At 35.4% G+C, this 67,695-nt stretch overlaps 1 protein-coding gene, 1 non-coding gene and 1 pseudogene across 4 annotated transcripts; 2 read left to right on the forward strand and 1 right to left on the reverse strand.

The window, feature by feature from the left end:
• The first annotated feature begins 36,750 nt into the window (after nt 1-36,750).
• On the forward strand, nt 36,751-44,387 carry LOC118050925 (putative axial regulator YABBY 2). 3 transcript variants are annotated; one of them, XM_035061392.2, is made up of 6 exons: nt 36,751-37,287; nt 39,654-39,773; nt 40,183-40,303; nt 41,357-41,443; nt 41,557-41,632; nt 44,031-44,387. In XM_035061392.2, exons 1-6 carry the CDS (start codon nt 37,219-37,221, stop codon nt 44,062-44,064), a joined length of 507 nt encoding a protein of 168 aa, XP_034917283.1. In that variant the 5' UTR covers nt 36,751-37,218; the 3' UTR covers nt 44,065-44,387. The 3 variants fall into 3 exon arrangements, with proteins under 3 accessions (XP_034917283.1, XP_034917281.1, XP_034917282.1); XM_035061390.2 differs by having other exon boundaries at nt 36,758-37,287; nt 41,392-41,443; XM_035061391.2 differs by having other exon boundaries at nt 36,759-37,287; nt 41,395-41,443.
• A 6,812-nt stretch (nt 44,388-51,199) lies between these two features.
• LOC118050926 (small nucleolar RNA R71) lies at nt 51,200-51,308 on the reverse strand. Its single transcript, XR_004687946.1, has one exon. It is a non-coding gene; the product is annotated as a small nucleolar RNA R71 (small nucleolar RNA).
• Nucleotides 51,309-51,366: 58 nt separating this feature from the next.
• LOC140955909 (uncharacterized) lies at nt 51,367-56,808 on the forward strand (annotated as a pseudogene).
• The last annotated feature ends 10,887 nt before the right edge of the window (nt 56,809-67,695 follow it).

A 67,695-nucleotide genomic window follows, 5' to 3' on the forward strand; every position in this document is an offset into this window, starting at 1 on the left:
AAACAAAGAATATCAAGGCATTTTATATAAATAACATAGGCAAAACACTAGTTAAATGCGGGTGAAACTATCGAATAATATGGTTACATCAAATACCCCCACACTTAGCTCTTGCTCGTCCTCGAGAAATGATAAATAAAATTAAATTGAAAATAACTATGATCAATCTCTTAATCTCCCATCAATGTCCAAGAGTACAAGCATTATAAACAAGAATACAATCATGAAGGATAAATAGTATAATTCCCATGAATTTATTTACATGCAAACTTCAAAACTCAATCAATCGTCTGGATTTAAATGAAATCTATGTCATGCCAAAGTGATAGGTCCTCTCATTGATATACACTCCAACACTCATGTGTTTAGGGTTTATGTGTTTAAATCTCTCAAATTCAATCAAAGAGTATGTTCTACCATAAGCTTGCTTTTCAATCTCATCTCCATTAGCAATTTATTACAAGTACTACATGAATCAAAAGGTCTTATTTTCCGGTTGTAATGGGGCTGAGGTTAAGGTGAGGTAAAAGAAAGTAAAAGGAAAGGTTCAAACCAATGAAAGTAGAGCATTTTGAAAAATGATACTTCAAACAAGATATTCCATCAAAGCTCATAAATTTTTCATCTTTAATCACAAATGCTTAACTCCTTTTGATTTCAAGCTCTTTCAACATAAAACCTTAAGAACATAAAGGAATACTTTTTTTTTATTTATTCTTTTTTCTTTTGTTTTTTTTTTTCCTTCGGCAACTTTGCCTATCTTTTCATCAAGCATCACTTCTTTCTTTTCATATAATTTCCCACCATAATTCCATGAGATATTACAAGTATATGCTCTACTAATCCTTGGCCAGGGGAAAAGAAAAACATATATAAAGTTAAGGCTTATACATGGATAAAGCAAAGAAAAGATAAACAAGCTCAAAAACGGGCTCACTAAGGATAATATGCTTTAGGTTGGCTTTTTGGCTTGAGGGGTTAACATTCCTAATGCCTTTATCATCTTTATGTATATTTGTAATGAGATATAATCTCAATAAGATATGAAGCAAGTTCTAGAGATACATATCATTGAAATAATGCACACTCAAAGAATATAATGTTAAAGGCTCAAAAGCTTGCATTGGTATAACACTATAAAGTCAACATGGTGTATTCTCAAAGTCAATCCCTAAACCAATTAAACCTTAAAATTTGCATTCATACGCCTTCATTTGATTTATATCTTTATCTATCTCAATTAATTCTCATATATAATATTGATATTCTCAAAAACCAATGGGAGTTAAAAAGATCAAACACAATTTTATTTTTTTAAGAACAACAAAGAAAATTAAAATAAGAAAACCAAAATTCTCCCAATACCCCCACACTTAAAACACAACATTGTCCTCAATGTTGAAATAAAAGCAAAGGAACATAAGAGAATGACAAAAAATAAATAAAAATGCAAAAATAAAAATAAAAATAAAAATAAAAATAAAAGATAAGAAAAAAGAAAGCAAAACTGATTTTTTTTCTTTTTGTGTTGGGTTGCCTCCCAGTAAGCGCTTTTGTTTTATGTCATTGGCTCAACATGTTGCATGCTCATTCTTCATAGATTGGTTCAACTAACTCGGCAGAAGCGGTGAGTTCTGTCGTCCAACCTTCATAGAAAGGTTTCAAACGATGCCCATTGACTTTGAGTATGTTGTTAGTTTCTAAACTTGTAATTTCAACTGCACCATAAGGAAAAACATTAGAAACAACAAATGGTCCAATCCAACGAGAGCGTAACTTTCCAGGAAAAAGTTTCAAACACGAATGATAAAGAAGGACTTTATCTCCAACATAAAACTCCTTTCTTGTAAGCATTCGGTCATGAAGATTCTTAGTCTTTTCTTTGTAAATCCTTGCACTCTCGTAAGCATCATTTTGAATTTCTTCTAACTCTTGCAATTGCAACTTTCTTGCAATCCCAGCAGCATCATAATCAATGTTGCATTGTTTAATGGCCCAAAAAGCTTTATGTTCAAGCTCCACTGGTAGATGACATGCTTTCCCATAAATCATTCTATAAGGTGACATTCCTATAGGTGATTTATAAGCAGTCCGATAAGCCCAAAGTGCATCTCTAAGACGTAGACTCCAATCTCGCCGGTTAGGTTGCACTGTTTTCTCCAAAATGGACTTGATTTCTCGATTTGAAATTTCAGCTTGGCCATTTGTTTGAGGATGATATGTTGTGGAAGTTCAATGAGTCACATGATATTTGCGTAGCAATGCTTCCATGGAACGATTGCAGAAATGAGTGCCACGATCACTAATGATAGCTTTAGGGATGTCAAACCTGTCAAATATATGAGTCCTGACAAAATCTAAAACAACCTTAGCATCGTTAGTTCGTGTGGCTTTTGCTTCAATCCATTTGGACACATAATCAACAGCAAGCAGAATATAAAGATTTCCAAAAGAAGAAGGAAATGGACCTATAAAGTCAATACCCCAAACATCAAAAATTTCACTTACAAGAATATTCGTTAAAGGCATTTGATTCTTATGAGTGATATTACAAGTTCTTTGGCATTTTTCACATAATTTGCAAAAGTGATATGCATCTTTAAAAATAGAAGGCCAATAGAAACCATTTTCAAGTACCTTGTGGGTTGTTCCTTTTGCTCCAAAATGCCCACCACAAGAATGAGAATGACAAAAAGTGAGAATGGAATGAAATTCATCTTATGGTATACACCTCCTAACTATTTGATTCGCAAAAAATTTCCAAAGGTAAGGATCGTCCCAAAAATAATATTTAGCATCAACTCGTAACTTATCTTTTTGGGGTTTAGACAAACCTGGAGGGAATTCGTTGGTGACTAAATAGTTTACCAAATCAGCATACCATGGTCTTATAGAGGAATGCAACATATACAACTACTCATCGGGGAATGTCTCTCTTATTGTTTTGATCTGTATGTCCTCGGTCCTCAGTCGGCTCAAGTGATCAGCCACATGGTTTTTGGCACCTTTTTTATCTCTGATCTCAAGATTGAATTCTTGTAAAAGCAAGATCCACCTAATTAGTCTTGGTTTGGACTCCTTCTTCTTCAAAATATACCTGAGAGCTGCATGGTCAGTAAAAACAATGACTTTTGTACCAAGTAGATATGACCTGAATTTTTCAAGAGCAAACACCACTGCAAAAAGTTCCTTTTCAGTTGTATGGTAATTGCATTGTGCTCCATCCAACATGCGAGAAGCATAGGCGATAACATGCAAATTCTTCCCAATTCTTTGCCCAAGCACAGCTCCTACCGCATAGTCACTCGCATCACACATTATCTCAAAAGGTTCATCCCAATTTGGTGGTTGAATGATAGGGGCAAATGTGACACGTCTCTTAAGCTCATCATGGGCATCTTTACATGCTTGATCAAACACAAAATCCACTTCTTTGGCTAATAGTTTGCACAAGGGTGCTGTAATCTTCGAGAAATCTTTGATAAAGCGTCGATAGAAACCTGTATGGCCTAGAAAAGAACGAACTTCCCTCACGCATGAGGGGTAAGGCAATGATGAAATAACATCTATCTTAGCTTTATCAACCTCTAATCCACGTGAAGACACAACATGCCCAAGAACTATTCCTTGTTCTACCATAAAATAACACTTTTCATAGTTCAAGACAAGGTTAGTTTCAATGCACCTTTTCAGGATCAAAGATAAATTTTCTAGACATTTATCAAAAGAATCACCATACATCATGAAATCATCTATAAAAACCTCGATTATTCTTTCAACATAGTTAGAAAAAATACTCATCATGCATCTTTGAAAAGTTGCGGGAGCATTACAGAGACCAAAAGGCATTCTCCTATATGCATATGTACTAAATGGACATGTAAATGTAGTCTTTTCTTGATCCTCAGGATTAATAACAATCTGATTGTATACACTATATCCATCAAGAAAGCAATAAAAAGACTTACCTGCCAAGCGTTCAAGCATTTGGTCCATGAATGGTAATGGGAAATGATCTTTGCGTGTAGCAAGATTTAGCTTTCTGTAATCAACACACATTCTCCATCCACTCGAGATGCGAGCAGGAATGAGTTCATTATTTTTATTTTTCACCAACGTGATTCCGGTCTTCTTAGGCACCACATGGATTGGCGCCACCCATTTACTGTCCGTGATGGGGTAAATGACACCTGCATCTAATAGTTTCAAAATTTCAGCTTTCACTACCTCCATCATAGGCGGGTTCAACCTCCTTTGCATTTCCCTTATTGGTTTTGCGTTGTCCTCCAATAGTATGTGATGCATACACATTGAGGGACTAATGCCCTTGATGTCGGCTAAAGTCCATCCAATGGCCGTCTTGTGATCACACAACAACTTCACAAGTTTTTCCTCTTGCATACTTGTCAAACCTTTTGCTATGATAACAGGAAGGGTATTGTTGTCACCAATGAATACATACTTCAAATTATCAGGCAAAGGTTTTAATTTTAACTCGGGGGCCTGTAAAATAGATGGCAATAGCTTTTTATGTGAGAGTACTAAATCAACAAAGACATTACCATGGGGAACGGTTTGTAAAGCTTGTAAGGCCAATACTGATTCGTGCACATTTTAGGGAACACACACGTGCCTCTCCATCTCTTCTATCTTGGTGAAATCATAGCCATAGCTTAAAGCTATGCTTAATCCGTCTTCGCAATCAAAATCACAAACTTGCTGCACACACTTATCAATTTGGTCATAACATGTGATAGAATAAACATTGCTATAAGGATATTTCATTGCATCATGAAAATTGAATTCCATTTTTTCATCTCCTACTTCCATAGACAAAGTATCCTTACCACAATCAATCTTTGTATTGGCAGTTTTCGAGAATGGTCTCCCAAACAATATAGGAGTGCTGGTTGATGAATCACAAGAATCATGTTCCATATCAAGAATATAAAAGTCACATGGAATAACCAAACTATCAATCTTGACTAGGACATCTTCTATCACACCAAGTGGGTAAACAAAACTACGATCCGCAAGTTGTATTACAATACTAGTTTTATTCAAAGGCTCTAGACTAAGAGAATCATAAACATGTTTAGGCATAACACTAATGGATGCACCTAAATCGCATAAAGCTCTTTTAAAACTAGCATTACCAATAACACATGGGATAGTAAACGCACCTGGGTCTTTTTGTTTCAAAGGCAGATTCTTTTGAACAACGGCCGATACAACTTCACCCATACTTACCATTTCATGACCTTTCAGTTTGAAAGCTCTCTTGGTAGTACACAACTCCTTCAAGAATTTTGCATACTTGAGAATTTGCTTGATAGCATCAAGCAAAGAATGTTCAGTTCCACTTTCTTAAAAACCTCTAGAATCTCTTTTTCTTTGTCTTCTTTTTTTGACTTAGAAGAACTCACAGGAAAGGGTGGAATTTTTTTAAAACTGGAAGTCATTGATTGAGGAGTTACCTTTGGAGTGTTGGTCTTTGTTTCAGTTTGGAAAGGAGAAGGATGATGTATCTTCTTTGTACTCAATTCAATTTCTATCTCTTCTTCTTCCTCCATCTCAATTTGTTTTGACCTTTTCTCTTCAAGTTCTTTCCCACTTCGCAGCATGATCACATTAACATTCTTTTTTGGATTCAATGCTTGGGAGGGCAATTTTCCATTCATTTGTGCTTCCAATTTCCCTACACTTGAAGCTAGTTGCCCCATTTGCTTTTCCAAGTTGTGAATACTTGACCTTGTTTCCTGTTGAAAAGACATGACATTTTGTTGCAAGGTAACAGTATTAGAAGCCAAAGTTTTCATCATCTCACGAAGATCATCATTGGATGACGACCCCATAACATTGGAGTTTGTGAATGGAGTGGGTTGTCTTGCTTGATAATTCTGTTGGGTCTGAAATCCATGGGGATGGAACTATCAGCCTTGATTGCCTTGTTGAGGTTGGTTCCCATACCGTAGGTTAGGATGATCTCTCCATCCAGGATTATACGTGTTGGAAAAGGGATCATATTTACGCTGGGGTTGTCCGTTGAATGCTCCATCAATTGCATGAGCTTGTTCAATGTAATCTTCTTGCATTGTTGGGCACATATCCGAAGCATGTCCTTGTGAGGAGCATATGTGATGCGAACCTCGTGATCACGTGGTCACGCAACCCACAATCAAGATTGAGATCTGATCCCGGAAAGCCGAAATAGGTCTAATATGAGTGCGACACAATGGAAACATGCCCCAAGGCACCAACACTATTGGAATGAGTAGAATGACGCCACGAAGCAAGTTAATCTTCGATAAGTCAGATTCATTTCGTTCAAGAACTGAAGAATGCAAGAATCACTCTCACACGTTAAAACTGAAAAATTCAGAATAATAATCATCAAAGCTGCCGAAATTTTGGCCTACATGAGTTTAAATAGTTCTTGAAAAGTTAACCCTAATGGACCCTTTATGTGGACTTATATGAGGTCCACTCAAAACTGGCCCAAAACCCTAAAATGAAAAGCCCATAACTTAATCCAAACAAGCCTTGGATCCTAGCTTAAAACAAAGTATGAATTAAGCCCAAACAAGCCTTGGGTTGTAGCTAACAAAATAAAATAAAGCCCTTATCTCATGACCCAAATAAGGTTGTATTGGACCCCTCTTGCACATGGACAAGATGTACTAGGATCTCCTCTTGATAATCTAATGGACTTTCCAATTCTGACTTGGTGGAAACCTTCAAAACCAATGCATTCAATGCATCTTTCAATGTCTTTGTCTTGGACCGAGTCATTGGTCCATTTGGAACATGTAATGGGTCCTTGCTGGTGTTTCTAGGTTGGTTCGCATCAATATGCTACAAACTTTCACTTGCTACACATTTCCACAAGCCAAAGAACGCAAAGAGAAGTAAGATCATTAACTTTATTTTCAAGGTTAGAAATACTTACCTCATTTACTCGTTTGTTGGAGAAGTCTCCACGAGTGCCAAATTGTTTCGAGTTGGCGGCCATGTTTGAGATCAATTGGCATGGAGCCTCAGGTGTCTTATCCACCAATGCGCCTCCACTTGCAGCATCAATGATACTACAGTCAGTAGGCATCAATCCTTTATAGAAATATTGAATGAGCAGCAGATCGGGTATTTGATGATGAGGGCATTAAATGCATAGTTGCTCAAATCTTTCCCAATACTCGGAGAGAGTCTCTCCATGAGATTGCAGAATCCCACATATTTCTTTCCTTATGTTGGCAACTCGAGATGCCGGGAAATACTTCTCAAGGAAAATCTTCTTCATGGCATTCCAAGTTCCAATAGATCCTGGGAGAATAGAGAAAAGCCATGCCTTTGCTGCCCCTTTTAAAGAGAAAGGGAAAGCTTTCAACTTAACTTGTTCTTCATCAACTCCATTCGGTTTCATGCCAACACAAACCATATGGAACTCCTTGAGATGAGTATGAGGATCTTCTCCTGCAAGACAATTCAATGTTGGTAACAAACGTATAAAATCAGATTTGAGCTCAAAGTTTACATTATTGTCAATGTTTATGCACAATGGTTGATTTTCCACGTTAGGAGCAGCAAGCTCCTTGAGTGTTTGTTGCCGTGCAATCGCCATGGTGTTGAGATGAACTTCCTTTCTTAACCTGCATAAAGTGCTTTCTATTTCAAGATCAACCTGCACTAGACTCTGATTAGTAGAACGGGTTACTAGCATCAATTGCTAAGAAAACTCAAAAGAAAACAACCACACAAGAGATAAAAAAAAAATGCATATTATATGAAAATCCTATGCTAGAAAACTAAAACTACCTAAAAACCTTAGAAAATAGTGGAATTTGACCTCGATAGGGTGGGGCTAGTGGCTACCACTAGTCTTGTTCAGAATGTTGTTTCACTTCAAGAAACAAAAGGTAGAAACCTGATTCCACAAACAATTCTGTTTTGAATAGTACCGCTGAGGCAAGTGAACAGTAACACCGCAAGCAAAAATTCTGTTTTTTTTTTTTGAAATATAAAAAACAATCACAGAAACTAAAAATAACAGTACAAGCACAAGAATCAACTAAAATTACTTCCCCGGCAACGGCGCCAAAATTTGTTGCGATGTCGCGGTCGCACAAATTAATTACCCTAGCTTCAAACACAACACACAAGATAGTATAGAGCAAGCAACGAGTCGATCCCACGAGGAAGGTTTAGTTCAGATTTTTATGCTATATGTTATGCAATGGGGGGGTTGATTTGCAATGATTTAAACTATGGCAGAAATTAAACTAGCAAACAAAATCAATTGAAATTGAAATATATCAAGAAAACAAACATTGGTTGCAAGCACACATCCACCAACAGAAATTAGAACCGATCCTTGAAACAAAACTCCAGTTTATATTATGAATTTTATTTTTTCTTAATATTGGTTAATTAACGGATCCGCTGTATAACTAACCCTAACCAACAAACAATCACAGTGTCCGCACTAATTATTTAATCCAATGGCAGCCTTAAGATCCAGATAAATTCATTAATCTTAACAACCAAGTTGTCAGTTTGTGTTGCTTTGATCGAATGTTCTCCCTAAGTTTAATAACGTAGTTCCGCTACAATTATCAAGCTTAGTTGCTTCACAAGTTTATATACCATAACTCCGGTTTTGATATCAAACTTAGCAATAGATTGTTCACAATAATAACTTAGAGTCCGCTCTAGCAATCATCAACAACAATCATAGGAAATATGCATAGGAAAACAAACATACTCATTCATAACATAAACTGAAAATAAAAGGAAGAATAAATCTCACGGTTCTTGAAATCCGAAGGTTTGTTGTGTCCTTGCAACCAAGAAAATGAGCTTAGCCTTGCATATATATTGAACAACTACTACTAAAGATGGAAGAATACATGATTTCTGATTTGTAGAGGGGAGAGTTTGTGTTTCTTCACTTCTGGCTGCCACCTCCTTCTCCTTTCTGCTTTCCCTCTATTTATACACAAATTTTAAGTAAGAAAAATCAAAGTTCAAGTGTGAACATCAATAGATGGTGGAAGTGTGAAGGCGGCTGGCGGCTGGCAGCTTGTTGCTGGTTGGTGGCTGTCAGCTGGTTGCTGGTTTGAGGTTGGTGGCTACCTTCCTTGACCTTCTGGAATATTTACTAGAGGAGCTAAATTGCTGGAAAAACTAGTATGTTGGTTTGGATGCTTCTGGATGAAATTTGGATTCGTTTCTTCACGCAACCTGCTTGCTGGCGGAATTCAGCTGTCATGTTTGAAAAATCATATCTCCCTCATATGACATCGTTGTTGGCTAACATTTGGAGCGTTTATATAGCTTTGAGTAAGGAATCCAACAAAATTGAGTTTGCATCAATTGGACTTCTAAACCTCCAGATATTGAATTTTGAATGGGCAAAGGTCAACAATGGCAGACTGCGTGATTTGACTTTGAAGGATGTGATTTCCATGATCTTTCTCATTTTATTTTTCTTGCATTACATTTCCAAAAATGTATGGATATTATCTTTTTAATGCCACTGGAATCACTTCATTTCGATCTCTGGAACTCATGCTCTGCACAAAATATCGACTGAACGTCAAATCTGCCAATTACCTCCAATTTACTCCTTTTTGCATCTTTCATCCAAAAATGCCTTCAAAACATAAAACAAAGAATATCAAGGCATTTTATATAAATAACATAGGCAAAACACTAGTTAAATGCGGGTGAAACTATCGAATAATATGGTTACATCAAAAAGCAACAAATCTGATCCTAACATATTTAGGATATTAAATTCAGATTTATATATTTTATTATTATTTTCTTCTTAGTTTAGGGTTTATTTATATTATTTTGGTTTAATTGTAAGTGGGCATCATGTAAGTCCACATTAGGGGTCCATTAGGGTTTATTTAAGTCTAGAGTCAATATAAATAAAGGCATAACCAGACATGTAAGTTAGACAATTTAGATTAATAAAACTTCTTGTTTGCCGCACTTTGTGTGTGTGTGTTGGTGAGATAATCTCCCTTCCATGGCTCTCTAAAGAACTGAAAATGACTTATCGAAGAACAACTGTCTTCGTAGCGTCATCCTTATGTGGTGTGATTAGGGTCCCAGTAATAACAGAATCAAATTTGAGCTCATTCCAAGTTGATTTGGTCAAATTTTCCTTTGTTTGGTTTTCTGCGGCAGAAACAAACGAATGACTTTTTTTTTCTTTTTTTTTCTCTCTCTTTTTTTTTTTCTTTATGCCACTGACATATTTTGGTTAGGAACCAAATGAAATAACTTTTTTTTTTTTTTTTCTGATATGATACCAAATGAAGAGAAGAAGAAATTGGACACTAAGGAATTTTTTTTTTTTTGTTTACGGAAACAATAAGAAACGAAAATTTCAAAAGGGTATAACCTGATTAATGGAGCCAAGCTCTGATACCAAATGATGCAAACCTCATGATCACGCGGTCACGCAACCCACGCGCAAAGACACCAATTCCTGGAAAGCCAAGTAAATCAGGTTTGATAGGAGTGTGACACAAAGATAATTGTATCTAGACACCAGCACTATTGGAAACGGAGACCCCCACCCAACGAATATTGATTCACGAACGAGAAGTATAAGGATGACGCCACGAAAACAGTTGTTCTTCGATAAGTCGTTTTTAGTTCTTTAAAGAACCATGGAAAGGAGATTATCTCACCAACACACACATACACAAAGTGCAGCAAACAAGAAGTTTTATTAATATGAATTGTCTCCCCTTACATGTCTGGTTATGCCCTTATTTATAATGACTGCAAACTAAAATAAACCCTAACGGACCCCTTATGTGGACTTATGTGATGCCCACTTACAATTAAACCCAAATAATATAAATAAACCCTAAACTAAGAAGAAAATAACAATAAAATAAATAAATCCAAATTTAATATCCTAAATATGATAGGATCAGATTTGTAGCCCTTTAGAAGGCCTATAATATCTAGGAGAATCGAATCTGAAGGTAGAATTAGTTTTGAAATCTTCTTTTCTTTTTGTAGCTAGGATGAATAAGGAATCCTTGTAAGAAAAGGATTTAAAAACATTTATGAATCCTTGCCACACTTGGAAACTATGTTACAGCCCATTAAAGATCTTTATAGAATTAGGAGATTCCCAAAATAAGCTACCGCATCCTTTTAGGAAAAGAATCCTAGCCAAATAGAAAGTCCACAAGTCAAAAGGAAGTAAATAACAAAACTCGTACAGCCTCTGTTGAGCCGTGTTTGGATGCCTTGTCTAACTTCGATTGACATGATATTTTAACCCAAAGTACGAAAACATGTTAGGAGCCTCCACGTAAAATTTCAGCCCGATCCAATGGTAGGATTGAGAATTCTGACTATTTCTGTAAAACTGGATAGTTGCGCATTTTACGTCAAAATCCGAATTTGACCTTGCCTGGATCGTATCATTAACCTTGTGATCACGTGGTCACGCAACCCACAATAAAGATTGAGATATGATCCCGGAAAGCCAAAATAGGTCTAATATGAGTGTGACACAATGGAAACCTGCCCCAAGGCACCAACACTATTGGAATGAGTAGAATGATGCCATGAAGCTAGTTAATCTTCGATAAGTCAGATTCAGTTGGTTCAAGAACTGAAGAATGCAAGAATCACTCTCACACGTTAAAACTGAAAAATTCAGAATAATGATCATCAAAGCTGCCAAAATTTTGGCTTACATGAGTTTAAATAGTTCTTGAAAAATTAACCCTGATGGACCTCTTATGAGGACTTATATGAGGTCTACTCAAAACTAGCCCAACACCCTAAACTAAAAAGCCCATATCCTAATCCAAACAAGCCTTGGACCCTAGATCAAAACAAAGTTTTAATTAAGCCCAAACATTAAAGAAAATAATAAAAATAACTAATCTGTCATTCAATACCACCAGCCCTTCTTTCCTTGTGTAGCTAGGATGAATAAGGAATCCTTATAAGAAAAGAATTTTGAAACATTAATGAATCACTGCCATACTTCTTTCCTTGTAGATTATATTGCAGCTCATTAAAGATCCTTGTGGAACTAGGAAATTCCCAAAACTAGCTGCCACATCCTTGTAGGAAAAGAATCCTAACCAAATAGAAAGTCCACAAGTCAAATGGAAGTAAATAACAAAATCCGTACAGCCTCCGTTGACCAGTATTGTGGTTCCTTCTCGAAATCTGATTGACCTGAATTTTCAACCCAAGGTAGTAAAACATGTCTGGAGAGTCCACATAAAATATTAGCCCGATCCAACGGTCGGATTGAGACTTGTGATTGTTGCCGTAAACCTGGACTGTTGCACTTTTTACACCAAAATCTGAATCTGACCTTACTTGGGTCGTATCACAGGGCTAAACCGTATCATTCCCTCCCTCTTCAAGAAGATTCGCCCTCGAATCTTGAATAGGATTAATAATGACTTCAGTAGCCTCTTGTTTAAGCTTTCAGAATCCCCTTATTGCTAACACCTTTCTCCAACAACACTGTATAGAAGTGGTAACTAACAAGAATTTCAAATAAGTACGTCGTACTAACCACTTGCGTACATACTTTTGAATGATAACCACAACGACTCTCCTTTGTCTTTCATCCTTTTGGCGCTGTTGGTCTTTTCCCCATGAAGCTTGAAGATCATAGAATAATCTTCTACACTTATCAACTTCTCGTTCTAAAACCCCCAAACCATGGCTTTGTTTTTCGCATCGTTGATCTACAATCCTCCTCTGTTCCCTCTCCCTTGGTGAATACATGACACAGATAGGGGAAAAAAAAACAAGAAGACGATGAAAAGAATAGAGTTTATAATAGGAAAAACACTGATTTAGATTCGAGATTACGAATCTGACTTTTGTTTGGACCAGAACTTATCAGAAAAAAAAAAATGCGAAAGTGATGAAAATGGCTCAAACAACAGCCAAATATCAAAATATGATGATAGTAAAATGGAAGGAACAAAATCAATAGAAACAAAACAAGTTACACCAAACAGACCCGTTACGACAAAAAAAGACCCAATTCAAGAACCTAAAGAAACCGATATCCAAATGACCTTGAATTTAATATGCAGTATTACAATACTATGAAAACGCCAAAACTCAATTTATAGGTCATTCTCTTATTTCTAGGTACCCAAACGCCTTGTATGATCAGTTTGCGGCAGAATTGAACCTCCAATTAAAACCTCCAGAAATGGATATCAAAATAATCTCAAATTTAATATGTGGTGCGATCGCATACCCAGTACTTGGAATATGAAGTTTCAATAGATTCCAAGGTGTTTTACCTAGGGTTCACTAAGAGTAGTGTTTCTGCAGTAGAATTGAAACTTGAATTCAAACCTTAAGCAAATAATATCAGAATAAGCTCAACTTTGATATATCATGCGATCCCACCCCCAATAGACTGAATATGAAGTTTAAATTGATTTCGAGGTGGTTTGCTTATGGTTCACCAAGATTTGTGTTTTTGCGGAAAAAATTGAATGATCCTTCAAATTTCAACTAATCACTCTTTTCTCTATTTCTTTCTCTTTTCTTTTTCTTTTTAATAAACTGATATGACTAGAGATAGTAACCAAATGAAATATAAACTTTTTTTTTTTTGCTTAGATGACGCAGACTCTAAGAACAAAAAGATGGACGTAAACACTAAAAAACTTAAGGGAACACTAAAGAAAGAAAAACGAAAATAACAAAATGATATGACCTTGTTTCGGAGCCTAGCTCTGATACCAACTGATGCGAACCTCGTGATCACGCAACCCACAATCAAGATTGAGATCTGATCCTGGAAAGCCGAAATAGGTCTAATATGAGTGTGACACAATGAAAACCTGCCCCAAGGCACCAACACTATTGGAATGAGTAGAATGATGCCACGAAGCCAGTTAATCTTCGATAAGTCAGATTCAGTTCGTTCAAGAACTGAAGAATGCAAGAATCACTCTCACACGTTAGAACTGAAAAATTCAGAATAATGATCATTAAAGCTGCCAAAATTTAGGCTTACATGAGTTTAAATAGTTCTTGAAAAATTAACCCTAATGGACCTCTTATGTGGACTTATATGAGGTCCACTCAAAAGTAGCCCAACACCCTAAACTGAAAAGCCCATATCCTAATCCAAACAAGCCTTGGACCCTAGCTCAAAACAAAGTTTTAATAAAACCCAAAAATTAAAGAAAATAATAAAAATAACTAATATGTCATTCAATACCATCAACCTTTCTTTCCTTGTGTAGCTAGGATGAATAAGAAATCCTTATAAGAAAATGATTTTAAAACATTAATGAATCACTGCCACATTTGTAGATTATATTGCAGCTCATTAAAGATCCTTGTGGAACTAGGAAATTCCCAAAACCAGCTGCCACAAGGGTAGGAAAAGAATCCTAACCAAATAGGAAGTCCACAAGTCAAATGGAAGTAAATAACAAAATTCGTACAGCCTCCGTTGACTAGTATTGCGGTTCCTTCCCGAAATCCGATTGACCTAAATTTTCAACCCAAGGTAGTAAAACATGTCTAGAGAGTCCACATAAAATATTAGCCCGGTCCAACTGTTGGATTGAGACTGTTGTCGTAAATCTGGACTGTTGCGCTTTTTACACCAAAATGTGAATCTGACCTTACTTGGGTCGTATCACAGGACTGAACCGTATCATTGCAGAGATTATTATTGAAATCCACTTGGGTCGTATCATTTACAGAGATTATTATCACCAGAAGAACTTTTATTGGGATGACCCGTATTTATTTATATATTGTCCTGATCAAATATTTCGAAGATGCATTCTTGACAATGAGGTAAGTAGTGTCATTAAATTTTGTCATTCTAAGGCATGTGGGGGTCATTTCTCGTCAAAAAGGACAACTACAAAAATCTTACAAAGTGGATTTTACTATCCCATGATGTTCAAGGACTCACATGCATTCTGCAAGACTTGTAAAAATTATCAAAAGTTGGAATCTATTTCCAAACGTTATATGATGCCTTTAAATCCTATTCTTATCATTGAGATCTTTAACTGTTGGGGTATAGATTTCATGGGTCCATTTCCTCCATCATTTGGTTTCGTGTACATATTAGTTGCAGTAGATTATGTTTCAAAATGGATAGAGACAATTCCAAGTCGAAACAATGATCACAAAATAGTGATAAAGTTTTTGAAAGACAATATTTTGAGTCGATTTGGAATCCCTTGAGCCATGATAAGTGATGGTGGAACACATTTCTGCAACAAGCCATTTGATTATTTAATGAAGAAATATGGAATCACACACAAAGTTGCCACCCCTTATCACCCTCAGACAAGTGGACAAGTAGAGCTTGCTAATAGGGAGATCAAACAAATCTTGGAGAAAACAGTGAACCATAATAGAAAAGTCTGGTCTTTAAGACTTAATGATGCACTTTGGACTTATTGAACTACTTATAAAACATCATTAAGTATGTCACCTTATAGACTAGTTTATTGAAAACCTTGTCACTTGCCTGTGAAAATTGAACATAAAGCTTATTGGGCTATGAAAGCTTTCAATTCAAACCTTGATGATGCTAGTTAGTTGCGAAAATTGCAAATAAATGAGCTTGAGGAAATAAGAAATGATGCATATGACAATTCAGGAATTCATAAAGCAAGAATCAAAGACTTTCATGACAAGAAAATACTGAGAAAAACATTCAATGTTGGTCAAAAAGTCTTGCTTTATAATTCTCGACTCCATTTATTTCCTGGAAAACTAAGATCAAGATGGAGCGGTCCTTTTATTATGAAACACGTGTATCCATATGGGGCCTGTGATATCGAGAATCCAAAGAATAACAATGTTTTCAAGGTAAATGGGCATCGTTTGAAAGTTTATTTTGATAACTTTTCAGTTGAAAATGACTCGATTGAATTGAGTGATCCTGTATATAAAGATTGATTCTTTTTCTCACATTGTTTTGTGTTTTGTTTTGGTTTTGCTTGTCTCTCTCTCACCCCGGTCAAATGGCAGATAACGGTACTCCGTGACTTAAGTTGGTTCTTTTAGTTTCCCATAATAATTGATATCTATATATATTTGTACAATTCTTTGCTCTTTCTCCCTTCTTTGAATCTCTTCTCCAATTCTCTTTTGAAAATGGACACCACTCTTGAAAAATTAAAAAGGTATTTTCCTACTTTGCCTCCAAATGCGATTACAAAAATTTACCGTGCTAGGTGTGCAAGATTGAGGTTGTTAATCAATCATGGAATTCCTAAAGATATTCGCTAGCTAATTGAAGCAAAGGTCTGATTATTAGGTGAGTCCTCCAATTCTTTCATTTCACACATGCTTGGAACAAGTAAAAGCACTTTTGCGAAGAAACATCGTGCAAAATGATTGAAAGTCTGTCACAGATGTGCTAGATGGACTTGTAATGCGACATGTCATTCTTTAGGAATGATATCTTTAAACCGTAAAGATAAAATACAATTCATTAAGGATGGCCTAAGTAGGGGTCTTTAGATAATTTTCTGTTGACCCTTGAGGCGCATCCTAGTGGAGATGTGCATCGTGCAATTCATGATTTATGGCCACAATTCTATAAAGAACATGCTCGACTTAGTCTTGGGAATCTGACTAAAAAAGACCATGTTTGCTAGTTTTTAAGAAAACTGAATGTGAAGCCTATCCCCGACCCATGGAGGGCATTTAAGCTATTTTTGGACGTAAAACCAAGGAAAGATATGAGCCACAATCACAACTACTTGTACATACATGCTTTTTCAAAATAAATAAATAAAAAGAGAGAGTGTGAGACAACAGCTGGCCTACATATAAGTGGCATGATTGCATTTTTAATTTCTCATCTATAAATTCTTCTCTTCCTTCCCTTTATTTCTACTCAACCCATACATTCATCAAATATAGAAGTGTGTAGAAATGGCAGGTTCCTCAAGTCATCACATAAGAAATATTTGTGTTTTCAATGGATCCAGTCTTGGGAAAGAAAATGAGTTTGTAGAATGAGCAAATCATCTTGGTCAGGTACTAGCTGATAGAAAGATTCATTTAGTGTATGGGGGAGGCAACCTTGGGTTAATGAGGGGGTATGTCAATGGCTGCATTTTTAAGAGGTAATCAAGTTTTGGGGGTTGTCCCCAAAACATTAGCAAATGGGGACATCATTAGAGAGGAACTACAGGTCCGGATGCGAACCTCGTGATCATGTGGTCACGCAACCCACAATCAAGATTGAGATTTGATTCTGGAAAGCCGAAATAGGTCTGATAGGAGTGTGACACAATGGAAACCTGCCCCAAGGCACCAACACTATTGGACTAAGTAGAATGATGCCACAAAGCCAGTTAATCTTCGATAAGTCAGATTTAGTTTGTTCAAGAACTGAAGAATGCAAGAATCACTCTTACACGTTAAAACTGAAAAATTCAGAATAATAATCATCAAAGCTGCTGAAATTGTGGCTTCCATGAGTTTAAATAGTTCTTGAAAAGATTCGCCCTCGAATCTTGAATAGGATTAATGATACGGTCCAGCCCTGTGATACGACCCAAGTAAGGTCAGATTCAGATTTTGGCGTAAAAAGCGCAACAGTCTAGGTTTACGGCAACAATCATAATTCTCAATCCGACCGTTGGATCGAGATAATATTTTATGTGGACTCTCCAGACATATCTTACTACCTTGGGTTATAAATTCAGGTCAATTGGAGTTCAGGAAGGAACCGCAATACTGGTCAACGGAGGCTATACGGATTTTGTTATTTACTTCCATTTGACTTGTGGACTTGCTATTTGGTTAGGATTCGTTTCCTACAAGGATGTGGCAGCTTGTTTTGGAAATTTCCTAATTCCACAAGGATCTTTAATGAGTTGCAATATAATCTACAAGTGTGGTAGTGATTCATTAATGTTTCGGAATCCTTTTCTTGTAAGGATCCCTTATTCATCCTAGCTACACAAGGAAAGAAAGGCTGGTGGTATTTAATGATAGATTAGTTATTTTTATTATTTCTTTCATGTTTGGGCTTAATTAAAACTTTGTTTTGAGGTAGGGTCAAAGGCTTGTTTGGATGAGGTTATGGGCTTTTCAGTTTAGGGTTTTGGGCCAGTTTTGAGTGGACCTCATATAAGTCCACATAAGCCGTCCATTATGGTTAATTTTTCAAGAACTATTTAAACTCATGTAAGCCATAATTTCGGCAGCTTTGATGATTATTATTTTGAATTTTTCAGTTTTAACGTGTGAGAGTGATTCTTGTATTCTTCAGTTCTTGAACGAACTGAATCTGACTTATCAAAGATTAACTGGCTTCGTGGCGTCATTCTACTCAGTCCAATAGTGTTGGTGCCTTGGGGCAGGTTTCTATTGTGTCACACTCCTATCAGACCTATTTTGGCTTTCTGGGATCAGATCTCAATCTTGATTGTGGGTTGAGTGACCACGTGATCACGAGGTTCACATCAGTTGGTATCAGAGCTAGGCTCAGAAACAAGGTCATATCATTATGTTATTTTTTTTCTTTAGTGTTCCCTTAAGTTTTTCAGTGTTTGCGTCCATCTTCTTGTTCTTCAAGTCTGCGTCTTCTAAGTAAAAAAAAATAATTTATAATTCATTTGGTTATTGTCTCTAATCATATCAGTTTATTAAAAAGAAAAAAGAAAGAAAGAAATAGAGAAAAGAGTGATTAGTTGAAATTTGAAGGATCATTCAATTTTTGCCACAAAAACACAAATCTTGGTGAACCATAAGCAAACCATGGGAGTCAACCCCATGGATTCTCATGGGCGACTTTAATGCTATCCGCAACCAGTCAAAGAGGTTAGGAGGGTCTTCTACGTGGGCTGGTCATATGGACAGATTGGAAACATGTATACGTGAAGCGAAAGTGGATGATCTTCGGTATTCAGGTATGCATTATACTTGGATGAACCAATGTCCTGAGAATATGATTATGCGGAAACTAGATAGAGTGCTTGTGAATGAGAAGTGGAATATGCGCTTCCCATTATCGGAAGCGAGATTCTTGCCTGCTGGCATGTCAGATCATTCTCCCATGGTGGTAAAAGTCACTAGCAATGTTCAGAACATAAAGAAACCATTCAGATTCTTCGATATGTGGATGGATCATGACGAGTTCATGCCCTTGGTGAAGAAAGTATGGGATCAGCATTCGGGAGGTTGTCCAATGTATCAACTGTGTTGCAAACTAAGGAAGCTAAAGCAGGAACTTAAACATTTCAATAAGACTCACTTCTCCAATATTTCTAATAGAGTCAAAGATGCAAAAGATCACATGGATAAGGCTCAACAAGCTCTGCACACAGAGCCTGACGATCCAACATTGCGTATGCGAGAAAGAGATGTTGTTCGTAACTATGCTTCTACTGTCAAGGCAGAAGAGAGTTTTTTCAAACAGAAGGCAAGGATACAATGGCTTAGCTTGGGGGATCAGAATACTAGCTACTTCCACAAATCAGTAAATGGTAGACAAAATAGAAATAAGCTTCTCTCGATTACAAGGGAGGATGGAGAAGTCGCTGAAGGACACGAGGCAGTCAAATCAGAAGTAATTGCATACTTCCAGCGTGTATTGGGAGTGAAACAGATGCCTAGGGTCCTGAACGAGGAAGTGATGCAATCGGCAATTAATTACAAACTGTCGTCAACTCAACAACATGTACTAGCACAAGATGTAACAAGAGAGGAGATTAAGCATGCTATGTTTAGTTTGAAAAACAACAAAGCTCCTGGTCCGGATGGCTTCAACGCAGGTTTCTTTAAAAGAATGTGGCACATAGTGGGGGAAGATGTAATCAACGCTGTTAGCTCCTTCTTTCAGACTCGTAGAATGCTTAAAGAAATGAATGCTACATCCATTTCCCTTATCCCTAAAGTTGCTAATCCTACGAGGTTGACAGATTTTCGTCCTATATCTTGCTGCAATGCAGTATACAAATGCATCGTGAAGATTCTAGCTGGGAGAATGAAAGTTGTTTTACCATCCTTAGTAGGTCCGTATCAAACAGCTTTTATCTCTGGACGGAGAATCAGCGACAATATTCTTTTGTCTCAGGAACTAATGAAAGGCTATCATACAACTACGGGTCCTGCTCGTTGTGCTATGAAAGTAGACCTGATGAAGGCTTATGACTCGGTTCGGTGGGATTTCATTGATGCTATGTTAATAAAAATGGGATTCCCTAGAACAGTCATTGATTGGATCATGGTTTGTGTTACATCATGTCAATTCTCAATCAACGTCAACGGTGAACTTGTGGGTTACTTCCAAGGGGGGAGAGGGCTGAGACAAGGTGATCCATTATCTCCATATTTGTTTGTCCTATGCATGGAAATCCTGTCAGGGCTGTTCTGCAATATGAGTGCCAACCAAAACTTCAAGTTCCACTAGAGATGCAAGAAGGACAGAATTTCTCATCTTTGCTTTGCCGACGACTTGATGATATTCAGCAAAGGGGATGTACATTCAATTCGTATGATCAAAAATGTACTCTCAGAGTTTCAAGTTCTATCAGGTCTATATCCAAATCCAAACAAAAGTGACATCTTCTTGAGTGGTCCGTTAGGTGCTGAGAGGGAACAAATTATCAGTATTCTTGGGTTTAGAGAGGGGGAGCTTCCTATGAAATATTTGGGAGTGCCTCTTATCTCGTCCAGACTAAAGGCTGTTAATTGTAAGGGCTTCGTGGATAGAATTACCGCTAAAGTTCGACATTGGACCTGCAAAACACTCTCTTTCGCAGGGCGAGTACAACTGATTAACTCAGTCTTATTCTCCATCCAGGTCTATTGGGCATCTCTATTCCTATTACCTGGGGAAGTAGTGAAAAATGTTGAGCAAATTATGAGATCCTTTCTTTGGTCAGGTTCAGATATGAGCACTACTAGGGCTAAAGTGGCTTGGGATCAGGCATGTCTTCCAAAAAAGGAGGGGGGGCTAGGCATAAAAAGGATAGCAGAATGGAACAAGATTGCCTTGTTGAAACATATTTGGAACTTGTGCAATGACTCAGATGGCTCAATCTGGTCTACTTGGATTAGATCCAATCTCTTGCGAGGTAGGAATTTCTAGACAATCAGGGCGCCAGGAAGCTGCTCTTGGGCTTGGGGAAAGATTTTAAAGCTCAGATCCTTAGCATGGCCGAAGATGAAGCACATCATCAGAGATGGAATGACAACCTCTCTATGGTTTGACAATTAGCATCCTCACAGCTCGCTCGCTGATACTTACGATGAACGTTTCATCTATGATTCAGGTATGGAACACAACGCGAGAGTGAACGTGCTGATTAATCACTTAGAATGGAGAATTCCTATCACTCATGCAATAGGCTGGCACCCCATTATAGACGCTATTCCTTCCACATCTACTCCTAAGGGGCAAAAGGATGAGATTGTTTGGTTGGATTCGCCAAATCAGAGTTTCTCGGTCAAAGTAGCTTGGGAACAACTAAGAATTCATCATTAAATGGTTGATTGGCATGACATCGTGTGGTTCAAGAATGCTGTCCCAAGACATGCATTTCTTCTTTGGGTGGCTATCCAACGGAAACTCTCAACGCGGGATAGACTTCATCGGTTTGGTATTTATGGTCCCAATAGGCGCTCACTCTGTCTCCGCAATAATGAAGATCACAACCTCTTGTTCTTTGAATGCTCCTTTGCGAAAGCATTATGGTGGAATGTTTGTGACAGATGCGACATTCCAAGAATGACAAAAAGCTTGGATGAATGGATTCGATTGGCCACTGTCTTTTGGCATGGCAAAAGTTTCGTCAACTTTTCTTGTAAACTGGGTTTCACAGCTACAGTGTATTGTATCTGGCAAGAACGGAACACAAGGATCTTTACAGATGTGTCTAAAGCTTCGAATTTGGTTTTTGATCAAATCGAATGTATCATTCGCAATAAGCTTGTTTTGATGAGGAATGTTCAACAAACAGATGAAAACATAAGGATCCAAAGACTTTGGAGGGTCAATAACATGGACTCTTAATTTGATGTTTAGCTTGTTGTTTTTGTACCCCTAGCATATCTAGGTGGTCTAAGTTTTTGTTTTGTTGTGTGGCTAGCCTGTAGCCATTTATTGGTTTTCGTTTCTGTCCACATTGTAAATCTTGGGTATGCCCATTATATTCTTTGTATCATTTTCTTTTAATACATAAGTCAGCTTACCAAAAAAAAAATAAGTTTAGATGGTGAAAGGAAGACAAAGAAGGTGAGAGAACTCCATGAGGGAGTTCGACTATAAATAGAGAAAAAGAACAGACTTTACGCTTCTAAAGCAAATAAGGGACGTAAACTGGTTGCTTTCCAACCCAATGATTGGGTTTGGGTACACATGCGTAAGGAACGATTTCCTAACCAAAGGAAATCAAAATTACAGCCTCGTGGTGATGGTCCATTTCAGGTTTTAGAGAGAATCAATGACAATGCATACAAAATTGACCTTCCAGGTGAGTATAGTGTTAGTGCTACCTTTAACGTTGCTGATCTTACATTGTTTGACACAGATTTTGATTCGAGGTCGAATCCTTTCGAGGAGAGAGGGGATGATGTGCATCATGGGAATTATAATCCATCTCGTAAAGCTGAATCTAATATGCAAGAGGGTGCAGATGGTCCAATGACAAGAGCGAGTGCAAAACAACTACAACGGGCCATGACAAATCAAATTGCAATAATTGAAGCTGCGTCGGAGTTAAAAATTAGCAATCAGTTTGAAATTGGTTCGAGGGTGCATATTTGAGTACAATTGGAACTTGGAGATGGGAAAATCCCTTAATGGTTCTTTTCATGTTGGGCTACTTGTATTTGGATTGATAATGCAAGTGAAGGAATTGATGTTGTTTACGGTCAGAACAGTAGATGGATTTGAACCCAAATTTGAAGTCATCCAATGCATGTGAAAGCAAGATTTATGTAGGTAAAATTCAAGTTCAGAACGTGATCTTTCTAGATTGTCCAACCATGATTGCATTGGACTTTTGTGTCAAAAGTTATGGTTGTTTTAAATTTGGTCTGCTTATGTTTTAGAAATGTAAAAAAAAAAAACGTGTGTTAGTTAAATTTGTCTACTTACTTTATTAAAAGTCTAGTTTTTAGGCTTGACTTCTGTCATGTTGAACTCACCTAACTTTGGAGGGATGTTCCAAAGATAAATATGTATCAGAATATGTAATAAACACTTTTGGCCAAGATTTGAAAACTTAATTCAGAGAATTAAGAGTTGTTCTTCCCAAATTCATTTTGTGAAGAACCCTACCTGACTTATCACTCTTTAATCACAAAGAGTGTGGCGTCGAAATCCTAGATTGATCTTTGTGGTGTCCAGATCGACTTATCAAAGTATCATTCTAGTCTATCCTCCATCTTATTTACCTTTAAATCACTACAATCCAGCCTAAATACCAAAAGAAAGACAACACAACCAGACCCATCCTTCATCCATTTTCTTTAGAATCATTGTTGCTGATTTTCAAATCATTCACGGCACATCATTTGGTATCAGAGCATCAGTTGCAATCTAAGACAAGAGCCAAAAACAACAACAACAACAAGAAAGGTTTGCTGGAATTGAGGTTGATAGACTTAAACTATGGCTGGAGATAAAGAAGATTTGCCAAGAGGGTTAAGTTTGGAACATGCACAGGTTATGGGCTTACAACGATCTCATGCTGAGATTCAGGATGAGATGACTGGAATTCATGAATAGTTGAATACCCTTATGCAAAGGATGCAAAGAAATAATTTGCAACCCCAACCGAGGCAAGCACTTAGGGTGCCACGAAATGATATTATAGAAGCTGACAAAGATCCAAATGGGGATGATGAGGCTGATGATAGGGTCAGACCAAGAAGGCAGAATTATAATTCTCCTAATGGTCTCAAACTTAAGATTCCACCGTTTAGAGGAAGTAGTTCACCTGAGGAATACTTGGAGTGGATTCAGAAGGTTGAAAAGGTGTTTGAATGGTATGAATATTCTGAAGAAAGGAAGTGCAAGGTGGCAGCACTTGAGTTTACAGATTATGCTCTTTTATGGTGGGAAAACGTAAAGATTCAAAGGAGAAGGGATGGAGAGGAGGAGATTACAACATGGGCAACTATGAAAAGAGTGATGAAGAAGAGATTTGTTCCTGATTACTATAAACAGGAGCTATACATCAGACTTCAGACTTTGCGACAAGGATCTTTGAGTGTGGAAGAGTATGTGAAAGAGTTTGAGCTGTTGCTGATTCGATGTGAATTAATGGAACCTCAAGAGCAAACAATAGCTAGATTTCTTGGAGGGTTGAGGAAGGATATAGCTAATGTTGTTGAGTTACAACCGTACATCTTCCTTGAGGAAGCTATAAAGCTTGCAACCCGAGTAGAGAGGCAGCAGAGACGAGGAGGTGTCCGAACTAGTGTAACTACGTCAAGCGCGACAAGGGTTGTTTCTATGCCTACACGAACATGGAGCACACCTAAACGAGATGAGAAGGTGGAGTTTAGCAAGGGAAATACCAGTTCTGATTCTTTGAAGGGAAAGGAGAAGGTGACAGAACCTCAACATCCTAGGAGGTCTCGGGACATCAAGTGCTTCAAGTGCTTGGGACATGGGCATATTGCTTCGGAATGTCCAAATAAAAGGGTGATGATTTTGAATGGGGATCATGGAGAGCTGATCAGTGGAGATGAGGTTGAAACTAAAGATAAAGATGAGGTACAAGTGGCTGAACAAGAAGAGGATTTCAAACCAGTGAAGGGAGATTTGTTGGTTGTTCAATGGGTTTTGAATGCACAAATTAACGTTAGTGATGAGCAACGCGAGAACATCTTTCATACTCGATGTCAGATTCGAGATAAGGTGTGCGGGATGATCATTGATAATGGAAGTTGCACTAATGTTGCGTCAACTACCTTGGTGGAGGAATTGGGTTTAAATACCCTTCCACATCCCAGACCCTATAGTTTGCGATGGCTGAATGAGAATAAGGAAATTCACCTAACTTTGGAGGGATGTTCCAAAGATAAATATGTATCAGAATATGTAATAAATACTTTTGGCCAAGATTTGAAAACTTAATTCAGAGAATTAAGAGTTGTTCTTCCCAAATTCATTTTGTGAAGAACCCTACCTGACTTATCTCTTAAATCACAAAGAGTGTGGCGTCAAAATCCTAGATTGATATTTGTGGTGTCCAGATCGACTTATCAAAGTATCATTCTAGTCTATCCTCCATCTTATTTACCTTTAAATCACTACAATCCAGCCTAAATACCAAAAGAAAGACAACACAACCAGGCCCATCCTTCATCCATTTTCTTTATAATCATTGTTGCTGATTTTCAAATCATTCACGGCACATCAGGGGATGATGCGGACCAGTCTAGAAACACCAGCAAGGACCCATTACATGTTTCAAATGGACCAATGACTCGGTCTAAGACAAAGACATTGAAAGACGCATTGAATGCATTGGTTTTGAAGGTTTCCACCAAGTCAGAATTGGAAGGTCCATTGGAGTATCAAGAGGAGATCCTAGTACATCTTATCCATGTGCAAGAGGGGTCCAATACAACCTTATTTGGGTCATGAGATGAGGACAGCAAAGGAAACAAAAGGATCCTACTACAACTTGGAAACAACATGGTGGCTACCGTTTCCTTTTGTTTCTAGGATTAAAGGGCTACATGGAAGGCTATAAATAAGCCTTCAATTAGTTTTATATTATTTTAGTTCATTCTCTTCTTCTCATGGCAGAACATTGATTTAATATTAGAGGCTTTATTTTATTTTGTTAGCTACACCCCAAGGCTTGTTTGGGCTTAATTAATACTTTATTTTAAGCTAGGATCCAAGGCTTGTTTGGATTAAGTTATGGGCTTTTCAGTTTAGGGTTTTGGGCTAGTTTTGAGTGGACCTCATATAAGTCCACATAAGAGGTCCATTAGGGTTAACTTTTCTAGAACTATTTAAACTCATGTAGGCCAAATTTTCGGCAGCTTTGATGAATATTATTCTGAATTTTTTAGTTTAAACGTGTGAAAGTGATTCTTGCATTCTTCAGTTCTTGAACGAACTAAATCTGACTTATCGAAGATTAACTGGCTTCGTGGTGTCATTCTACTCATTCCAATAGTGTTGGTGCCTTGTGGCAGGTTTCCATTGTGTCACACTCTTATCAGACCTCTTTCAGCTTTCCGAGATCAGATCTCAATCTTGATTGTGGGTTGCGTGACCACGTGATCACGAGGTTCGCATCAGTAATGATATGGTTCAGCCCTGTGATACGACCCAAGTAAGGTCAGATTCGAATTTTGGCGTAAAAAGCGCAACAGTCCAGGTTTACGGAAACAGTCATATCTTACTACCTTGGGTTAAAAATTTATGTGGACTAATCCGACCATTTGATCGAGCTAATATTTTATTACTTCCATTTACGGAAACAGTCAATACTGGTCAACGAAGGCTGTACGGATTTTGTTATTTACTTCCATTTGACTTGTGGACTTGCTATTTGGTTAGGATTCTTTTCCTACAAGGATGTGACAACTCGTTTTAGGAATTTCCTAGTTCCACAAGGATCTTTAATGAGCTGCAATATAATCTACAAGTGTGATAGTGATTCATTAATGTTTCGAAATCCTGCAGGTTTCCATTGTGTCACACTCATATCGGACCTATTTTGACTTTCCGGGATCAGATCTCAATCTTGATTGTGGGTTGCGTGATCACGAGGTTTGCATCATCTTCACTTCGTTTAAGAACTTTCTTTTGTCTTGGGTACTCCAATGAGCTAACAATTGTCCTGAAATAAGAAAATTAACAATATTAGCAAACCAAGGCATCGTAGAAATGAAAAGTAAAGATTCATCAAGAAAGTAGTCATCGATTGGTGTGATGTTAGATTTTGAATCTATTATCAATCTTGACAAATGATCTGCGAAAACATTTTCGGTGCCTTTCTTTCTTGTCTTTGATTGTGATATCAAATTCTTGAAGTAACAAAATTCACTGCACCAATCTAGCCTTAGAATCTTTCTTAGAAAGAAGATATTTCAATGCTGGATGATCACTAAACACAACAACAGGTGAGCCAACAAGATAAGATCTGAACTTGTCACATGCAAATACTACTTCAAGTAATTCTTTTTTAGTGGTAGTGTAATTCATTTGAGCTCTATTTAAAGTTTTACTTGCATAGTAAATCACATAAGGTTTCTTATCTTTTCTTTGTCCCAAGACAGCACCCACGGCATAATCACTAGCGTCACATATTATTTCAAAAGGTAGTGACCAATCAGGAGGTTGAATGACAGCAGAAGTAAGCAAGCTTTTAAGTTTAACAAAGGCTTTTTCACGTTGTTCAGTCTATTCAAAAACATTTTCCTTTGTTAAAAGGTTACACAATGGTTTAGATATTATACTAAAATCTTTGATGAACCTTCTGTAAAAACCAGCATGTCCTAAGAATGATCTAACATCTTTAATAGATTTTGGTGTTGGTAAGTTGGCAATTAACTCGATTTTAGATTTGTCAACCTCAATTCCTTTCGATGAAACAATGTGATCAAGTACAATGTTGTTTGTTACCATAAAGTGATATTTTTCCAAATTCAGTACAAGATTCTTCTCTTCACACTTGTTGATGTGCCGTGAAATGATTCGAAAATCAGCAACAATGATTCTAACGAAAATGGATGAAGGATGGGTCTGGTTGTGTTGTCTTTCTTGTCGTATTTAGGCTGGATTGTAGTGATTTAAGGTAAATAAGATGGAGGATAGACTAGAATGATACTTTGATAAGTCGATTTGGACGCCATAAAGATCAATCTAGGATTTCGATGCCACACTCTTTGTGATTGAAGAGTGATAAGTCAGGTAGGGTTCTTCACAAAACGAATTTGGAAGAACAATTCATAATTCTCTGAATTAAGTTTCAAATCTTGGGCAAAAGTGATGCGGATCAGCCCAACACCAAGCGTAATCATGCCAACGATCCATTGGAGGTGCCAATTGGGCCAATCACAAGAGCCAAGGCAAAGAAGCTTAAAGAAGCATTGAATGGGCTTGTTCAGAACTTATGGAGCAAGATGGACCTAGAAGGGCTTGGGACATTTAAGGAGCATGAAGAACAGCCTTTAATTCATCTAGTTCATGTCCAAGAAGAGCCCAATTCATGTGGAACAAGGGGTTGATATGTCCGGCCCAATACCAGCCTTGTTAGACTTGTTTTATTTCCTAATGCTACAAGGATAAAAAGCCAGCAATTTATTCTCCTAATTAAGTAAGGAAGTTGGCCATATCTTATTCCTAAAGAGGGGAGGACTATTTAATGCTTTTCCTAACATAGGAAGGAAAGTAATTAAATCAGCAACAAAGAAGGAAATTTATCCAAGCTAATCAAGGACATCAAAGGAAAGGGGGCAGCAACACAAATTTGATTCTAACATATTTAGGATGGTAATTTTCGGATTTTTATTATTTTTATTATTTTCTTCTTAGTTTTTGGGTTATTATTACTTATTTGGGTCAATTGTAAGTAGGCTTCATATAAGTCCACCTAAGGGGGGTCCATTAGGGTTTCTTTAAGTCTAGAGTCAGTATAAATAGAGGCATAACCAAACATGTAAGGTTACACAATTTTTAGATCAATAAACTTCTTTGCAGCACTTGTGTGTTGGTGGGATAATCTCCCTTCCTTGGTTCTTTAAAGAATTGAAAACGACTTATCGAAGAACAACTGGCTTCGTGGCGTCATCCTTATACTTCTCGTTCGCGAATCTATATTCGTTGGGTGGGGGTTTTTCGTTTCTAATAGTGCTGGTGCCTAGGTAGAAGTTATCTTTGTGTCATACTCCTATCAAACCTGATTTACTTGGCTTTCCGGGAATTGGTGTCTTTGCGTGTGGGTTGCGTGACCACGTGATCACGAGGTTCGCATCAAAAAGTGTCTATTACATATTCTGATACTATATTTATCATTGGAACATCCCTCCAATGTTAGGTGAATTGAACATGATAGAAGTCAAGCCTAAAACTAGACTTTTAATAAAGTCAATAGACAAATTTAACTAATACACGTTTTTCTTTTGACATTTCTGAAACATAAGCAGACCAAATTTAAAATAGCCATAACTTTTGACACAAAAGTCCAATGCAATCATGGTTGGACAATCTAGAAAGATCATGTTCTGAGCTTGAATTTTACCTATATAAGTCTTTTTATCACATGCAATGGATGACTTCAAATTCGGGTTCAAATCCATCTACTGTTCTGACCGTAAATAGCATTAATTACTTCACTTATTTGCATTATCAATCCAAATACAAGTAGCCCAACATCAAAAGAACCATTAAGGGCTTTTCCCATCTCCAAGTTTCAATTGTAGGCAAATAAGCACCTTTAAACCAATTTCAAATTGATTGCTAATTTTTAACTCCGACGCAGCTTCAATCATTGCAATTTGATTCGTCATGGCCCGTTGTAATTGTTTTGCTCTCGCTCTTGTCATTGGACCATCTGCACCCTCTTGCATATTAGATTCAGCTTTACGAGATGGATTATAATTCCCATGATGCACATCACTTGTTCAAAACCTTTTCCAAGTTAGTGAAACAATTATCAAATGAATCACCAAAAACATAAAAATCATCCATAAAAATCTCAAGAAAAAGTTCAACCATATCATTGAAAATGCTAAGCATGCATCTTTAAAATGTGGTTGGTGCGTTACATAATCCAAAAGGCATTCTTCGATATGCAAAAGTACCAAATGGACATGTGAAAGTAGTCTTCTCTTGATCTTCCAATGCAATTTCAATTTGATTGTAACCTGAATAGCCATCTAGGAAACAATAAAATTCATGACCTGCAACACTTTCTAGGATTCGATCCATGAAAGGTAAAGGGAAATGATCTTTTCTAGTCATTGAATTAAGTTTCCTATAGTCAATGCACATGCACCAACCAGTAACAGTCCTAGTTGGAATTAATTCATTTTTCTCATTTGTTGTCACAGTGACTCCAAACTTTTTGGGTACAACTTGGGTAGGACTTACCAATTTGCTGTCAGAAATAGGATAAATGATTCCATTATCTAGAAGCTTAATGACTTCATTTTTCACTACTTCTTTCATATTAGGATTAAGCCTTCGTTGTATTTTTCTAGAGGATTTAGCATTTTCCTCCAAATAAATCCTATGTCCAAATCAAAGGGCTAATTCCTTTTATGTCAGCTATGATCCATCATAATGCATTTTTGTGCATTTTCAGAGTCTGTAATAACTTACCTTCTTGATGTGCATTAAGTTTGGAAGAGATTATTACCGAAAAAGTTTCATTTTCTCCCAAAAATGAGTATTTGAGATTAAATGGTAATGGTTTCAATTCAGGTTTTGGTGGTTGAACACTTGAAGGTATGGACTCAATTGATCGTGGTGGCAATTCTTCAATTTATGGTCTCCAATTACATGCCTTTGATTCTTCTTGAAAATAGACCATTTGCAAATCATTAGATTCATCAATCTCAGTTTCACTGGAAGTGGTTTGAAATTGATCATGAACTAATTTTTCAATAAAGTCCACTTCTGTAAATCATTATCATCTCCAGGTTGCTTGTAAACGATGAAAATATTCATCTCCAATGTCATGTTTCCAAATGATAGCTTCATCAGCCCTTTCCAACAATTAATCAATGCATTAGAAGTGACAAGAAATCGACATCCTAAAATGACAGAAATTGAATTACATGCTTCAACAGGTTATGTATCCAAGATAACAAAATCTACAGGGTAAATGAATTTATCAACTTGTACTAACACATCCTCAACTATTCCTCTATGCACTTTTACAGATCTATCAGCAAGTAAAAGAGTTACAGAGGTTGGTTTTAACTCACCTAGATTGAGACTTTGAAAGACTGAATATGGAAGTAAATTCACACTAGCTCCAAGATCAAGTAAGGCTCTTTCAATTTTATGTTCTCCAATAAAGCAAGAAATTATAGGATAACCAGGGTCTTTATATTTCAAAGCATTATTGTTATAAGGAATGGCACTTGTTCGGCTAAAAAGGCTTTCTTTTTTACATTCAGTTTTCTCTTTATAGTGCATAGATCTTTCAAAACTTTAGCATGGTAAAAGTTGAATAATATCTGGCTTAAAATTAAAATAAGATGCATCAGGAGGGAAAACTATGCATGAGGGTGCACTTGCTCTTGTGGGATTCATGTGGTCTCTAAATGTTCTAACACAGTTATTCTCATTATGAAGTGATTGGTTATTTTCTTCGGCTATATTTTCTAAAAATGATGAGGATACCCTACAAAGTCTACCACTTAATGTACGTGACCAAACAATCATGCACGTGTAGAAAAAGAATGAAAGGAAGAAGAAAAGAAAAGAAAAGAAAACAAAACAAAAGAAACAAAGTTAGATACAAGAAAAGTGAAAAGTGAAAATAAATAAATACTATAATTTATACAAGAATTTACCTCCCCGGCAATGACGTTAAAAACTTGACACGACCAAAAGATTGATGTCTTTTTTCAAGTGCAGGAGTGTCGAAGTAATAAATAACTCGGTAAGACCGAAGTCGAACCACAAGGAGGTTAATTGTATAAATTATAGACAACAATAATACAACAACAACAACAATAACAATAAAATAACAATAACAATAATAATAATAAAGAAGAAGAAGAAGAAAAAGTTTATGAGAACTTTGAGATGAAAGATTAATGTAAGGATTGAACAATTATAAAAACAAATATCAAGGTTAGAGGATCCACTAATGGTATTTCAAATAAGTATAGTATAAACTATTATTATTCAACTAGAAACCACACACAAAGGAGGTTCTGATCGGATGATTTGTCATTAATAGCTCATTATAAATTGTTAACATGATCATATTAATTATCTTATTTAATCAACACCAAACTTTTAATATTGTCAGAAATTCATGATGCTAACTTATGTGAACAACAAATCAAGTTCCTTTCATAGCATAGGTGTAGGTAATACCATACGGTTGGGCTATAAGAGTGCCAAGCATTTGTTGTACCAAGTGTTATCACAAATCTAGATTAACCATTTAACAAGCAAGGTATTAAAAATTAGTAAGATAAAAAGATAAGACATGTTAATATTAAACATTAAGGTCCATGTTGAGTTTACACCATGCTTATTCTTACACCATTAGTGTAACCTTTTGACATTGACATAATAAACTTAGCTAAACATAATGAAGAAGAGAAACATAAATAAAAAAAAATAAGAACATAAATAAGATACAAGTTAACTAAGTAAAGAAAAACATAAACAAGATATTAATGAAAGCAAAACTTACGAATTATAAAAAAATATATAAAGAGAGAGAGCAAGAGTAAGTTCTTGATCTGAACAACCAAGCCCTTAAATGCATGGCAAATGCCTCCTATTATAGGCTAAAATTTGGAACTATTGATTTGATGACTAATTATTGAGTGAGTGGCCAACTCTTAACTTGGTGAAAATCCTTATCTTCTTATCTGAATAAAACATCATTTCTAGCATCAGAATTGGAGCCACCTGTTCTTATAAAAGGTATAGGAAATTGTCTTATCTTTCCAGGAAAAAAAATTGAGGTCATTTGGACTTCTAGAACTCGAAATATGGGTTGAACACTGAATAGTATCTGGGCTGTAGGACAGATTTGGACTTCTCCATTGATGTTATAATTTGGACTTGAAAACGGCCTTTTTAAATCTTGGACTCCACATAAAAGTTGTAGGCCTATGTCTTACCGAATCTGTCCAAAACTTTGAGGTCATTTGAACATCTAGAACTCGAGATATGACCCGATTACCAAACAGTGTTCCAGTTTGGATTGCACCAACATCTCTTTTCTAAGTTTGGCCCTATCTTTATCCTTTCAATTTCAATACTTAAACTCATCAATCAATCCTTTCATTTATGTGATAGGCTTGCATTTAAGATGAACATTTACCATAAATTAAAGGTATCTTATATTATTAGGTATGTTATTATAAAACATGCTTTAGTTAAGGAGTTATTGATACTTCAAGTGCAAAATGATAATATAAAACCTTGATAAAAATGCACTTTTAAGTACTAATCATCCATCTTTGATGCAAACCTCGCGGACATGCAGCACACTAACAAAATTGAGATTTGATCCCGGAAAGCCAAAATATGTTTGATAGAAGTGTGACACAATGAAAACCTGCCCCAAATGATATGGTTCAACCTTGTGATATGACCCATTACCAGAAATTAATAAATACAAACAAAAATACTGATGGAATATTTCCATCAGTAAATTTCTGACGGATTTTTCAAACGGATTTTACTGACGGATATATTCCCTCGGTATATATTGAGGGCATTACGATGGGAAAAAAATTTAAAACAAAGCAAAAAAAACAATGACGTATCATTTTTACTAACATAATTTATTCTGTTGGTAAAATCCGTTAGTAAACTGTGATCGCTATTCATCATGTCAATTACAAAGGGAATCACCATCGAAAAATTTCGTCGGTATTTTCCAGAGAGCTCTGGAACTCTTTACTTTCCAATTGCACTATTAATTATTGTTCTTTACAGACAAAATCACCGATGGATTGAAAAGTTGTTGGCGTTATTTGGTGGTTTTCTGAAAAATTAAGATTAAATTAAATATTACAGATAGAATCACTGATGCGAACCTCGTGATCACGTGGTCACGCAACCCACAATCAAGATTGAGATCTAATCCCGGAAAGCCAAAATAGGTCTGATAGGAGTGTGACACAATGAAAACCTGCCCCAAGGCACCAACACTATTGGAATGGGTAGAATGACGCCACGAAGCTAGTTAATCTTCGATAAGTCAGAATTAGTTCGTTCAAGAACTAAAGAATGCAAGAATCACTCTCACACGTTAAAACTAAAAAATTAATAATAATAATCATCAAAGCTGCTGAAATTTTGGCTTACATGGGTTTAAATAGTTCCTGAAGAATTAACCCTAATGGACCCCTTATGTGGACTTTTTGCTTGGATGGAATTGCTGAAACCCCTACACAAATATTCTAATAATAGTGAAAAATATTATTATTAGATGGGTTTACCGATTCCATGCTACTCCATATAAAATAGCCTCCAGAAAATCCTGAAAAATATTTGAAAGCGATCAACGGTCGGATCTTTTTTTGGGACCTTTTGAGCCGATACTCTAGTCATGACAGTGGTTGGCCCGACCGAACGTTGTCTGCATGGAGTACCGATTCCACGCAACTCCATGGAAAATAGCCTACTGAAACTCGTGAAAAAATTTTAAGCGTGATCCAATGGTCGGATCTATAGTAATGGACCTTTGAGCCAGTACTCTAGTCTTGTCGGTGGTATGGCCCAACCGGACACGTCGGTGTGGAGTAGCAATTCCATGCTACTCCATGTAAAACAACCTTTGGAAAATCCTGAAAAAAATTTGAAAACGATCCAACGGTCGGATCTATTACCTTTTGAGCCGGTACTTTGGTCGTGATAGTGGTATGTCCCGACCGGATGACGTTGGTGTGGAGTACCGATTCCACGCTACTCCATGTAAAACAGCCTATGGAAACTCCTGAAAAAATTTAAGAGCGATCCAACAATCGGATCTATAGTTATGAACCTTTTGAGCCGGTACTCTAGTCGTGTCGGTGGATGGCCTGACCGGACGTCGTTTGCGTGGGGTACCAATTCCACGTAACTCCATGGAAAACAGCCTACGAAAACTCGTGAAAAAAAGTTTGAGCGATCCCAATGAAATACTAGATGGCCCGACCGGACGTCGTCTACGTGGAATACCGATTCCACACATCTCAATCTTGATTGTGGGTTGCGTGGCCACTTGATCACGAGGTTCACATTAGATTTCCTAGTAAATCTCAATGAAATACTAGATGGCAACTCCCAATGAACGAATCAAACAAACAGAACGAAAAATCATCAAACCAACACCTCGCGGGTGACGCGCTATAGTTGCAATCAAGAAACTAATAATATTAAGCTTCCAGGTGTTGCAAATACAACGATCATGAATTGTGTTCCTTTCTTTACATGCAACAATATTATGAATCTTTTGATTCCTTTCTTTTCATATACAATAAAAAGAAGAATGTCATTGATGCCTAGAAATTGTTTGACAAAATGCTAAAAAGAATTTCTATTCATAGAATTAATGATATTATTCTAATTATAAATTATAGATAATAATTTTGTTATTTTAAAATGTCTAGAGTTTTTTTATTTATTAAAATGAATATAATAATAAATCTATAAATAATTAAATTTTTTAGTTAATGTTTTTAGAATATTAAGTTTTATAGGTTCAAGATATAAAATATATTTTTTTAAATTAAAGCAAAAAAGTAAAAAACACAATCAAATAAAATGTTAGAAGGGTTTTTTATAATTATCGGTGATCAATTCAATTGATCATGGTAATACGACTCTCCTACTACGATAATCACTAATCATTAATATGAACTCCTTAACTACATTACAGCCGATAGTCTTATCTAAAATAATTATAACAAAAAGTTTATGAAATTGTTTTTAGAACTAATTAATTAGTTTTAATAAATTACAGATACTAAGTTATAATCAACTAAAAAATTTACCTCTCTCTTATTCTCATAAAATCTTTCAACTCTTATCCATGGATCTATCTCTCTATCTTTTGCTCTTTTCCCTAAACATTTCATCAAGCATTAAGCCCATTTGTTTGTTGGAAAGTTTTTTTTTTTTTGAAAAGTGAATATTAAAAAAGTGAATTCCGAGAAAGTGAATTATTTTTTTATATTTGGTAATGTAATGAAAAATAAGTTGGAAAACACTTTCCAGTATTTAGTTATGTCATGGAAATGAGTTGGAAAATAATTTATTAATATTTTATTTTTTTCAAGTTTATTAAAATAATGATGAACAAATCTTACAAATTAAAAAGTTGAATGAGAATAAAATTAAAAAAATATATATATAATTTCATAAATTATCTCAAATAAAATAAATAGTAATCAAAATAATAGAGATCAAATCTAACAAATAAAAAAATTAAAAGATGAAGAAATTAAAATAATAATAATTATCATTTCATAAATTATTTCAAATAAAGTAAGTAACAATCAAAAGAATAAGGACCAAATTTGATAGATAAAAAATTTCAATTAAAAAAATGATAAGAGAAAAACAAATAACAATTATAAAAATAAAAATCAAAGTTAATATAAAAATTAAATTCTAAAGCATAAAATTGAAAAAAAAAATATTCAATATATATATATAGTAATCAAAAGTTTGAAGATCAAATTTGATATAATCAACAAATAATATGATATTTCTAAATTTTTCATAACTTTCGAAAAGTATTTTTCCACCTAAAATAAAATGAAAACACTTTCCTGAAAACTAAGCTAAATTTTTTTTTTTTGATTAAAAAGTGTTTTTTATTAATCAATTTTTTTAATAATAAACAAATTTAAAAAAATTAATTTTTTTTTTAAATCACATTATGCTAAACAAACAATACCTTAATATCTCAAGATGCCCCCTCATTGTCCGCAACAGAAAGAGAAGAGATGGTTAGAGAAATGGATGCATGACTCCCACCCACTCAATCATAATCCCTACCCATATCATATTCTTCTACACTGTCTCTCCATAAATCCTTAACTCTCCATACTTTTTCCCCTAAAAATATCGTCACTGTGCACTACGAAAACATTAGGAAACCAATCTCACACCCCCACCTACATACCATACCATACAATACCATACCATACCATTTCTGGTTTTTAAATTTGCCCGACCAGTCCAGTCCCATCCCATCTTCTCATCTTTCACATTTTTTTGTACACTTGTGAATTCCTTGTTTTCTTCTCTCTCCATTATTACTTGCTTACTACTACCCTGCTACCTATTTAGTTTTTCCTGATCTTCTTTAATTAATTCTCTCTCTCTTTCTTTCTTTTTTTCTTTTTTTGTTTTTGTTTACCCTTTTTTCTTTAATTCTTGATCTGTGTGTAGATATATAGATATATGCTACGTAGTACCTTTGCTTAGTCTTCACTTTTCTCTTGTTAAAGAATTCTAAACTCTCCCTTGATCTGTACTCAAATCCACAGTTTTATTAATTAGCACTAAAAAAGATGTCTCTGGACGTGGTATCTGAACGTGTTTGTTATGTTCACTGCAATTTCTGCAACACCATTTTAGCGGTACAGCACTACTCAATTCTCCTCCTTTCCCTTCTCTCCTTTTCTCTTTCTCCATGTGTGTGTGTATGTTATATCAGATATCTTCTCTCTATCTCTCTCTCTCTCTCTCTCTCTTTTATGACCTAGCTAGTAGCATCACTGAGAGGTTTGCCTCATGATGATATATGTCTTCAGAGCTGAATTGGTCATGACAGCATCATGTTTCATCATCAACTAAGCTCTTGTTGGTGTAAGTTTTTTGGCTTTGTAGGTTAATATAGATGGGAAATAAGAGGAGTTCAGCTGAAAAGACTGGTGCTGAGAATATAGAAACATGTGGTTTATAGAATTATAATGAATAACTGTAAATCCAATCTTTTATTTGAAATAAAAAGAAGTCCTTTTCTTGGAATGATTTTCTTTGAACCATCATTGGTCTAAGAGTTTTCTTGGTTTTACTTTGAAATAGCTAGCAATTCTCTCGTGTCATATTTTATGACAAATTCTATCTGGGTTTGGCCACCAAAGCCTGCAAAATCATTTCTGGTAACTTGAAACATGTGGAACATTTAAAAGCCTTTTTCAGACTTATGATTTTGAAAACTCGGTAGTTGAAGAAGACAAGAGAATTCATCAAAACCCATTTGATTTAAAGCCCTTGGTGATCTATCAAATAAGAAGAAAAAGAAAAGAAATCCCAAGGTCTTTTTTTACTAGGGCTACAGGTAGGTTTTAGGGTTCTTACTTGACAGGTAATGTTGCCAGGACTCCAAAAGAAGCTTTTTCCCTTGCAGAAACTTTAGAAAGTTTCAAATTTTCATGCTGCTAAGCTTCTGCTCATGAATTAATTAATGGAGCCTGACAACTATTTCTAGCCATGGCTTTCCATCTACTAATCTTTATTACCTTTTATCATTAGACATTATTTCTTGGGGGTGAACTGGTTAAATATTGTTCAAGATCTCGCTATCTTGAAGGTGGGCGGGTGCTTCTGTTGCTGCATATATACTAAGGAACTGAAATTATCTCTTTGATCTCAAATATTAGTTATGTTGCATATTTTCCGGATTGTGTATCCCTGTAAGCACAGAAGTGAGTGCTTTTCTTGGTTTCTACAAGAGAGTTTTGTGGAGAGCTGGCAAACAGCATCATAATGGCCAAACGAAACCATAGCCCAAATAAATGCTTTTACTCTCCTTTTCAAACCCTTTCATCATAGCATGCCTCTGCTAAAACCCCCTTTTGAAGTGCATTCTCCTATAATACTCTCTCTCCCTCTTACTCTTCCCATTCTCTTTTTTAAGAAATGAAATCCAAAGCACTATACTCAAATATCAGTAAAAATCATTCCTATCTCTTTATTGTTTGCCATCTTTGATAGCTGTATTTAATTTACTGCTCATGTTCTTTATGGTTTCCCTTCTAGTCAAGTCCTTTTCAATCTCCTCTCCTTCTCTCTCAATCTCTCTGTGTTGGCTATTTTTTGTTTTTTATCACCTTGCTTCTGTGTCAGGCAAAAAGGTCAGTATAGCACCGAAAGGAAGGAAATATTGAAGGGGGAGAGAGAGAGAAGAGAATGGAGGCATTTAAATTAAGGGTCTCTATAGTTATTACCCATGTGAGGTGTCTGAGAAATCAGTGGTAACTGAGTACAAGTGCCTTCGAACCCTACATAGAAAAAAGAATCACTCAAGCACCTCCGAGCCCCTTAAATAGCCCTAAAATAATGAAAAATGATATACTGATCTCTTGCAGAGAAAACATTGCTTTGCTTCATCACTCCCTCCAGCTTCTCCTCGCTCTGCCTTCAATCTCTCACATACACCCCCACATTTCTTGCCTTCTCCTCTTACTTTCTATAAATAGTTCCACTTCAAATTTCAACCTATACCTTTGCTTCTCCTCCTAGTCCCTTCTTATGTCCTAACTCTTATATTTCTTTTATGACAGATCAGAGAACCCTTTTATTGTTTGTTTCTCATGAGATATATAAGTTGCATGAGAGACTTCAACTTTTCAAAAAAAAATTACTTTGTTGATTTCAAGACTTGATATGATGTTCTATAGATGTAGTTTATGATTACTTTTTGCAGAGCTCTCAAAGTAATAAAGTTGAAGTATCTGCAATGTTGCTATCATCAATTCATGTCATGCTAGATTTATAGATCATTAATACAATAATGGTCCAGCTAGTTTTAAAAAATGTGGGCATAATTAACTTAAAACCTCAAATCACAAACTAACAAAACCTAGCCCTAAGCTTCAGTTTTGGATGCTAGCTAGGGTTTTGTCAACATCTTAAGCAAATTATATATACATTTGGATCTATCCAAGTGATTTCTTGTGCATGTTACATTCCTTTCAAGTTCTACAATTCTTCCTGGCAGGTTAGTGTTCCAAGCAGCAGTTTGCTCAATATTGTGACAGTTAGATGTGGGCATTGTGGCAATTTACTGTCTGTGAACATGGGAGCTTCCTTACAAACACTTCCTCTTCAAGATCCCCAGGTGAGTATCATTTCAGATTCTTTTGACTTTCTTTTCATGGACATTCTTATGGTTAGCTGTATACTCTTTATATTCTGTGCAAGAATATATTTATATAAGGAAAATTTTAGAGAACAAGAGGATACAAGTTTTTCAGTGAACAAGATTCCAAACATTATTTTAAATTGATTATTTATAACATTTCCCAAAGGAAAGGTAATATAAGAAAATTATTGTTCTTCTTTTTCCCTGTATTTGTGTGTGACTTTTGGCTGTATATATTCTTAATTAAAACTTGCAAATCTGTTTCCCAAGCTATGCTATTGTGATAAATTTAGGCTTACTATTTCCTTTTTCCTTTCTTTCATTCTTTCTTGGTAAGAAAATGTTTCTTGGTGCACTTATCTAATTTATTTGTTCAAAATCACAGAAACTGCACCTTATAAACTCTGAAGATTTGAACAAGGACAGTGGGTCATCTTCTAAATCTAACAAGGTCACTGCTTTTAAGTCTGCCGAGTATGAACCACCTAGAATGCCCCCCATCCGCCGTGAGTTTCTCTTTCTCCCTCTCACACACACAGGTGGATGTATGTGTTTCTTGGTGTGTGTATGCATGTTCTTCTCGTTTTTATTTTTACTCGAAACTTAATGTCATTTGCAATAGTTTATTGGTTGTGTAATGTAGTTTACTAGCGGACGTACTACCTATACGAATATCTGGTGTGGCATAATCTATGTTTTGCATCAATTATATATTTAAAAGTATATAGTTAATTAATATAGATATATTTTTGTGCGAGTATCATTGAAAATTCTCTCTTAATTAAAAAAGTTATAATTTATATATAAAAAAAAAATCTATTTTTTCAAATCATAACCCTAAAAACTAACAAAATATAACAAAATAGATATCCCCATCAACCACGTTCAAGAATGATGATTTTCTTTTATTTCATAGACTATTCAAGAGTGTTGACATTTCGTGAGAAATGAAACTGACTATTAAATGAGAAACATTGCCCTATAACATATGGTGAGACATTCTGAAGTTTACCTCGGTGTATATGTATTGATTTCTTCTATGATTATTAATGAAGCATTCGAGAGAAATTAAGAAATATATATACATGTCTTTAAGTTCGTACTTTATTTGGTTGAACCAACATATAGTCTCACTATTGACATTGGCATATGCATGTTGTACTTGCTTATTATGAAAATTGCAGAGACCTAGTTATGGATTCTCTGTCACTTTATGAAGGATTGTACCATGCTTAATTATATATTTGCCTACTCGACCTAAGAAATTAGCTATGGTTTTGACAGCATGGAATGTGGGCACTGGACTTGCAGGTGGAATGTAACAGCCTCATGGTCATTATATATATCCTATGGTTATTTTAGGGTTAATAATCAGTCAAGTCTAATCAGTGGATGCAATCCTAGTGTGTATAATTTGAAAAAAATAATAATTAATTAAATATTTTTAAATATATAGTCGGGATAAAACAGAAAATAATAGCAATTATTGATGTATAATTAACTCTCTCTCTCTCTCTCTCTCTATATATATATATATATATATATATATATATGTTTAGGAACTAATTATTTCCCTATCAATTGTCAACAAAAGCAGCCCCTGAGAAGAGACAACGTGTTCCTTCTGCATATAACCGGTTCATCAAGTATGTTGACATTTTCTATATTTAATGAACATCATCCCCTCCCAGTAAGAGTTGATCTTAAGCCTTTATTTAAAACTGTGTAAAATATATACTCTTGTAAAATTACTTTGCAGGGAGGAAATTCAAAGGATTAAGGCTTGTAATCCTGACATCAGCCATAGGGAAGCTTTCAGCACGGCAGCCAAAAATGTGAGTTTGTGCCTTACATTTATTTTATTTTTTCTTTATAGCAAATTATTTGGAAACAATAAAAAGATAAATTATATTATCAGTTTTGTTTTTAATGAAACTTTATATGCTCAGCTTAGCTAACTTCTTGACAATCACTAACCGTTAGCATGAGTCCATAATATATTTTTTATGGTATCTTTAGAAGAGACATGTGGTTCTCTATGCCGGGGTTTGAATTTTTAGGAGTTAGATATAATTATTATTATTAAAAAAAGATATTTGAATCCGAGATCTATTAGAAAGATGGAAGAAACGGATGGATGTTGAGCTGTGCACATTGGATATATACAGATTAAAATAAATAGTGAGTTGCATAACTTTTTTTTTTACAATGCTAATATTATATTTTAGAATTATTGTTACTAATATTAAAATAACATATAGGAATAATGTGCTATGACTAATATATGGATTGAGATTAGGCATGTGAATGGTTAGATTTGGATCTGACTTGCTTAATATATGGATTGTATTTTTATGTATTTCAATTGAGTTTTTAACTTGTAGATCTGGATCCTAATAATTGGTGTGGATTGGATTTCGTATATCCATGCAATTTATTATTCAATTTATCTTTGAACAAAATTTTGCCCGCATTCAAAATCATGTTTTGCTGTTAAATGAAATTGTACCACCACATGTCCAGTATAAAATATGTTATGATTATATTTCATATGTCAATTTTAAAAAAAAATCAAAATGTCTCACTATTGAAAAGAACTAAATCAAATAATCTTCATAAATTATTTTTTTTTAAGTTTAAAATTAATTTAAATTAGGCAAGAACAAAGCTAAAATAAAGTAATAAAATTCCTCCTCTAGACACCACTTGTTTGAGATGAAAGAAAATCTGAATGTTTTACGAAGTACAAGCTTGATATTGAAAAAAATTCATATTGAATAAGACTTCATAAGTCAGAAACACAATTATAATAATAGTAATAACTCATTAATTTTTCACGTGTTTATAAGATTTTTCACAAGATGAATAAAAATTTATCACGTGATTGTTTGAAAAAATAATCATCAATATAGAGAATGAAAGCAACAAAAAGTATATAACATTATTTAGCATTTAGCATTTGAATTTGTAAATAAATTATAATCTAAATAGAGTGACATATTTTTTTCACATTTGGATTTATTTATATTCTAAAAATATTATATTTATTAAAAATAATATTAATATTTACTTTTGATGAGATTGTTATCTGACAAAGATCCATATTTGATAGATCAAATCGGATTTAGATAATAAAAAATGTGTATTGGATCCATTTAATTACACCCACGTCAAATCAAATTCAAGTTATATAATATATGATCCATTAACAATACAAGTTGATACCATTTTAAAACGTATTTATATATAATTAATAGTCGAATATAATAGACAATAATCTAAAAATATAGAATAATATAGTTTTAGAAAAATTAATTTTAGTAGGCAAGAAAAAAAAATCTTTATATTAACCAAAAAAATATAACACAATCCCATTGGTATTTAAAAAAATAAAGTTGTTTTGCTAGATATATGTAAAAATTAAAAAATAAAAATAAAAAAGGATATACATCTAGACAATGTAAGGTTTTTTTTTTTTTTTCCCAACATATAAACATAAACAGTGTCTTGTCAATTGTTTTGGTGCTAAAATATAGTAACTTCTAGTATAAATGTATAATACTTTTTTAATTTGATGATCAATAAATATTTTAAAATTAATTTATATGTTAATTAATACTATTTTTTTATGGATGAGTCTAGTAGAGTGCCTTTTAAATGCAACATTTTTTGTACGCTTAAAACTCGGAACTGTTTTCTCCTACTTAAAATTCAAACCTTCTTCAGTAACATAAAATTAAAATGCTGCATAGGGCTAGGAGATCATAACATTGCCATCTATATATATACATAATGTATTTTTTTATGGTAATTAGATTTTTTTAGGATTAAACTACTATGAATCTAATATTATGTTTGTATCTATGGTACCATAGAGTAATTGTAATCTTATACAATAATTTTACATAATCTATTTATCAAGAAAATAACACTTATTGGATGGGTATCTTATACATTAAATAAATGAATTTTATTAGTGAATTGCATATATAATCATGATTTTGTGCCATTGGATTTCTGATAAACAATTAATTAATTAATTAATTATTTGAGATTTGATTAGATATGACTAGAAATGTATTCTTATTATCATTAACTGCCACCAACTAATTTGTTAAAGAATGTCTATTTACCTTCAAATAAAACAAAATCATTCCTTAATAGTGTTAATTTAGAACATTTTTCAGCTGGACCCAATAAAAAAAAATAATAGAATATATATTTGTTTTTCAGTGGGCACATTTTCCACACATTCACTTTGGACTGAAGCTGGATAGCGACAAGCATCCTAAATTAGACCACCAGTCATCCGCAGGAGAGGGCACTCAAAAAACTAATGGATTGTACGAGATCAATGGTGTCCTGTGAGTAGTAAAACGCGCGCGCGCGCGCATATATATATATATAGCGTTCACTTTATATTGTTTTTCTATGTATAATTATAATATATAATACCTCGAGTATCATCGAAGATTTTATAATTATGTGTGTTAATTTCATATTAAAAAATAATAATTTCCTAACACTTTATAAAGTGAACGCTATTTCAGTGATTATTATTGCATTTATATATGTTGGAATTATGTAGAACATTGCTGTGCAAATTTTTAGTTTCATTTAGTACCATTATCTATTTCTGTAGAATATATTTTTTAAAATATTTTTTTATATTTTTATATACATATATTAAAACTATTTTTTTATATTTTTATATCCATATATTAAAACTATAAGAATATTTAAAAAATTAAATTACTATTTTTTAAAATAAAAAATAATTTTAAAAAACATCTATAAAAAACACTTGAAAACAGCACAATAACAGTGCCAAGTACCTTAAACAAACGAGAGACAGAGAGAATATTATCATAGCTAGAAAGTCCCACTCAACCGATATGACATTTTATGATTTAATGTTGCACTCAAAGAACCATTATGGATTTACTGTCTGTATGCAAGCTTTTTATATTGAGAAATTTTATAGAGAAAGATGCACAATGGATAAATACATGCAATGCAGTGTTAAATCACCGTTCAATCTAAATTTTTTAATTATTATATAAATTTTAAAATATAATTTTATATTATTCTATAATGGTATAATATTTTCCTCTAAAAAAAATCAAACTATTTTGGAATTAAAAAAAAAAGAGAGTAGATGTATGTTTTTTCAAAGATAAGGAGACACATTGACATTCATCAAAGATATATGACTATATGAGCACGAAACTACAAGCAGACATATGTTGAAGAAAAAAAAGATTTTCCGTAAGCAGAAGCAGACACCAAATTTGATGTGACGAAAAACATGCAGAGATAACAAGACATACCACCTTGGGATTCTCAAACACACTTTTGTGTGTGTCTAAGGCTGCCCAACCATTTCATCCGTGCATATATTCTCCAGAGGTGATCATTTCACATATCACTGCGCTTTTTTAGAGGTTTTTTTTTTTTTTTTTTTTAAGTACCATAGTAAAAATAAAAAGTTAATTAGAAAAGTGGCTCCATTTAACAAGATACATGTAAGATGTACAACTTATATTGTAAATTGCATATATTATGTACGATTATATATATATATATCATACAACTTGGTAAACTGCAATATATTTTCAATATTATGATTTTAGAAAAGAAAAAGAAAAAGAAACTCACCTTTTTACTCATCTTATATAGCTAGTAGCTATATATTTACGTATTGTGCTTTCTTCATTATTTGCCTACAAGGAAGAAAAGAAGTCAATTTATTCAAAAAAAAAATATTTAACTGCTGGTAATGAAAAAAATCCTAGATTTTTTCGCGACCAATCTAGAATTTTTTTATGTCAAAACCACTTGACATTAGAATTAGTTCAATACAAAGTGCTACTGGTTTTTTTTTTTTTTTTCAAGGAAACAGTGACTGAGACACTTCAAGTTTGCATGCAATGTCATGCTGACGTGATTAAAACCCTAGCTAGCCTTAGCTATATATAAGATCATCACAGATTAATCCGATGGCTGTGATCAATAATTTTCCACTGTTGATATGAGTTCTAATGCTAGTGCCCCATCCCATTTTTTTCATTTTTTTTCTTTGTACTAACAAAAGAAAATGAACAATAAGAAAAGTGCACTGTAAATTCTGCAATATGCCCATCGGTGCGTTGCCAATGAGCATGAATCCCGGCTATAGTGTAAGAGTGTTACAAAAGCACAAACGCAATGATCCCCAGAGAGAAAAATAGAAAGAGAGAGAACTAGGGTTACTGTAACTGTTACTATGTAATGTAACTGGGGCTAGGAGGGTTGTCCATTGGGATACGGCTAAGAGTTCAGAATCTGATATGTCAAATCATGCAGTCGGTCTTTTGGATGTACATGGTGGGTGTGTGTGGGGTCTCTCTCTCTCTCTCTCTCACACACACATATGATATTTACTTGCTCTATGACTTTAAAAATGCTGGATTGGGCTGTATTGACATGCATATAACACAGCAATATAATTAATTGCGCGAGCGCGTATAGATAGAGACATTACTAGAAATTAATAAATCTTAGTAGAAGGAGCTGTTGCTTCTGGGTCAGTGAAAGCAGAAACAGCAAATATACAGAGGAGGGAGAGAAACAAAGAAGGTCCGTCAGTCAGTAGTCACATAACATTTTCTCGTTGCCAACATCAATGCTGAAGATACTTTTGAGATTTCCCACTACATGCGTTCTACAGAAGATATGTCATGATAGACCTGACCCCACCTCCTCCCCCATGGGGCAGTCGCCCCCTCTCTAATTTTCTACTCCTAAAACACACGCATGTATATGTATATTCGAAGGATTGGCATGATTTTCAATACTTTCTTTCTCTAACTTTTTGAATTTTAACCTTAAAGTTACAATTAAGAAACATTTATTTCTTGTAAATATATACAATAATATATATTTAAAAATTTTTAAGAAAATAATTTACTATACATTGATATATATATATATATATATATATATATATAGCTTTCCGTGATAGTTTAAAAAAAAAATTACAAACCATAACTTTTTTCAAATTTGATTTTTTATCATAATTTAAGTTAAAAAGTAAATTAAATAGCTTTTAAAGTTGTGGTTACTCTAAAACGGTATTTATTACATTATACCACAAGATAAACCAATCCTATATATATATATATATATATATATATATATATATATATATATATATATATATATATATAAAAGCAAGAAACTATATCTCTTAGAAAATATTAGCATATGATATTTCTCATATTTTCATGGGCATAATTGATTTTTATTTTAAGTAAACATCATTTCTATTCTTCTTTTTTTTTTTTTTTTTTTTTATCAACATTGGTTTTTTTTTGGACAAAATACAAATGGTCCTCTGTTTTGTTATGTCCAAAATTTCTTTTAAAATTGACATATTTCCTCAAATATCATAACAAAATTTTTTAAAAAATTAATCTTCCACGTCACATCACTTTTTTGTAATTTTTTTATGGCATTTCAATTATTTTAAATTTTCTTTTAAAAAATAAGTGTTCTTTAACTATCTGCACAAATTGTATTGAAACATCTTGTTTAATGAAAATAGCCTTAAATTCTTAAAAACAAACATAACAAAAAATTTAACAATCATTAATATTGAATAAATTAAGTGATGATATTGTTTAATGTCTACCATGTTTTTTTAAAAAATGATATAATCAAAAGTTTTGGACTACATCGATAATCAAGCAATTTGTTAGAGGCCAGTTTGAGGTTTTCTTAATTTATTTATTTTCTGTAAATTATAATTTATTATTTATGCCTTTAAATTTATATTTTAAAATTATTTTTGTATTTTTATTATAAAATGACATGTTTTAGTCATTTAAAGTGTTAATTTTATTGCCTAATAGGCAACTCAAATATTGAAAAGATCATATTATAAATATGATTATAAATATCATATGATTTTTACTACTAACCTTTCATCCATTATATTTAGGAAAGTGTCAAAAGGCACAAAGTGAACAACCAATTCATTCCCCTAGCCAATCAATTCTCTCTTTACTACCTTTCTTCCAAATCAAAGTGACTTGACCTCGACATTTGAATCACGAGAAGTGTTCAAAAAATTAGGTGGAAAGAGCTTTAGTAATAAAATAAAGTTTTTGGAACCTCCTGGTGCCAACGGTCTGTTTGGGGAGCCTCACGCTATGTTTCTTAATACAAGGGACTAGCACAGAATCTCTCTGTGTATTGGAATCACTCCAATGCAAGCTCAACTCAGAGTTCGTATGATGGCTGAAAATTTGATTGCCAGTCATATTACTTTCATCCTCTTTAAATACTAATACAGTCTCCAGTTCTCACTAGAAAACAATAATGAACTAGGAAAAACATAACAGAATAGGAATTTAAATCCAACTAGGAAACTAATAATCTAGAAGTAATACTAGGAAACTAATAATCTAGAAGTAATACTAGGAAACTAATAATCTAGAAGTAATAACAGGAAAGAAATAAATTGCAGCGAAGACTCCTATGTTGCTGGGGACTTTGATCCTGAAGTCGTAGGAAGTCCTGTGTCTTCGTTTGCATCAACTGCCAGTCCCCCTGAAGAACTTGACTCTGGCAAGTTTTGACTGGTGTATGCGGTGAACAGGTGGGGATGTAAGCGCTTGATCTCTGAAGCTTGCAGCCAGACAGAGTCGGACCTTGGACGATTCTTCCACTGCACTAAAAACTTAAAATAACCACCTCGTCGAGTGGTAACAAATTGATGGTCAAGAATGGCAGCAACCTCATCCCGTGGTGTTGTAATCGCTGGAACTCGTGGTGCTGGTGTGATGGTTGGTGTTGGCAGTGCAGAAATGTTGTCGACATCGCCTTTGAACTCCGTAAGATCTTCAATGTTAAAAATGGGACTAATACCAAAGTCAGAGGGTAAAGCAATGACATATGCATTAGAGCCCAATTTCTTGGTAACCTGGAAAGGACCTGCTCTGCGTGCATGTAGTTTAGAAAAACTCCCTGGAGGAAAACGCTCTGGGTGCAGGCGAACTAGGACCATATCACCGGTATTAAATTGTCGATCCTTGCATTTTGCATTTGCCACAGCTGCATAAGAATTAGTATGGGTGGTTAGGTGATTAGTACTTAAAAGTGCATGTTTATCAAGGGTTTATATCATCATTTTGCACTTAAAGTATCAATAACTCCTTAACTAAAGCATGTTTTATAATAACAAGTCTAATATTATAAATTACCCTAATATATGGTAAATGTTTATCTTAAATGCAGGTATATCACATAAATCAAAGGATTGATTGATGAATTAAACTACTGAAATTTTGAAGATAAAGAAGGGTGAAGCTTAGAAAAGAGACGTTGGTGCAATCCAAACTGGAACACTGTTCGGTAATTGGATCATATCTCGAGTTCTAGATATCCAAATGATCTGAAATGTTTACAGAGATTTGATAAGACATAGGCCTACAACTTTTATTTGGACATCAAGATCTAAGAAGGCCGTTTTCAAGTCCAAATTATAGCAACAACGGAGAGGTCCGAATCTGTCCTGCAGCCCAGACACTCTTCAGTGTTCAGCCCATATCTTGAGTTCTAGAAGTCCAAATGACCTCATCTTTTTTTTCCTGGAAAGCTAAGGCAATTTCCTAGAACTTTCATTTGGACATCTGGACCCAGTTCTGATTCTAGCATTTTTGTTTTATTAAGACAAGAAGATAAGGATTTTCACCAAGTCAAAAGTTGGCCACCCACTCAACAATTAGTCATCAAATCAATAATTCCGAATTTTGGCCTATAAAAGGAGGCATTTGCCATGTATTTAGGGGCTTGGTTGTTCAGATCAAGTTCTTGCTCTTTATTTCTCTCTTTATATTTTTTCTTGTAATTCTTAAGTTTTGCTTTCATTAATATCTTGTTTATGCTTTTCATTTCCTTTCCTTTCCTTAATTAACTTGTATCTTATTTATGTTCTTGTTTTATTTATTAATGTTTCTCTTCTTCATTATGTTTGGCTAAGTTTATTATGTCAAGGTGAAAAGGTTACACTAATGGTGTAAGAACAAGTATGGTATAAACTCAACATGAACCTTAATGTTTAATATTAACATGTCTTATCTTTTTATCTTACTAATTCTTAATACCTTGCTTGTTAAATGGTTAATCTAGATTTGTGTTGTATAACACTTGGTACAACAAATGCTTGGCACATCATAGCCCAACCGTATGGTATTACCTACACCTGGGTTATGAAAGGAACTTGATTTGTTGTTAACATAAGTTAATATCATGAATTCCTGATAATATTTAAAAGTTTGGTGTTATGTAAATGAGATAATTAATATGATCATGTTAATAATTTATAATGAGCTATTAATGACAAATCATCTGATTGGAACCTCCCTCGTGTGTGGTTTCCAAATTGAGTAATAAGAGTTTATATTATACTTGTTTGAAATACCATTGGTGGATCCTCTAACCTTGACATTTGTTTTTATTATTGTTTAATCCTTACATTAATCTTCCATTTCAAAGTTCTCATTAATTTCTTCCTCCTCTTTTTATTATTATTATTATTATTATTATTATTATTATCACTGTTATTATTATTATTATTATTATTGTTGTTGTTGTTGTTGTAGTATTGTTATTTATAATTTGTACAATTAACCTCTCTGTGGTTCGACCCCGGTCTTGCCGGGTTATTTATTACTTCGACACTCCTGCACTTGGGAGAAGACATCAATCTTTTGGTCGTGTCAAGTTTTTGGCGCCGTTGCCGGGGAGGTAAATTTTTGTACAAATTATTGTATTTATTTTGTTTTCTCTTTTCACTTTTCTTGTTTTTAACTTTGTTTCTTTTCTTTTTCTTTTGTTTTCTTTTTCTTTTTCTTTTTTTCTCTTTGTACACGTGCATGAGTGTTTGGTCACGTACATTAAGTGGTAGACTTTGTAGGGTATCCTCATCATTTTCAGAAAATATGGCCGAAGAAGATAACCAGTCACTTCATAATGAGAATAATGAGAATAATGTGAATAACCGTGTTAGGACACTTAGAGACCACATGAATCCCACAAGAACAAGTGCACCCTCATGCATAGTTTTCCCTCCTGATGCATCTCATTTTAATTTTAAGCCAGGCATTATTCAACTTTTACCTTCTTTTCATGGCTTAGATCTAGAAAATCCATACTTGCATTTGAGAGAATTTGAAGAAGTTTGTAACACCTATAATGACTTAAATTGTAGCATGAATACCATTAGATTAAAGCTTTTTCCTTTTTCATTAAAAGATAAAGCTAAAAATGGCTACAAAATCTTAGGTCAGGATCCATTCGTGTTTGGGATGAAATGCAACAACAGTTTTTAAAGAAGTTTTTTCCATCTCACAGAACCAACTCTTTCAAAAGACAAATCACTACTTTCACTCAAAAACCAGGTGAAACATTTTACCAATGTTGGGAAAGGTATCGAGACTTGCTTAATACTTGCCCTCATCATGGTTTTGAAACATGGAGATTGGTTTCACAATTTTATGAAGGGTTAACACCTAAAGATAGGCAAATGGTTGAATTGATGTGCAATGGAACTTTTAAAGATAAAGACCCTAATGAAGCAATGGAGTACCTAGACTTGCTAGCTGAAAATGCTCAAAATTGGGACACCACAGGTACTTATGAGGCACCAAGTAAAACTCATACATCTAGTGGAGGTATGCATAACCTTAGGGAAGATCATGACCTCCAAGCCAAGTTTACATCTTTAGCTAGAAAAGTCGAGGCACTAGAATTGAAAAAGAGTGGTCAATTAAAATCTGTTCAAGACATTGTGTGTCAAATCTGTGAAACAAATGAACATGCAACCAATAACTGTCCAACATTGCCTTCTTTCAAGGAATGTCTCCATGAACAAGCTCATGCATTAAACAGTTTCCAAAGGCCCAATCATAACCCATACTCGCAAACATACAATCCTGGTTGGAGAAATCACCCAAATTTCAGTTGGAAGAGTGATAACAATAATGCACAAACTTCACAGCCACCGTTTCAAGCACACCATAATTTCCAAAATTCTCATGGATACGCACCTCCTTATGCTCCACCTCCTAGAAGAAATCTTGAGGAAACATTACATGCATTCATTGAAAAGCAAGAGACAATCAACACTCAACTTACTCAAAGCATGACAAATTTTAAAGATGCTCTTGCAAAATTCACATCTGCTCTCAGTTTTCAAGAGAAAGGTAAGTTTCCATCTCAACCACAGCAAAATCCAAAGGGGCAATACAATGCAAATACAAGTAGTTCTGAAAGCCAACACATGGATCAAGTCAAATCAGTCATCACTCTTCGCAGTGGTAAGGTTATTGAAAAACCCATTCTTGAACCTTGTGAGAAAGATGATGAGTCAATCCCTGAGGGTAAGGAAGGGGTTGAATCTGAACATTGTGAAGAAAAGACTGATTCTCCACCAGCACTTCCATTTCCTCATGCCATGACCAAACAAAGGAAAGTCAATCATAATTCTAAAATCCTTGAAATTTTCAAACAGGTAAGGATCAATATACCTTTGTTGGATGCTATTAAACAGGTACCTTCCTATGCTAAATTTTTGAAAGATCTATGCACTGTGAAGAGAAAACTGAATGTGAAAAAGAAAGCCTTTTTAGCCGAACAAGTAAGTGCTATTCTTCAGAATAATAATGCTTTGAAATATAAAGACCCTGGTTGTCCTACCATTTCTTGCTTTATTGGAGAACATAAAATTGAAAAAGCTTTACTTGATCTTGGAGCTAGTGTGAATTTACTTCCATATTCGGTTTTTCAAAGTCTCAATCTAGGTGAGTTAAAACCAACTTCTGTAACTCTTTTACTTGTTGATAGATCTGTAAAAGTGCCTAGAGGAATAGTTGAGGATGTGTTAGTACAAGTTGATAAATTCATTTACCCTGTAGATTTTATTGTTTTGGATACACAACCTGTTGAAGCATGTAATTCAATTCCTGTTATTTTAGGACGTCCATTTCTTGCAACTTCTAATGCATTGATTAATTGTAGGAATGGACTAATGAAGCTATCATTTGGAAACATGACATTGGAGATGAACATTTTCAACATTTACAAGCAACCTGAAGATGACAATGATTTACAGGAAGTGGACTTTATTGAAAAATTAGTTCATGATCAATTTCAAACCACTTCCAGTGAAACTAAGATTGATGAACCTGACGAGTTGCAAATGGTTTATTTTCAGGAAGAAGCAAAGGCATGTAATTGGAGACCACAAATTGAAGAATTGCCACTACGATCAATTGAGTCTATACCTTCAAGTGTTCAACCACCAAAACCTGATTTGAAGCCATTACCATTCAATCTTAAATACTCATTTTTGGGAGAAAATGAAACTTTTCCGGTAATAATCTCTTCCAAACTTAATGCACATCAAGAAGGTAAGTTATTACAAACTCTGAAAATGCACAAAAATGCATTAGGATGGACCATAGCTGACATAAAAGGAATTAGTCCTTTGATTTGCACACACAGGATTTATTTGGAGGAAAATGCTAAACCATCTAGAGAAATGCAACGAAGACTTAATCCTAATATGAAAGAAGTAGTGAAAAATGAAGTCATTAAACTTCTAGATAATGGAATCATTTATCCTATTTCTGACAGCAAATGGGTAAGTCCTACCCAAGTTGTACCCAAAAAGTCTGGAGTCACTGTGATAACAAATGAGAAAAATGAGTTAATTCCAACTCGGACTATTACTGGTTGGCGCATGTGCATTGACTATAGGAAACTTAATTTAATGACTAGAAAAGATCATTTTCCTTTACCTTTCATGGATCAAATCCTAGAAAGAGTTGCAGGTCATGAATTTTATTGTTTCCTAGATGGCTATTCAGGTTACAATCAAATTGAAATTGCATTGGAAGATCAAGAGAAGACTACTTTCACATGTCCATTTGGTACTTTTGCATATCGAAGAATGCCTTTTGGGTTATGTAATGCACCAGCTACGTTTCAAAGATGCATGCTTAGCATATTCAGTGATATGGTTGAACGTTTTCTTGAAATTTTTATGGATGATTTTTCTGTTTTTGGTAATTCATTTGATGATTGTTTGACTAACTTAGAAAAGGTTTTGAACAGGTGTGAAGAGAAGAATCTTGTACTGAATTGGGAAAAATGTCACTTTATGGTAACAAATGGCATTGTACTTGGTCACATTGTTTCATCAAAAGGAATTGAGGTTGACAAATCTAAAATCGAGCTAATTGCCAACTTACCAACACCAAAATCTGTTAAAGATGTTAGATCATTCTTAGGACATGCTGGTTTTTACAGAAGGTTCATTAAAGATTTTAGTGTAATATCTAAACCATTGTGTAACCTTCTAACAAAGGAAAATGTTTTTGAATGGACTGAACAATGTGAAAAAGCCTTTGTTAAACTTAAAAGCTTGCTTACTTCTGCTCCTGTCATTCAACCTCCTGATTGGTCATTACCTTTTGAAATAATGTGTGACGCTAGTGATTATGCCGTGGGTGCTGTATTGGGACAAAGAAAAGATAAGAAACCTTATGTGATTTACTATGCAAGTAAAACTTTAAATAGTGCTCAAATGAATTACACTACCACTGAAAAAGAATTACTTGCAGTTGTATTTGCATGTGACAAGTTCAGATCTTATCTTGTTGGCTCACCTGTTATTGTTTTTAGTGATCATGCAACATTGAAATATCTTCTCTCTAAGAAAGATTCTAAGGCTAGATTGGTGCGGTGGATTTTGTTACTTCAAGAATTTGATATCACAATCAAAGACAAGAAAGGCACCGAAAATGTTGTCGCAGATCATTTGTCAAGATTGACAACCGATTCGAGATCTGACATCACATCAATCGATGACTACTTTCCTGATGAATCTTTATTTTCTGTCTCTATGATGCCTTGGTTTGCTAATATTGTTAATTTTCTTGTTTCAGGACAATTGCCAGCTCATTGGAATACCCAAGACAAAAGAAAGTTCTTGAACGAAGTGAAGAACTTTTATTGGGATGACCCTTATTTATTCAAATATTGTCCTGATCAAATATTTCGAAGATGCATTCCTGACAATGAGGTAAGTAGTGTCATTAAATTTTGTCATTCTGAGGCATGTGGGGGTCATTTCTCATCAAGAAAGACAACTGCAAAAATCTTACAAAGTGGATTTTACTGGCCCACCATGTTTAAAGACTCACATGCATTCTGTAAGACTTGCGAAAATTGTCAAAAGTTAGGATCTATTTCGAAACGTCACATGATGCCTTTAAATCCTATTCTTGTCATTGAGATCTTTGATTGTTGGGGTATAGATTTCATGGGTCCATTTCCTCCATCATTTGGTTTCTTGTACATATTGGTCGCGGTAGATTATGTTTCAAAATGGATAGAGGCAATTCCAAGTCGAACCAATGATCACAAAACAGTGATAAAGTTTTTTAAAGAAAACATTTTAAGTCGATTTGGAATCCCTCGAGCCATGATAAGTGATGGTGGAACACATTTCTGCAACAAGCCATTTGAGTCTTTAATGAAGAAATATGGAATCACACACAAAGTTGCCACCCCTTATCACCCTCAGACAAGTGGACAGGTAGAACTTGCTAATAGGGAGATCAAACAAATCTTGGAGAAAACGGTGAACCCTAATCGGAAAGACTGGTCTTTAAGACTTAATGATGCACTTTGGGCTTATCGAACTGCATATAAAACATCATTAGGTATGTCACCTTATAGACTAGTCTATGGAAAACCTTGTCACTTGCCTGTGGAAATTGAACATAAAGCTTATTGGGCTATTAAAGCTTTCAACTCAAACATTGATGATGCTAGTCAGCTGCGAAAATTGCAAATAAATGAGCTTGAGGAAATAAGAAATGATGCATATGACAATTCAAGAATTAATAAAGCAAGACTCAAAGAGTTTCATGACAAGAAAATACGTAGAAAAACATTCAATGTTGGTCAAAAAGTCTTGCTTTATAATTCTCGACTCCATTTATTTCCTGGAAAACTAAGATCAAGATGGAGCGGTTCTTTTATTGTGAAACATGTGTATCCATATGGGGCCTGTGATATCGAGAATCCAAAGAATGGCAATGTTTTCAAGGTAAATGGGCATCGGTTGAAAGTTTATTTTGACAATTTTTCAGTTGAAAATGACTCTATTGAATTGAGTGATCCTGTATATAAAGATTGATTCTTTTTCTCATATTGTTTTGTGTTTGTTTTGGTATATCTTTTGTTTTGCTAGTTTCTCTCACCCCGGTCAAATGGCGGATAACGGTACTCCGTGACTTTTAAGTCGGTTCTTTCAGTTTCCCATGATAACTGATATCTGTGTATATAATTGTGCAATTCTCTGCTCTTTCTTCTTTCTTTGAATCTCTCCCCCAATTCTCAGTTGAAAATGGACACCACTCTTGAAAAATTAAAAAAGTATTTTCCCGCTCTGCCTCAGAATGCGATTACAAAAATTTACCGTGCTAGATGTGCAAGATTGAGGTTGTTAATGAACCATGGAATTCCTGAAGATATTCGCTGGCTGATTGAAGCAAAGGTCTGATTATCAGGTGAGTCCTCCAATTCTTTCATTTCATACATGCCTGGAACAGGTAAAAGCACTTTTGCGAAGAAACATCGTGCAAAACGACTGAAAGTCTGTCACCGATGTGCCAGATGGACTTGTAATGCGACATGTCGTTCTTTAGGAATGGTATCTGTAAACCGTGAAGATAAAATACAATTCATTAAGGATGGCCTGAGTAAGGGGTCTTTAGATAATCTTCTATTGACTCTTGAGACGCACCCTAGTGGAGATGTGCATCGTGCAATTTATGATTTATGGCCCCAATTCCATAAAGAACATGCTCGACTTAGTCTTGGGAATCTGACTAAAAAAGACCCTGTTTGCCAGTTTATAAGAAAACTGGATGGGAAGCCTATCCCCGACCCATAGAGGGCGTTTAAGCCGTTCTTGGACGTAAAACCAAGGGAAGATGTGAGCCATAATCACAACTACCTGTACATACATATGCTTTTTCAAAATAAATAATTAATAAAGAGAGAGAGAGAGAGTGTGTGTGTGTGAGAGAGAGAGAGAGACTACAGCTGGCCTACATATAGGTGGTATGATTGCATTTTCAATTTCTCATCTATAAATTCTTCTCTTCCTTCCCTTCATTTCTACTCAACCCATACATTCATCAAATACAGACGTGTGTAGAAATGGCAGGTTCCTCAAGTAATCACATAAACAAAATTTGTGTTTTTGGTGGATCCAGTCCCGGGAAAGAAAAGGAGTTTTTAGAATCAGCAAATCATCTTAGTCAAGTACTAGCTGAGCGAAAGATTCATTTAGTGTATGGAGGAGGCAGCCTTGGGTTAATGGGGGGAGTGTCAAAAGCTGCATTTTTAGGAGGTAGTCAAGTTTTAGGGGTTGTCCCCAAAGCTTTAGCACAAGGGGACATCATTGGAAAAACAATTGGAGAGGAATTACAGGTCCCTACAATGTCTGATCGAATGAATACAATGTTTAACCATGCTGATGCCTTCATTGCCTTACCAGGTGGTTTGGGCACATTGGAAGAGATCTTTCATATTTCTTCTTGGGCCCAACTACACATTCACCATAAACCCATAGGTCTGTTAAATGTTAATGGTTTTTATGATAAGTTGTTGTCTTTTCTTGATCATGCTGTGGAACAGGAATTTCTAACATCTTCGGCACGACAAATCATAATCTCTGCTGCTACTGCTGAACAATTAGTTGACCAACTACAATCTTTCATCCCTGTAATTAATCCCTCAATGAGTCGCATAAATTGGTCAACTCAGGAAAGCCGTAAAAAGCTTAGATTGGATTTGAGCCTTTGTTTGTAAAAACTTTGTGTCTTTTGGTTTTATTATTGTGTTTTGTTGTTTCTTCTATTTGTTTAAGTGTGTTTCAGGTTTGTCCGTGTTCGTTATTTCAGGTGATGTCTTCTATACTCTATCTTTCTACCTTAAAACATTGAGGACAATGTCTCATTTTGGTTGGGGGGAAAGGGTAGTAGTAAGTTAAAAAAAAAAAAATGTGTTTTCTATTTCATAAACTATTTGCAAAACTGTTGTTGCTAGGATGACAGAGTAAAAGGAGTTTTTTTGTTAAAGTGACTCTTGAGACGCATCTTAGTAAACATTCTTAACAAGGTCTATCAGAATACTTCTTGAAATATCTAAGTTTACAAACTCTCATATTGTTAACACTTGATTCTGCTCATATGCTCATTTAACAAGTATTCTTAAATCTTCATTTTCACACACACACGCTTTAACATATGATTGTGGGTTGCACATTGGATTATTACATTATTTATGTTCTTTTGTTAAAGGTACATAATTTGCATAAAAAAAAAGAAAAAAAATTGTGATAATAATGATGAATAAAAACGTAGATAAGTTTGGTTTCGTAGCCTCCCTAACCTAAGCAATTAAGCCCGAAGGGGTGTTTTAACACTTAATACCCTAAAGTCAACTGACTTGGGAGCTATTGGCCCAAAGCTTGTTACATGGGTTAAGGAGAAAAGCTTAAGGGAATCAAACATTGCACTATCTACGTATCAGTATCTGCAACCCGAGTTGCTAAGCTCGTAGAGGTGTCTCAACACCTAATGCCCTAAGACCAACTGGTCTGGGAGTCATTAGCCTAAAGCTCGTTACATGGGTTAAAGATGCATTGTGTTTTAAGTTGTATGTGTAAATAGAAAAAAAAAAAAAAAAAAAAAAAGAAGAAAAATAATCTCAACCCAAAGAAGTTAACCTTAAACATTAGAACATCATATTGTTTTCTTCCAACAATAGCCCCATCATATATGTTTTCATACATTGAGCACATAAAAAGAAGATTTATTAATATCTTGTTTAAGTAATATGAAGCAGAAATGAGAGTTTGTTTATCTGGATAGATTAATGGAAGTTGAATGATGAATGCCTTGCTTTGTGGAACTTGCAAATTGTTTTTTTATTTTAATGCTTTGATTACTAGGGACTAGTAATAAGCTGGTTGGGGGGTGTGATTAGTACTTAAAAGTGCATGTTTATCAAGGGTTTATATCATCATTTTGCACTTAAAGTATCAATAACTCCTTAACTAAAGCATGTTTTATAATAACAAGTCTAATATTATAAATTACCCTAATATATGGTAAATGTTTATCTTAAATGCAGGTATATCACATAAATCAAAGGATTGATTGATGAATTAAACTACTGAAATTTTGAAGATAAAGAAGGGTGAAGCTTAGAAAAGAGACGTTGGTGCAATCCAAACTGGAACACTGTTCGGTAATTGGATCATATCTCGAGTTCTAGATATCCAAATGATCTGAAATGTTTACAGAGATTTGATAAGACATAGGCCTACAACTTTCATTTGGACATCAAGATCTAAGAAGGCCGTTTTCAAGTCCAAATTATAGCAACAACGGAGAGGTCCGAATCTGTCCTGCAGCCCAGACACTGTTCAGTGTTCAGCCCATATCTTGAGTTCTAGAAGTCCAAATGACCTCATCTTTTTTTTCCTGGAAAGCTAAGGAAATTTCCTAGAACTTTAATTTGGACATCTGGACCCAGTTCTGATTCTAGCATTTTTGTTTTATTAAGACAAGAAGATAAGGATTTTCACCAAGTCAAAAGTTGGCCACCCACTCAACAATTAGTCATCAAATCAATAATTCCGAATTTTTGCCTATAAAAGGAGGCATTTGCCATGTATTTAGGGGCTTGGTTGTTCAGATCAAGTTCATGCTCTTTATTTCTCTCTTTATATTTTTTCTTGTAATTCTTAAGTTTTGCTTTCATTAATATCTTGTTTATGCTTTTCATTTCCTTTCCTTTCCTTAATTAACTTGTATCTTATTTATGTTCTTGTTTTATTTATTAATGTTTCTCTTCTTCATTATGTTTGGCTAAGTTTATTATGTCAAGGTGAAAAGGTTACACTAATGGTGTAAGAACAAGTATGGTATAAACTCAACATGAACCTTAATGTTTAATATTAACATGTCTTATCTTTTTATCTTACTAATTCTTAATACCTTGCTTGTTAAATGGTTAATCTAGATTTGTGTTGTATAACACTTGGTACAACAAATGCTTGGCACATCATAGCCCAACCGTATGGTATTACCTACACCTGGGTTATGAAAGGAACTTGATTTGTTGTTAACATAAGTTAATATCATGAATTCCTGATAATATTTAAAAAGTTTGGTGTTATGTAAATGAGATAATTAATATGATCATGTTAATAATTTATAATGAGCTATTAATGACAAATCATCTGATTGGAACCTCCCTCGTGTGTGGTTTCCAAATTGAGTAATAAGAGTTTATATTATACTTGTTTGAAATACCATTGGTGGATCCTCTAACCTTGACATTTGTTTTTATTATTGTTTAATCCTTACATTAATCTTCCATCTCAAAGTTCTCATTAATTTCTTCCTCCTCTTTTTATTATTATTATTATTATTATTATTATTATCACTGTTATTATTATTATTATTATTATTATTATTATTATTGTTGTTGTTGTTGTTGTTGTTGTTACTATTATTATTGTTATTATTTACATTCTGTTTATATTATATAATATATCTTTTTCATCTTTTCATAAATTCAGTATATAGGCTGGAAACCTGTGACCCGATCTTTAGATCATTCTCAGGTATAACAACGCCACGTACTGATTATTTATTGTCTGAAGTACTTGGCCGGTATTAGCGCCTCTTGTTTATTTTATTTTGTATTATTATTATTATTGTTGTTGTTGTTGTAGTATTGTTATTTATAATTTGTACAATTAACCTCTCTGTGGTTCGACCCCGGTCTTGCCGGGTTATTTATTACTTCGACACTCCTGCACTTGGGAGAAGACATCAATCTTTTGGTCGTGTCATTAGGCGCCGTTTGCATTCCTCATGAACGTCTCGCATATAGCTGGAGAAATCCAGCGCAGCCTCGCTTGGCCTAGGTGGTGATGGTAATGAAATAACATCAAGTGGAGTGTTGGGGCGAAAGCCATAGACAACTTCAAATGGGGTGCAGCTTGTGGATCGGTTAACAGAATTGTTAAAGGCAAATTCAGCGTGTGGAAGCACCATGTCCCAGCTGGCTACATGATCTGTGACTAGGCAGCGTAATAAATTGCCCAAACTTCTGTTGGTGACCTCCGTCTGGCCATCCGTTTGGGGATGGAAGGCACTAGAGAACATCAATTTTGTTCCTAGTTTTGCCCACAATGTTTTCCAAAAATAACTTACAAACTTGACATCCCTGTCAGACACGATTGAAACTGGGAGGCCATGCAGACGAACAACCTCCTGCAGGAATAAGGTAGCAACTCTTGAGGCATCATAGGTTTTGCGGCAGGGAAGGAAATGGGCCATTTTGGAAAAATGATCAACAACCACCATGATTGAATCACTTTGCCGCAAAGTTCTTGGCAGTCCAAGGACAAAGTCCATGCTGAGATGCTGCCATGGTCTGTCTGGGATGGGAAGTGGCGTATAAAGCCCTGCAGGTTGCTTAGTGCCTTTATTTATTTGGCAAACTCGACACCGATCAACCACCGTATGGACGTCCCTTCGCATGCGAGGCCAGTAGAAGCGATCAGCGACAGTAGCAAAAGTTTTGTCCTGACCGAAGTGACCAGCGAGGCCCCCGCCATGAAGCTCTGTAATCAGGAATTCCCTAAATGAGCCGCGAGGAATGCAAAGCCGTGATTTGTAGAATAGGAATCCATCTCGCAGCACATATTCCTTTTCAGCTGAATTCCCCTGTTTAGAAATATTATTCCATACACTACCAAAGTCCTCGTCGCTGGTATATTCGGTTTTCATGCTGTCGAAGCCTGTAACATTGGCTGAAAACATGTGTAAAAGATGTGGTCTCTTGCTTAAGGCATCAGCCACCTTATTTTCTGTCCCTGCTTTATGTCGAATGACAAAATCAAACTGCTGTAATTAATCCATCCAACGAGCATGTCGGGCATTAATTTTGTTTTGGGAATTTAAGTGTTTCAGGGAGTCATGGTCTGTGAAGAGGATAAACTCGCGGTGGATCAAATAGGGGCGCCAATGTTTGAGTGTTTGAATTAAAGCGTAGAATTCCATGTCATATACTGAGTATCGCCGGCGAGTGTCATTAAGCTTCTCACTAAAAAAAGCAATGAGATGGCCCTCCTGACTTAGCACTACCCCGATTCCCACAATGGATGCGTCACAAGCTACTTCAAAAATTTTAGAGAAATCTGGTAACCTGAGTACTGGTGCGTGTCCCATCTTTGTTTTGATTTCTGTGAATGCTTTGGCAGCTGCCATACTCCATACAAATTTCTTTTCTTTCAAGCACTCGGTGATTGGGGCCATGATTGTGCTGAAATTGCGAATAAACCGCTGATAAAATGTGGCTAAGCCATGAAAGCTCCGAACTTCGGATAGATTCTGAGGAGTTGGCCATGATTGTACAGCTTGCACCTTTGCAGGGTCGGCCTCAACACCTTGACTAGAGATTATAAAACCCAGAAACTTGGCACTTTCCCTCATAAAGGAGCATTTGTCTTTGTTAATGTAAAGTTGTTCAGCTCTTAGGACTTTCAGAATCTGTTCGACATGGCTTAAATGTTCCTGCATGCTTTGGCTAAAAATTAAGATGTCGTCAAAATAAACAACAACAAATTTTCCCAAAAACGGTTTGAGAATTTGCGTCATTACACGCATGAAGGTGCTTGGTGCGTTGTTTAGTCCGAATGGCATAACTAGCCATTCAAAGAGCCCGTCTTTTGTTTTGAATGCTGTCTTCCATTCGTCACCCACCTGGATGCGAATTTGGTGATAACCGCTTCGGAGGTCGATCTTAGTGAAAATAGAGGAACCACATAATAAGTCCAACATATCATCAAGACGAGGAATAGGAAACCGATACTTCACAGTTATCTTATTAATTGCTCGACTATCGACGCACATCCTCCAACTACCGTCCTTCTTTGGTGTGAGTAAGACTGGGACAGCACAGGGGCTGAGACTTTCTCGAATGAAACCCTTGTTGAGTAATTGTTGGATTTGGCGACCGAGCTCTTCATTCTCTGTTGGGCTCATGCGGTAGTGCGGTAAATTAGGCAGGGTAGATCCCGGAATTAGATCAATGGCATGTTGTACTTCCCTCATTGGGGGTAGTTGATTTGGAACCTCATCAGGCATGATATCCTGAAATTCTTCCAGCATTGTCAAGAACTCCGTTGGAAGACCTGTTGGAAGAATGGTGTCCTCCTGCTTCATCTCACGGTGTACTACTAATAGTACCATATTTTTCGCTTCGGCAATCCGAGAAAATTGTCGCATTGTTAAGACTGGGACAACCTTCTTTTTTGTATCAAATTCTGAAACCTGTAGGGGATCCAAAACAAATTTTTTTCCTTGGAAATTAAAAGAATAGGTATTAGCGTACCCGTCATAGAGAACTCTCCGGTCATAGAGCCATGGACGCCCCAGTAGCATATGGCATACGGTCATAGGAATTACATCACACTAGGCTTTGTCAACGTATCTTTTTCCCAATGAAAATTTAACCAAGCAACGCTGCTTTACGTGGACAGAATTGGCCTCATTAACCCAGCTAATTCGATAAGGGATGGGGTGCTTCTCAGTTTTCAGCCCCAAACGTTCAATGGCGGATTCAGAGATGACATTCATGCCGCTACCATTATCAATAATAACATTCAAAGCCCGACCATCATGCTCCATGTGAGTGTGAAAAATATTGGTGCGTAACCATTCGGGATTAGTCTGGAGCTCTTTCCTGGTTCCCGTTAGTATTCGATGGATAACGCAGCTGGGTAATTCGGATGCACTCAAGTGTTCTTCGTCACTAAGTCCACTCCCAACAATTTCTTCCTCCTCTGTGTCGTCAACAGTGTCCTCTCCCAATAATTCTTTTTCACAAATAAAGGCTAATTTCTTATCCCTCGTAGGACAGACAACAGCATAGTGACCGAAGCCTTTACATTTATAGCATTGCGGTCCTTCGTTAGAGGCTTTGTCTTTTCCTTTATAATCTCCACTTACCCCGCTTCTAATTTGTTCTCTTACTGGTGGAAGCCTTTGGGTTGAAGACGTGGGGACAAATTCTGATTTTGAGTCCCAGGACATCATTTTTCTCCCTGCAGCAGACCCTAATTGTTTTTCAATACGGAGTGCCAACTGATATGCTTCTTCTACGTTTATTAATCGTGCAGTCCACATCTCTTTACGCAGGTCATTGCGTAACCCAGTGCGGTATCGGGCTAAAGTTTGTTGTTCAGTTTCCGTAACCTTACTACGCACAGTTAGCTCGTGGAAGCGATCTGTAAATTGATCAACACTTAATGAACCTTGTCTGAGTTGTAACATCTCCTCGAACATCATCTGCTCATAGTCGATGGACATATATTTTTCTTTTAATCTCTCTTTCATCTCCTCCCAGTTACAAATTGCTGGTCTATGTGTTCGGCGTAATTGCTCCTCTACACTTCCCCACCATGCTCGTGCATGGCCTTTTAATTTCATCCGCACATAACGAACTTTTCTATCCTCTGAAACAGCAAACCAATCAAAGTAATCCTCAATATGATGCGAACCTCGTAATCACGTGGTCACGCAACCCACAATCAAGATTGAGATCTGATCCCGGAAAGCCGAAATAGGTCTGATATGAGTGCGACACAATGGAAACCTGCCCCAAGGCACCAACACTATTGGAATGAGTAGAATGACGCCACGAAGCCAGTTAATCTTCGATAAGTCAGATTCAGTTCGTTCAAGAACTGAAGAATGCAAGAATCACTCTCACACGTTAAAACTGAAAAATTCAGAATAATATTCATCAAAGCTACTGAAATTTTGGCCTACATGAGTTTAAATAGTTCTTGAAAAGTTAACCCTAATGGACCCTTTATGTGGACTTATATGATGTCCACTCAAAACTGGCCCAAAACCCAAAAATGAAAAGCCCATAACCCAAAAAAGAAAAGCCCATAACTTAATCCAAACAAGCCTTGGATCCTAGCTTAAAACAAAGTATGAATTAAGCCCAAACAAGCCTTGGGCTGTAGCTAACAAAATAAAATAAAGCCCTTATCTCATGGCCCAAATAAGGTTGTATTGGACCCCTCTTGCACATGGATAAGATGTACTAGGATCTCCTCTTGATACTCCAATGGACCTTCCAATTCTGACTTTGTGGAAACCTTCAAAACCAATGCATTCAATGCGTCTTTCAATGTCTTTGTCTTGGACCGAGTCATTGGTCCATTTGGAACATGTAATGGGTCCTTGCTGGTGTTTCTGGGCTGGTCCGCATCATCCCCTCTCTCCTCGAAAGGATTCGACCTCGAATCAAAATCTGTGTCAAACAAAGTAAGATCAGCAACATTAAAGGTAGCACTAACACTATACTCACCTGGAAGGTCGATTTTGTATGCGTTGTCATTGATTCTCTCTAAAACCTGAAAAGGACCATCACCACGAGACTGTAATTTTGATTTCCTTTGGTTAGAAAATCGTTCCTTACGCATGTGCACCCATACCCAATCACCGGGTTGGAAAACAACCAGTTTACGTCCCTTATTTGCTTTAGAAGCGTAAAGTCTGTTCTTTTTCTCTATTTGTAGTCGAACTCCCTCATGGAGTTCTCTCACCATCTTTGCCTTCTTTTCACCATCTAAACTTACCCTTTCTTCAAAAGGTAAAGGAATTAAGTCCATAGGAGTTAGTGGATTAAAACCATAAACAATTTCAAAAGGATAAAAAGTAGTAGTTGAATGCACAGTTCTATTATAAGCAAACTCAACAAAAGGCAAACATTCTTCCCAACTTTTCAAATTCTTTTGAATTACAGCACGTAAAAGTTGGGATAATGTTCTATTCACTACCTCAGTTTGTCCATCTGTTTGAGGATGGCATGTTGTTGAAAATAAGAGTTTAGTTCCCAACTTTCCCCATAAGGTCTTCCAAAAGTAACTAAGGAACTTAACATCACGATCTGACACTATACTCTTAGGAATGCCATGCAAACGTACAATCTCTCTAAAGAACAAGTCTGCGATATAAGATGCATCATCTGTTTTATGGCATGCAATGAAATGCGCCATTTTAGAAAACCTATCTACCACAACAAAGATATAGTCTCTACCTTTCTTTGACCTAGGTAAACCTAAAACAAAGTCCATAGAGATATCTACCCAAGGTTCAGTAGGCACAGGTAGTGGTGTATATAGTCCATGCGGTTGTACTCTAGATTTTGCCTTTCTACAAGCAATGCACTGTTCACAAATTCGTTGCACATCTCTTTTCATCTTTGGCCAATAGAAATGCTCATGCAATACATCCAAGGTTTTCACAACCCCAAAGTGACCCATTAAACCACCCCCATGTGCTTCACGAACAAGCAATTCACGCAAAGAACTAGCAGGAACACACAATCTATTCTCTTTGAACAAATAACCATCCATCAAATAAAACTTACCGAAAGCCGAATGTCCACATGCATTATAAATCTCAGCAAAGTCAGAATCATTATCATACAATTCCTTCACATATTCAAAACCTAACAATCTAGTATTCATGGTGTGTAAAAGAACATACCTGCGCGAGAGTGCATCAGCTACGATGTTCTCTTTCCCTTGCTTATACTTGATTACGTAAGGAAAAGTTTCAATGAATTCAACCCATTTTGCATGCCTCCTATTCAACTTACCTTGTCCTTTCAGATGTTTCAAGGACTCATGATCCGAATGGATTACGAACTCTTTTGGCCACAAGTAATGCTGCCATGTCTCAAGTGCTCTTACCAAAGCATAGAGTTCTTTGTCGTAAGTGGGATAGTTCAAGGTCGCTCCACTTAACTTCTCACTGAAATACGCAATAGGTCTCCGATCCTGCATCAAAACAGCACCTATTCCTATTCCAGACGCATCACATTCTATTTCAAATGCTTTTGTAAAGTCAGGTAAAGCCAAAACAGGTGCAGAACATAATTTGTCTTTCAAAAAAACAAAAGCCAACTCTTGTTCCTCCCCCCATCTAAACCCAACTGACTTTTTAACAACTTCATTCAAGGGCGCAGCTATTGTGCTGAAATCTTTCACAAAACGCCTGTAAAAACTAGCTAACCCATGAAAACTCCTTACCTCACTTACCGATTTGGGTGTAGGCCATTTCCGGATGGCCTTAACTTTCTCCTCATCCATCTCGATACCCTGTGCAGTTACAACATAGCCAAGAAACACAATTTTTCTCCATGCAAAAGGCACACTTTTTAAGATTAGCATACAATTTCTCACTACGCAAACACACTAAGTACATTACGCAAATGATCAAAGATGCTCAGTTAAGTTCTTGCTATATATCAAAATGTCATCAAAAATACACAACCACAAACTTACCTATGAATGCACGCAACACATGATTCATTAAACGCATAAACGTACTAGGTGCATTTGTAAGTCCAAAACGGCATTACTAACCATTCATACAAACCATGCTTAGTCTTAAATGCTGTTTTCCATTCATCACCTTCTTTCATCCTAATTTGATGGTACCTCACTTTTCAAGTCAATTTTAGAGAAAATACAGGATCCATGTAAACTCATCTAACATGTCATCAAGCCTAGGGATGGATGTCTATACTTTACGTTATGTTGTTGATGGCTCGGCAATCAACACACATCCTCCATGTTCCATCCTTCTTTGGCACAAGTAGCACGGGTACAGCACACGGGCTCATACTCTCACGAATGTAGCCCTTTTCCATCAGCTCATCAACTTGC

Source organism: Populus alba, chromosome 9 (assembly GCF_005239225.2).
Source record: "Populus alba chromosome 9, ASM523922v2, whole genome shotgun sequence".
Lineage (NCBI taxonomy): Eukaryota > Viridiplantae > Streptophyta > Magnoliopsida > Malpighiales > Salicaceae > Populus > Populus alba.

Coding starts and splice junctions, on each gene's coding strand:
- LOC118050925 (XM_035061390.2), top strand. CDS start 37,219: ATGTCTCTGGACGTGGTATCTGAACGTGTTTGTTATGTTCACTGCAAT. Junction 40,304..41,391: donor TAGAATGCCCCCCATCCGCC/GTGAGTTTCTCT, acceptor TGTCAACAAAAG/CAGCCCCTGAGAAGAGACAA. Junction 41,633..44,030: donor TCAGCACGGCAGCCAAAAAT/GTGAGTTTGTGC, acceptor TTTGTTTTTCAG/TGGGCACATTTTCCACACAT.